Raw genomic sequence first — 72,089 nt, forward strand, 5'->3', positions numbered from 1 at the left:
TTGGTGGTTCTGGTGAATGCAATGGTGGAGTTGGTGGTTCTGGTGAATGTGCAGCAGGAGTTGGTGGTTCTGATAAATCCAATGGTGGAGTTGGTGATTTTGGTGAATGTGCATCAGGAGTCGATGCTTCTGGTGAATGTACAGCAGGAGTTGGTAGTTTTGGTGAATGTACAGCAGGAGTTGGTGGTTCTGGTGAATGTACAGCAGGAGTGGGTGATTCTGGTGAATGCCCAGCAGGAGTTGGTGGTTCTGGTGAATGCAATGGTGGAGTTGGTGGTTCTGGTGAATGTTCAGCAGGAGTTGGTGGTTCTGGTGAATGCAATGGTGGAGTTGGTGATTCTGGTGAATGCGCAGCAGGAGTTGGTGGTTCTGGTGAATGCAATGGTGGAGTTGGTGGTTCTGGTGAATGTGCATTAGGAGTTGGTGGTTCTGATGAATGCAATGGTGGAGTTGGTTGTTCTGGTGAATGTACAGCAGGAGTTGGTGGTTCTGGTGAATGTACAGCAGGAGTTGGTGATTCTGGTGAATGTACAGCAGGAGTTGGTGGTTTTGGTGAATGTACAGCAGGAGTTGGTGGTTCTGGTGAATGTACAGCAGGAGTTGGTGGTTCTGGTGAATGCAATGGTGGAGTTGGTGGTTCTGGTGAATGTGCATTAGGAGTTGGTGGTTCTGGTGAATGTGCAGCAGGAGTTGATGGTTCTGGTGAATGGGATGGTGGAATTGATGGTTCTGGTGAATGTGATGGTGGAGTTGATGGTTCTGGTGAATGTGATGGTGGAGTTCATATTCTGATAAATTGTTATTGAGATGTTATTCATGTAATGAAAATACATTTATGGTGAATCTGATATTTTTTGCTAGTTAATGAACGCTCAATTTGAAACTATCTAGATTAAATGAGCTCTAATTGAGATTACATAACGATTATAAGTACTGTTCAACGCTTTGCGTGAAGTTGCGTTTTTTAACATCATTCGACTTTATTTAAAACATTCTTTAAACCAACTACAGCGTTTTGATTAGATGTTTGAATACAATGACAAAAAATTTTAACACAAGTAAAATATCTTTCAGGTTTCTTTTTAAACAAAATATTCTTCATCGTTTGGAACAAAATATAAAAATATAGCATATCTTTGAGAGAATTACCGCAATATTCAATTTTGAAATGAAATTTTCTATCAATAAAAATCGAAATTTGCAAAGCTAGAATTCGAGGAAACTTTTATCTCCCAAAAATAACATAGTTAAGAAAACTTCAGAAGATCAACCATATTTTATCGTATAAAATACCTAACAAAATAAATATGTATAAAAAAAGGCCACAGCCTCGTGAACATTTTTTGAAGGGAAGGAACAACAATGACTTAACCATATCGTACTTGAATTTCGGAGAATTTCAATTATCAGTTAATCATATTTTTCATGTTTCCATGTAAACTAAATATAAAATTTTATTCAAAAGCCATCTTTCAGTAACTAGGAAAAGGGAATATGAAGAGTACGGTAGAGATGGAATAATTATTTCAAATAAACTGAATAAAAAGTTTATCCAAAAGAATATTGGGTCACTGCGATTTGAAATTCTCATATCCTCTAAAAGAACTCTTAATGAACACACCTAATGACTCAGAAGAAAAATGTTGAAACAAGAAGAAACATCAAAGTAAAAACAATACCAACGAAAGCTTTAAAAAAATCTAAAAAAGTTTAATGTTTCAAATGTCGATTCCTGACTGTTGCAACGAGGGCTTCCAAGTTTCCGGTATGTTATTGCGCGTACGCTCAGGAACAATAACCTTCTCAAATTCAAAGTTTGAGTCAAACTGTTTAAGACATTTTGTCAAGTAATGTAGATAGATGTTTCCCTCTGTGGAAACGGGTTCGCCATTGGAATTTCTGTATTGATCCCGCTCTCCGAAGGTTTTTATGACGAACACATCTTTGTCCGCAAATGAACCCTTACAATTTTGACATCTTGTGACTTGTTTCGGGCAAAGCTTGTGATCGCTTCTCAGCACCAAGGTGAATTGGGTTTGAAGGGTTCTTCCAGGATCAAGGAATGACATGTCTCTTGGCTCTTGATTTTCGGTGCACTAGGGAAAGAGATAATTTATTACATCTTATTACGATCGAGCTTCTAAATTTTGCCTGAGTGATTCTAAGGCTTAAACATGCATTTCTATCCAAAAAGATTAGTTAGAATAACTCAATTAAATCACTTAAGGCAACACGCTTGACGTCTTCGCCTTGAACCTAGAAATATAACTGTAAAGAATTACCTGCCATGCTGGTTCGTCATTATTTGCAGTCTTCTGGATTTTCAATCGCTTCAAAGGTGCTACATTTTGCGTGACAAAAACTTCAGGCTCTTTATCTGATCTGCGTTTCTTTTTTTTTGATTTTGGCTTTTTACCAGCATTTGTTGGCTTTTCAAACGCAAAGGGCTCCGCTGAACACCGCATGAACTTTTCAAAATAAGCATCTCGTTTTTCCTGATTCCAACTGACCCATCTTGCTGGAGGCACATACAAATGCTCGTACTCAAGTGCTAGTCGATAGGTTCCAATTCCCCTGATAGCTCGTCTTGCCTCTTGGAAGTAGCATTTGGTCCATTCATTGAGAGTTTCTGTCACTTTTATCATTTGCTTTGGTATTTGTTCTTCTTTCAACACCTGAATCAAAATACAATTTTTTCAAAGAAAATTTGATTATGCGGCTAGTGCCTAGCGACAAAAATTAAACTCGAGGGTAAAAGGTTTAGTGGATCAAAAATCGAAATACCGAAACCATATTTGACTCAATGTTTCTTTAAAAAATAATTGATTGAAGCCTCGAGTTTCCTAGAAGGGTTTAATAAGGAATGTCGTGTACACATTTTTTTTATATCATAAGCAACTCCAATTTTGCGCTCATGAATGGAGTTGCTAATTTTATCAAGATTGCAGCCTAAAAGTCGTTATGGATTTTGAACCAAAAATACTCAGCTCGTATAGCAACTATATAAACTTCCCTTGGCAGCTCATCGGTTGCTTAAAACTTATAAAAGAATGTGCGATATAATTTGGTAAATGAATGACATAGGAAAATCACCAAGCTTTGGAAAAATTATTTTTGATACCTTTTTTTCGATGCGATGTTGATTTTCCAAGGCGTTGGTCGTAAATCTTTTTTCAATACCATGCTTTCGTCTTGCGTCCATTACCAGACATTCGTTGAATTTTGGTACACGGTTTTTCTTGAACCAGTCAAAAAAACCAGGTGCGAGCCTTTCCCAGATCGGTTTCAAGCTTTCCAGTTTTGCAGAAAGATCGTCTTCGTCACTAGCATCAGCAAGGCCCTCTCGGAGAACAACATCTTGTTGACTCCCATATATGTCTGCCATTATCCTGTCTCGATCTTCCAACCTCTTGCATTTTAATCGAAGCTGTTCAGCATCATTGTCTTGGAAATGTTTTGTGCACCATAAGCTTTCAGATGCCCGAAAGATATCTTTGACACCTGAAGTAAGGGTAGCATTAACAAAAATTACTTTTCCTAGTAAAATATGTATCCTGTTGCCCCTGCCCGTCTGATGCAAATAGAAAGATACCGGGTGTGTCAAAAAAACGCCCCTATTTTACAATCTTCGAAATCCGCGAAAATTAATCCCATTTAAGTATTCTTCTATTTCGGAGAAGAAATTGCACATCAATCGAAACATTACGGGTACGATCCTTGAATGTACATCCATTTCTCCTCTCTCCCATACCTCTTTTTTCTTAATCCTACTTCTTCGTATTTTCATTCTTCTGTTTCTTCCCCCCTCTTTCTCGTGTACACTAAGTAAAACAGAACTAACCTTTTGCAATGGCTTTATCTAAATCATGTCCAATTTTATTGATTTCCAGAAGCTCAGGCTTAGCGAAGGCAAGCTCTGCTGCAAATCGTCGGTACGTTTCTTGGTCTTTTCGGAAGTGCCAAAACGATGGTCCAGGAAATTGTGGGTGTTTCTTGCTGTCTCTTGCATTGACCAAAGCCAGATTTGGGTAGCTTGTGTCAGTTAAAAAAAGGTTTTCACAAACATCGAATGTAGTATCGATCGACAAAATAGCTTGATTGTCAACACAAAAACGTTTCATGTCTGACAGTTGGTAGTCTAAATAGTTGATGACACCATACTCCTTTTTAGTTAAAAAGAATGATTTTGAAAAGCTGTCAGATTTTTTAATGTAGGTAACCATTGTTTCCGCTTCAGTCAAATTACCTCCTTCTGCTTCCTTGTTCTTGGCCACACCTACTGCCCGTCTATTGTCAATGACTTTAGGGTTCTTTATAGTCTCCGAAAGACTGTTGGGTTCTTCAGCGGCCATCTTACGATATATTTGGTTGGTTGAGCGACCTTCATCTATTTCAACATCGATCCTGTTACTAATAGATGGATCGTGCCGATAATAGAGTGGCGCCTCTGAATGTTTTGCATTACCGTGCCTCGGCATGAGAAATCTTTCTTCTTCGTCATCATGTATGTTCTCACACTCAGAATTTCTGTAAGTAACTAGATAGTAAGGATGGTAGATTGTTTTGAGGTTATGTTTCACCTGAGTTATGACGTGTGAGAGAGTTGGATTACTTTTATTTTTACGGTAACTCCTTTTAATTTCATACACGTCCATTCTAGCCACACGTTTTTCTTCAGTTGTACCTTCATCTGACTTTTCTTTCAGAAAAAAATAATTTTGAGTTTTGTTATGGTGCACTTGCTTTGCTTTGCTGGTTTTTGATGTGATTCCATTTTCCCAGAGATAAAACTTTTTCGGGTTTCCCTTGCTCACATAAGCTCCATTGTCATCTGCTTTAGCTGAGGCGATTGAAATTTTTTGGCTATCAAGTGTAAATACTGCATTGTCTCGAATCTTTACAGGTTTTTCTAATCTTTCCAATTTCTGGGGATTATTATATAATGTTTTTAATATCTTGGTAGCACTCCATTCTACTGTTGCCTCGTCATTTTCATCTTCAATGTCGCTCGTAACTTCAGTCTTCAACAAATAAGAATAGTCGGGGTTGGTGTTTATCATATCATTTACAGGTGGTGGGTTTGTATTTACAGGTGGCGGGTTTGTATTTACAGGTGGCGGGTTTGTATTTACAGGTGGCAGGTTTGTATTTACAGGTGGTGGATTTGTATTTACAGGTGTTGTGATTGTTTGGAGGTATTCAGTTTCATCATCACTGCTGTCCTGAAAAAGGAGAAAAATCCACGTTCTTATTTTTGTTTAACTCTTTGTCCAACAGCAGGAACGATTAAACATATGTTGTGCGTAGATGTAATTTTTGGGCAAATATGTACCTTATCGGCCCTTTTTACGCCGGCCCTAATTTAACACTGGCCTCTTTTACGCTGGCCCTTATTACGCCACAACCTGATTTTGGGCTTACGCCAATTAGGGCCGTAAATAAGGCGAAAATTTGCTAGAATGGCTATGTATGTTTCAATTTACATTTATCATTTTTCAGTAGTAAACTGTTGGAAATTCCATTGAAAATCACGGATTTTTGCGAAGTTTTAGATATGGAGTAAAACAATGGATAATTTTTTATCTTCGAATCATACCCAAAATCCTTTTATAAAGTTTTGAGTATTAGTTCTTGAGATATTTAACTTTTTAAAATTATGACGTCATTAAACTCAAATTCTGCTGAGAAAGAATTTAAGTTACACCGAATACGGTATTCTACATCCAAATACGCTTCCAAAAATGTATACTTTGTTATGGTTTAGGGATTGGAACTGGGGCGGAAAAATTAATGCATTTTTGGGACTTGCATTAAGTTACCCGAGCAATTTATCTTAACTGTTCGTTATAATTTCTTGAGTTAATGACTATTTTAAGTTTTGAACAAGCCAGTCATTCAATAACTTGAATAATAAGTTGTAAGTGATCATAGTGAAACTAAAAATTGTTTCACTGGACACGGCTAAAATTAGTACACTCTCAATTAGTACTCTTGCTTCCCCAAAATCCCCCCCCCCCCACTAATTAAATTCGAATGATTTGTTTATTTATTACAGTGTATATAGACCTTAAACTTTCTCATTTTACGTGTTCATTTGTTAAAGTTTCTTTTTTGTTGTTGAAATTGGTATCAGTTAAAAAGAATTCGGTCTTCAAATTACCCCCCGTCCTCTTATTCCATTTCCCCCCGCTTATTAGAATTTAGAAAATTTTCCTACCCCCTGCTTATTCAACACATATACATGTTTTTTCATAAGCATACAAAAATCTGAAAACAGGCTCAGAGATGCTTAGGTCGAAAGCTTAATAAGGCTGAGAAATGCTTAAGGGAATGCTTAAATCTAAAGCATAAATTTAGGGAAATACTGAAAATCCGTGAAATTCCAGCCAAAAAAAGCTAAAATCAGGAAAAAGATATTTTTTGTAGGTTCAAGCAATACTTGCCATATGCTTAATTTTTCCCCATATCAGAGCCTAGATATGCTTATAAGTGCAATGCTTATAAAAAAACATGTATTTTTCCAGTAAGAAAATTTTGGGAAACAAAAAACAGAACAAAATCACTTTTTTTCCAGGATCAATTTGTATAAAACACATGCATTTTTCCAGGAGCCTGAATTTCCTCATGGAATAGATATTTTTTCAAGGAGCTAAAATTTTCTCATCGAACAGATGTACTTTTCCAGGAAACAAAAGTCAAAATAACAGATGGTTCATTCCAGCCCTGGGAACGCTTCTGAACAGTTATTTTGTGTTTTCTAGCCGCTGGCTGCTCTTAGGAAACGTCAACTACCCTATAGTTGTTTCATCCCCTTTCATCGTGTAAACATAAAAATTCACGCATCTAGATCTAATTTGAAGAAACACAAGATTAATTCACTCTTTAATATTTGAAAATCAATTACCCACGATGGTTACTTCTTAAGAAACGGGACAAGCTGGAGTTTTTACAAGCTCTTATTTGATTTGGTTGGTCGTTAACATGTAATAAAAACAATTTTATTACTTTTACTAAAGAACGCGTCATTTCCATTATTTCATGTGACCAATTAGTGAAGTAACTTATAAAAACTCCAGCTCATCTCTAAGAAACAGCCTGCTGAGCAAAACGTAGGTTCTTAGAATGAAGAAAGACGTGTATTCTTCGGTTATTGAGTCAGTGTATACTATGATAGATAGTAATGTAAGACTCGAAAAATCATTTCCAAACATTCATAATAACGATAACGATACTTACAATCAAAATAGTTTCGACATCCATCTTTCTTCTTCAGTTGTTAAAAAGTGTATGAAGTGTGTCGTGTGTTTTTTGTTATACTTTCTTTTTCTTTGATTTACTCGAAAATTTTAGGCGCGCTCTCCTCCGTATTGTGTTTTCCTTCCTTCATTCATTCATTCATTTTATACATAAAATACGCCAATACGAAGAAAACAAATATAGTTATTCAAAGAAGTCGTTCTATTCTTTTAAATAATTAATGATTTTTTCTTCAAGTTAAAAAAAAAGGATGCTTCGATGATTTGCACATTACATTTACAATTATACACCTCAGAACACCCCTTAATTTATGCTCCAGTGGAAGAAATAAACACAGTGCATTCAAATTCAAAACTTTAGAAGCCACTGTGTTGGGTTAAATTGTTTTTTTTCTAGATAGGTCAGAAACTTTTTTTGCTTTTTCGTCATTATTTGAGAATTTATTTGCTTTACCACTGGGATTGGGATTGAAACAACATCCAATTTTTCAATGGTTTGACCATTTTGCCAAATGACGTCAATCAAATGGGACTTTGTTTTAGGAATATTTCCACTAGAGTGGGCGATGTGAAAGATTCTTGGTCAAATGGACAAAAGCGTATAAGATAACAAAGAGGTCATGCAGCGTCAGATAGTTTTCGGAAAATTAACAAGGGGGCGTTTATTTGGAACCTAAGAGTAAGCTCAAAGTCTTCAATTAATAATGTACATTTACCAGAACCATTAACTTCACCATCACATTCTCCAGAACCATTAACTCCACCATTGCATTCACCAGATTCATCAACTCCTAATGCACATTCACCAGAATAATCAACTCCACCATCACATTCACCGTCCCCACCATCCCCACCATTGCATTCACGAGAATGACCATCCCCGCCATTGCATTCACCAGATCCATCAACATCAGCATTATATTCACCAGAATCATCAACTCCACTATCCCATTCACCAGAACCACCAACTCCTGCTGTACATTCACCAGAACCACCAACTCCTGCTGTACATTCACCAGAACCACCAACTCCACCATTGCCTTCACCAAAACCACCAACTTCTGCTGCATTTTCACCAGAACCACCAACTCCACCATTGCCTTCGCCAGAACCACCAACTCCTGCTGTACATTCACCAGAACCACCAACTCCTGCTGTACATTCACCAGAACCACCAACTCCACCATTGCCTTCACCAGAACCACCAATTCCTGCTGCGCATTCACCAGAACCACCAACTCCTGCTGTACAATCACCAGAACCACCAACTCCTGCTGTACATTCACCAAAATCACCAACTCCACCATTGGATTCATCAGAACCACCAAATCCTGCTGCACATTCACCAGAACCACCAACTCCACCATTGCATTCACCAGAACCACCAACTCCTGCTGCACATTCACCAGAATCACCAACTCCTGCTTTACATTCACCAGAACCACCAACTCCTGCTGTACATTCACCAGAATCGCCAACTCCTGCTTTACATTCACCAGAACCACCAACTCCTGCTGTACATTCACCAGAACCACCAACTCCTGCTGTACATTCACCAGAACCACCAACTCCTGCTGTACATTCACCAGAACCACCAACTCCACCATTGCCTTCACCAGAACCACCAACTCCTGCTGCACATTCACCAGAACCACCAACTCTACCATTGCATTCACCAGAACCACCAACTCCTGCTGCACATTCACCAGAATCACCAACTCCTGATGCACAGTCCCCAGAATCGCCAACTCCTGATGCAGAACCTCCAGAACCATCAATCTTTGATTCACATTCACCAGAACCATCAATTCCACCATTTCATTCACCCAAACAACCAACTTTACCATCACATTCACCAGATCCATCAACTCCACTATAACATACGCCTAAATCTCCAATTCTTACTGCACATTCACCAGATCTGCCAGGTCCTGCTGCAGAACCTCAAGAGCCATCAGCATCTGTTGCAAAACCACCAGAATCGAGAAATTCAAATTTGGAGACTTAGGGCCACCGTTTTCAACTGGTTACCACTCGTTACCTCGTTACCACATCGTTACCACTCGTTACCACCTCGTTACCACCTCGTTACCACTCGTTACCACATCGTTACCACTCGTTACCACTCGTTACCACTCGTTACCTCTTTTAGTAACAACGATCTCTCAGGTCTGATTCAAATTTCACCTACATTCTCGGGGTCAGGTGCTGTACTTGTCCATGTAATTTTGCTAATTATGGTCTAATTATCATGAAATATGTCAACAAATTGGATTGGTTTGATTTTAGAATAATTATTCTTTCCATTTCTGCTCTTTGAACCTTGAACTTTGGCCAGAAGGAAGGAATTTCGCAAAAACAAGATGGCTGACTGGTTTCTGAGTATTTGCTATAATGACCCAAAGAATGGCTTTGAAATACTATGTTAGAGAATTTTTTGATGATTAAAAATAATTTTCTAGCATTGTAATATGACCAAACTTTAAGTCCATACCATTCTTTTTTGTGGCCTGGCTCTTTTCAGACTGGCCTGGCTCAATGTTTTTGTGCTATTTTTTGTGAACTGTCAGACTGTGTTTTGTTGGAAATTAAGGTTTTCAGTTAGTTTACCTGGCTTTATGTTTGTTCAGATGAAAAGTATTCGGTTTAATATCGCTCATTTGATTTCGATATAACTTTTTTCAATTTATTTAGGTGTAAAATATAATATAAAAAAACATCAAAATAATCAACCATAAATTCTCTGTATATATCCTGCTCCTTGAAAAGGCATTTCAAAAACAGATGGGCGACTTCAAATCAAGGATATCTTCAACAAACAAGATGTATTGTGATTAGAATTGAAATATATACATCTAACACCCAATGCTGAAAAATATTTTGTCGCAATGATGGTTTTTGAGTCATAACTTTAATTTTGGCTATTTTATTATAACACCGAATCAATTTGTCACTGGATGGATTCTTTGGATATCTTGATATATGTGGCTTGGCTGGTATAGTTTATGGCTGGTAGACTTGGTAGATTAGAATTATCAACAGCGATGATGAAAAGATTGCTCTACTAACACTAACAATATTTGGAATATCTTAAAATTTGGATAATGTATTGTTCACACTGTCACTAGAGACTAGCTCACAGCAGGCTACAAACTGAAATTGTGAGGGTTATTGCATCAGTATATATATGAAAATATTTGATACCCCAACGGTGAAATTGTGATGTATGTCATTTGTAGAAAGTGGACTAAAATATACAATTGATTATGCCTGGGTCATTGACTAAATAAGCGCCATCTGCCATCTCATGGACAGAATCTGAGATTTACAAAAATAACGTACATTCAATTGGCTAAAAATGGAAAGAGTATTGAAAGCTTGGATATTACTTTTAAAACAGTGTGCCAGATTTTTAATTTGGCAAGACTGGTTTCTGGCAAATGAAAAAAGTATTGCTTGTAGATAATCTTGAACAAATTTATATAGATGAATTCTTTGGCTAGGTAATTTTAACAAATTATAGAAAGGAAACAGAAGCAAACTATATAAATTAATCAGTCAGTCATCATAATGAAATTAATTTTGACACGTAATTTTGGAGGTAGTTCTTAATATTGTGAAATGCTCTGACTGTTAATACCAAAATTATTTGTTTGTGTAACTATTTTAATGTAGCGTTGAGCGTAAGGGACTTATTGTCTATACTTTGTCATCTAAGTATCATTTTCAATCGTCAATTAATCCTCAGAAAAAATTAAATCAGGTCATCTATTTTCAAAAGAATTGCCTATTTTTGTCTACTATTGTATTGTGTATTTGAAAATTGTTTTTTGTTTGTTTCTCAGTATTACCAAACAATAAATTAATGATTTTGTATTTTTTGATTAGATTGTGTTATGCCAGTTAACTAGGGTCCTGGTTAAAGATATGTTACATGCATGAGTTACTTTGTTCATTTGTGTCCAGACATTTTTTTTAAAAATCTCCAGACTGATAGTTGTTAACAAAAATTACAAGTATTTTTGTGATTTTGGTCATGATTGGAAATGGTTGACAAATTCTGAAAATTTTCAAATACCTTGAGGGAACCTTTTCTGGTGGGAACTAATTTTGGCAGGAACTAATTTTGGCAGGCAGCAAATATCCTAAATTTTTTTAATTTTGGTCGGAACTTATTTTGGCGAATAGTGAATTTTTTTAATTTTGGCAAATGACAGCGTAAATCTCTTCTATTTTGCCTTATTTTGAGCAATTTTGATGAATTTCAGGGTTATTTAGGCAAGGAAACAAAAAATTTAATTTTGGCGGGAACTTATTTTGGCGAGTGAGCAATATATTTAATTTTGGCAGGAACGAACTTTGGCGAATTTCGCCTAAATTCCCAAAATTAGTTCCCTTAAAGGTACTTATTTTCTAAATAGGAAGTGATGAGTCAAAACAATCCCATCATTTTTCATTAAATTTTTCACATTTTTATGGTATATACTGTGATTTTTATCAAAAGGTGTCATAAAAAAGTGAAATGATCAAACAGGCATTAAAAATAACAGGAGACTTGTTAAAATTTTATGCCAGAATCTCCTCAAAAGTTTGGATCAAAATATTGAAAATTGAGTGAAAAAAAATTCTTTAATTTTTCAATTCAATTATCAGTCTTTGACCCAAACATTGATTCTATCTTTTCAAAACAATATGATTAACAAAAATTTTTAGAATAAAAAAAACTTATACACTGGGCAGTATCTTTGTTTAAAAGAAATTTAAAACTTTTAATAAAATAAGGTCCATAAAAGGCTCTAACTACTCTTGGGTACCTAAATAAATGGGGGTTTGGAATAAGCCAGATAGGAGAATTTAATTATTAGCGGGGGAGGGGAAGCTTATTAGGTACCCAAAAGTACAGTTTTATATCGTAGATATAGTTTTAGTAAAATAGAGTTTAAAAAATGTTTGTATGTCATTCAAGTCCATCGTAAAATATCACGATTCCCTCTAGTTGAGTGTCTACTACCATGATTATTATTTCTTCATTCCAATATCGATATTAACACATATAGGTATATTAAAATAGTCAATCAACATCTTGTATATATGTACTATGTCATTCAAAATACCAAAAATATTCTCAAGTTTCCAATCAATTTAATTGAATGTCAAGAGTATGAATTCAATAAGATTGGGTTAATCATTCCACCATTTATGAAATCAGCCTTTTTAGAGTTTCATATATCTGCAAGTTTTGCAAACACCAAAGTTAAGTAGAAAAGTGATCAGCCATAATAAATGATAAACATTCACAACATATTAGTTCTTTAACTCGCTTTAACTCGTCTGTCTTTTGGTACTGTAGGCCAGGTCGTCCTCAAAAGTTTAAAAGTGTCCTAAAGTCTTTGAAGCACATCATTTGATCATCTTTGAGTACATCTTTCTGGCCCGGGGGGGGTACTACCCTTGTCGACCGACGGGGGTGCTCCGCCGAGGTTCGAAAAATGGACCCTACGTGGGACTCGAAATTTGCGAAAAAAGTGACCCTGAATGGGACTGAAATTCCAAAATTTTCTCAAATTTTCTACTTTTTCCCTAAATTTTCCAAAAATAGGCACCCTACGAGGGACTGATTTTTCTATTTTGGTGTTTTTGCGACCCTACCAGGGACTCGTAGAGGTTAAAAAAGGTACCCTGACCAGCGGAGCATCCCCGTAACCCATTTTGCCCTAGTACCCCCCCCGGGCTTTCTGGTTTCCAATAGTTGTTGACGATCAACTGTTAGATATGAATATAGAAGGCAGTTTTGATGTTGATATATCAGGCTGTCGGGTTTCCTTTAGCACTTGAGGAGAGGAGCCCATATCATAAAACTTCAATTTGTATCTTTCTGTTACGAAGATGATTTGATTGCCAGTAAAACATTTTCACATTCATTTAGATTAGAACGAAGTCAGAGTTTCTAATTTTCTAATCAAAGTTTTTCTGCTTCAGCCATTTTGAAAATTTCGACGAAAATTCTGAGAAATTAGTAATATTGATTATTTTTGCTGACTCGGCAAAACAATTGTTTTTATTGCTGACGCGGCAAAATTGATTGTTTTCGTTCACTAATTATGCGGAAACCCTGTAGATATAGTTTATTGTATTAGAAGAACAATAACACGCTATCTGATGAGATCTAACTAAGGTGAAACAATGGTTAGACGTCTTGTTTTGGTTATAAGTCTTTGAATCAATCGAGGATTTGTAAATATGAGTACAAGTACATTTAAAACATTGTATTGTGCGTTTGTTCGCCCGCATCTGGAGTACGCTCAGTCAGTATGGTCTCCGTTTCTACGTAAACACGTAAATCTGATTGAAGGAGTACAAAGACGGGCAACAAAACTGGTTCAAAAATGTCGTGATATGTCTTATGAAGAACGATTGCGTGAATTAGATCTTCCTACGCTCGAGTTTAGAAGACACTTTTGTGACATGGTCCAACTTTACAAGCACATCAACTATTACGAAAAAGATATCATCCCAAACAAGATAGCCCGTCGAACGCGACCAAACAGAAGGCACAACTTTGAGATGATTCCAAACTTTGGAAGCGATGGACTCCGTGGTGTACAAACGAATTCCTTCTTTTATCGAACTATACCAACCTGGAATAAATTGCCAAAAGATGTCGCTGAGGCAAAGACAGTCAAAGTCTTCAAAGAAAGACTCAACACTGCATGGAGTAAACACCCGAAAAGATTCAGCACAAAACAATTGTAAAATACGTATAATCACGATCAGTTCCAGAGGCCCTCGTGCGCCTAGAACTTTGTTACATTATAATAATAATAATAATAATAATAATAATAATAACACATTGATATAATATGTTCTAGCTATGATTCTTGCTTCTAGAGAAATTTTTCATCCTCTCAAACGAAATTGTACCCACGGTCTAATAAACATGTGTAGCAAGAGAGATATTCTAAATCGACTCATTCTTGTGCCAAAAATGCAAAGTTGCATGCATTTGAATACCTTTACTATCCCCCTCCCAACATTCTTTTCCTCTGTAGTTCATTCGGGAAAGATGTTTCAACCACGAGGGGAATATTTATCACGTGCTATTATAAGGGAATGCTGAATCATGACTTTTATCATTCATGAGACATGCTTGCTCATTCTCATCTAAATTCTTTCTACTTTTATTAGATGTTGGCAAACGCTTGACAAATTAAAAAGTTTCGAAGAAAAAACCAAAAAGAAGATTTTTAAAATAGCACCAAACACACAAAACGTAAGATGGCTGGAAATCACGGTAAGCGAAAACGCACATTTTCTGAATGCGACGAAAAAGCCTCTCAACATATCCTGAACTTTATCGTACAAGCGTTCAATGCTTTGAAGAATCGTAAACCGTTTTTAGAACGGGATTTCACCAAATCGACCATGGTACTTCCAGTGCAGTATAACAACCAAATTGTCAAGCGCATCTGTGAATTTTCCATACTGATACCAATGGAGAGGAAAGGAGCAATTAATTGGAATCAAAACATCAGAGCACTTCTGCCAATGCATGTAGAAGATGATGGCAACTCACTGGCTCACTCTGTATCAGTGTACATTTTCGGGATACAAGACAAAGCGCAACACTTGAGACAATTGATCTATCAAATGATGTTCATGGAAAAACAAGGTCAAGGTATTGTACTACTACAAACAAATTAAGAAACTGATTTATCTCTTCAGCCTAATTTCTTTGTATTTAAACTTCAGTTGACTCTCGCTAAATTGATCTCGAACGTGTGATCATAAGTTCGAACTACAGAGAGGTTCGAATTATAGAAAGTATTCCAGGGGGTTTCTCCTTGATGGAGAATCCACAACCAGTTCAAATTATAGAATTCAAGTTGTTTTTGACTCTTTTTATAAACTGTGATAACTTTGTATCTCGAGGAAAGTGAAGGATGGTTTCCATCAATATAAACTTGCTTTGCAATAATTTTTCGAAGATGTTGATATTTTCGCTCAATTCGTTCAAATTAAGGAAATTTCCGAGATATGGAGTAAGGTTTATAAGGCATCGTTAACTGGAGGTACTAGAAAACTTGTTCGAGTTAAGGAGATGTTCCAGTTATAAAAGGCTCGAATTATTTAGACTCCACTGTATCATTAAGAACTATTAGATAGGGAATCATTGAACATTGCACTCAAACAGGAACAAATTCTTATAGAGAGGTATAAGAGTTATCAGCAATGGTGTCCTTTTTTCTCGTTTCTAACACGGTCTTATAGCTCATCAATAAGAAGGTAAAATTTATCTCTTTGAATATCTTTTTAGGTGAAATCTACAATCGTTGGACGGCTGATCGGTACCAAACAATCACAGCTCTTCAGAGGTATCCTACCTCGGGTAAAGAGGAAAATGGACGTTCATGGGATTATTATCTTGGAAATGCACAACATCGCAATCGTGACCCTTTTACTGGCAAATATTTTCAACTGGAAGCTATCCACATTTTCATTTTATCCAACGTCATCGGTAGACCTATTATAGTGTACACAAGATGTGAATCGAGTAACGAAAAGGAATTGGCCAATGCGATACGATATGAAGGTGTATACCTACCCATATTGAGAATAAACAGTTCGTTCGAAAAATCTCCAGTTCTTGTCGGATACGAAGGAAATCGATTTATACCGCTATTCAGCACAGAGAATCAAGATTTGGACATTTACACTCACAAGTCTTATCCACATTCTCAATACTGTGCTCCATTAGTTCGAAAAGATTTTACAAACATTCCGGTACGATTCTTATTACCGAGAGAAAATGAGAACATTTTTCATATTTTTCAAACTTTCCTTGATATGGTGAAGATCCCTACTGAGATTCCTCAACAAGACATTTCAGCAGCCATATTGAAATTCAAAGCGCCTAATGCGCAATCAATCGAACTGATATGGTCTATGCTTGATGCGGCCAAGAATTACACAAACGAAGATGAACAACGACCACCCCTACAACACCAACAACAACCACCCCTACAACACCAACAACAACCACACCTACAACACCAACAACAACCACACCTACAACACCCACCTCTACAACACCAACAAAAACCATACATACAACAATGCGTTCGTCAAAAGCGGGCAAATGTAATAACCCAGCATCGGCAAATTCGAAAGGAATGTGCGAGCTTTGTTATGTACAATTTCAAGCAGCAATAGCAAACTTAAAGAAACATGTACAAAATCAACCAGGTATGGACGATTATTACCGTATTGGGCTATGCTTCCAATGTAACCAAAGGCCCTCCAATGCCTCGTATGATGTGTGTCGAAAATGTTTCGAAGATAAAATTCGTAATACGAAGGCAGGAGATGATGACGTGTTTGCCAATAAACCAAATGATAATGCTTATGAATCGTTGGAAGATTACCAGAAACAAAATATCCCACCGAACGTTTCACCTAATCTCACACCGAACGTCCCACCGAACGGTCCACACAAAGCAGGGAGCTGTAACCAGTGCGGAAAACAGTATTTTCGTGAAAATGCTTTCGGTTTATGTGAAAAATGTTTTGAGACCATCAAAAAGCAACAAGAAGAAGCCGAAGAGAAACATAAAATGTGTTGGTATTGTAATAAAAATTTCGCCGATGATAACGCTCTTGGCACGTGTACAGTATGCGTGACGACGCAAGGTAATCTCATCAAAGAAGCACAACAAGAAAAACAAGGAAACGGAAAGAATCTTAACGTTGGGCGTGGACCAGCTAACTTTAACGAACAAGCACTTCCCCACAGCAGCCACCAGCGGCCAATGTTGATCTTTTCAGTTTACCGGACGTTCCCCGTTTGAAAGAGATGTGCCGTTATTACGTTCTAGTCTGATGTTTTCCCGTAAAAGAACAACTATCCGTGAGGAGTCTGTTAAATGACGCGCCTTACGCGCCCACGCGTCTTCCATTTATTATCCTTGCTATTTTTAGCCTTGGGGATGTAATATGAAATTGTAAAATTTGAACAATCGAAATTCAGGCGCGTAAGGTGCGTGGGTGCGTAAGGCGCGTCATTTAACATACTCGTCATTGAGTATATTATCTCGGGTAATGCGTGTCCAAATTTTCGTCAATTTCTCGGAGGCAATTCCACCCCTCCTAGCATAATAAATTATACCTTTAAAGAAGCGCATTACGATGTAGAACATGAAAATCGGTGTTACTTAAATTTAAGTTTTTCCAATTTTGCGAAAAACCTCAAAAACCAAAAATGCTGATGTCAGCAAAATTTGTTTTTTAAATAACTTTAGTTTTGTGGTATAAAAATGAAATTTGGACCAAAGTTGCATATCATTAATAAAAACACTTTTGCATAATCCTTTTTTTCAAATTTTGCTGACGTCAGCAGAAATCAGCAAAATACGAAAATTTGCAATAAAGTGCTGACATCAGCAGTTTTTCTAAATGATCCTTTTAATGATGTGCAACTTTGGTCCAAATTTCATGTTCATACCATTAGCCCAACTGGAATTATTTAAAAAACAAGTTTTGCCGACGTCAGCATTTTTTTGTTTTTGCAATTTTTCGAAAAATTGGCAAAACCTAAATTTAAGTAACACCGATTTTCATGTTCTACATCGTAATGCGCTTCTGTAAAAGGTATAATTTATTATGCTAAGAGGGGTGGAATTGCCTCCGAAAAATTAACGAAAATTTGGACACGCATTAATTTACCCGAGATATTAATGAGGAAAGTTTGTAATCAATCAGACATGAAAAGCAACAGCTTTAGAACCCCCAAAATGTTTGACAGGTTTTCTCCAGGACGCAAAGAGGAATTAATTCTTTCTTGATTCAACTCAACTCAACAACTAAAGACATCTTTGTGACTTGATTCCGCTACGTATAAAAGAAAAACATACAGGATTACCAACTCATCGTACTATCTTGATTTTTTACCACCACCTTTTTAGTATACTGTACTAACTTTTTTCCACGACCAGAGCTTTGATACTACCCTTTTAGAATACCAGCTCAAATATTAAATTTAGCTTGAAACACGCACCACTCCACCAGCTATGGGTGTCACTGAGTCGGTACCCCCTGCAACAGAATCCAAAAAACATATATCTCGGCTTTTCTCGTTTAGGAGTTTTTGAGAAGACGACAAAGGTCATTAAAGAACGAGTTAATCTGGAAACCAACACAATCGATGTTAACGAAACGGTATATATCTTTGTTTTCTCAATAAACTAATGGGAAAAGTTGTAATATTCATTATTCTTCAAATTATATTAGTTGCCGATCTTCTCACTGTAATTTCCATATATATTACCAATATCATTCAACTGCCTCAACACAAGCTCTGAAATTATGTTTTTCTTAGCTCTAGTTTAGACGGCCGACTTTCTGCCCTGCCTATTCTAATTGTTAGAGTAGGCAGAAAGAGGGCGCAAAGTTGGCAGTTAAAATATTTGTTTAAAAGGTTAAAAGAAAACATTGCATTGACGTCAAAAGAGGACTATGCATTGACTTTAGACAGCCCACTCTATGCCAACTTTAATTCACAATTAGAATAGGCAGGGCAGAAAGTGGGCCGTCTAAACTAGAGCTTAGCTTCCAAAAGAGTTTTCCACTACAGTGGGTTCTAAATTACTCGAACCCGCACGGGGAACACAAATTTGTTCGAGTTAAGGAAATTTTGAGTTATGGAATAGGGTTTACAAAGCATTGTTAACTGAAGGGACGAGACAACTTGTTCGAGTTAAAGAGACATTCAAGTTATAGAGTGAGGTTTATAAAGCATTGTTAACTGAAGGGACGAGACAACTTGTTCGAGTTAATGAGACATTCGAGTTATAGAGTGAGGTTTACAAAGCATTGTTAACTGAAGGGACGAGACAACTTGTTCGAGTTAAAGAGACAGGCCAGGTCGTCCTCAAAAGTTTAAAAGTGTCCTAAAGTCTTTGAAGCACATCATTTGATCATCTTTGAGTACATCTTTCTGGCCCGGGGGGGGTACTACCCTTGTCGACCGACGGGGGTGCTCCGCCGAGGTTCGAAAAATGGACCCTACGTGGGACTCGAAATTTGCGAAAAAAGTGACCCTGAATGGGACTGAAATTCCAAAATTTTCTCAAATTTTCTACTTTTTCCCTAAATTTTCCAAAAATAGGCACCCTACGAGGGACTGATTTTTCTATTTTGGTGTTTTTGCGACCCTACCAGGGACTCGTAGAGGTTAAAAAAGGTACCCTGACCAGCGGAGCATCCCCGTAACCCATTTTGCCCTAGTACCCCCCCCGGGCTTTCTGGTTTCCAATAGTTGTTGACGATCAACTGTTAGATATGAATATAGAAGGCAGTTTTGATGTTGATATATCAGGCTGTCGGGTTTCCTTTAGCACTTGAGGAGAGGAGCCCATATCATAAAACTTCAATTTGTATCTTTCTGTTACGAAGATGATTTGATTGCCAGTAAAACATTTTCACATTCATTTAGATTAGAACGAAGTCAGAGTTTCTAATTTTCTAATCAAAGTTTTTCTGCTTCAGCCATTTTGAAAATTTCGACGAAAATTCTGAGAAATTAGTAATATTGATTATTTTTGCTGACTCGGCAAAACAATTGTTTTTATTGCTGACGCGGCAAAATTGATTGTTTTCGTTCACTAATTATGCGGAAACCCTGTAGATATAGTTTATTGTATTAGAAGAACAATAACACGCTATCTGATGAGATCTAACTAAGGTGAAACAATGGTTAGACGTCTTGTTTTGGTTATAAGTCTTTGAATCAATCGAGGATTTGTAAATATGAGTACAAGTACATTTAAAACATTGTATTGTGCGTTTGTTCGCCCGCATCTGGAGTACGCTCAGTCAGTATGGTCTCCGTTTCTACGTAAACACGTAAATCTGATTGAAGGAGTACAAAGACGGGCAACAAAACTGGTTCAAAAATGTCGTGATATGTCTTATGAAGAACGATTGCGTGAATTAGATCTTCCTACGCTCGAGTTTAGAAGACACTTTTGTGACATGGTCCAACTTTACAAGCACATCAACTATTACGAAAAAGATATCATCCCAAACAAGATAGCCCGTCGAACGCGACCAAACAGAAGGCACAACTTTGAGATGATTCCAAACTTTGGAAGCGATGGACTCCGTGGTGTACAAACGAATTCCTTCTTTTATCGAACTATACCAACCTGGAATAAATTGCCAAAAGATGTCGCTGAGGCAAAGACAGTCAAAGTCTTCAAAGAAAGACTCAACACTGCATGGAGTAAACACCCGAAAAGATTCAGCACAAAACAATTGTAAAATACGTATAATCACGATCAGTTCCAGAGGCCCTCGTGCGCCTAGAACTTTGTTACATTATAATAATAATAATAATAATAATAATAATAATAATAACACATTGATATAATATGTTCTAGCTATGATTCTTGCTTCTAGAGAAATTTTTCATCCTCTCAAACGAAATTGTACCCACGGTCTAATAAACATGTGTAGCAAGAGAGATATTCTAAATCGACTCATTCTTGTGCCAAAAATGCAAAGTTGCATGCATTTGAATACCTTTACTATCCCCCTCCCAACATTCTTTTCCTCTGTAGTTCATTCGGGAAAGATGTTTCAACCACGAGGGGAATATTTATCACGTGCTATTATAAGGGAATGCTGAATCATGACTTTTATCATTCATGAGACATGCTTGCTCATTCTCATCTAAATTCTTTCTACTTTTTATTAGATGTTGGCAAACGCTTGACAAATTAAAAAGTTTCGAAGAAAAAACCAAAAAGAAGATTTTTAAAATAGCACCAAACACACAAAACGTAAGATGGCTGGAAATCACGGTAAGCGAAAACGCACATTTTCTGAATGCGACGAAAAAGCCTCTCAACATATCCTGAACTTTATCGTACAAGCGTTCAATGCTTTGAAGAATCGTAAACCGTTTTTAGAACGGGATTTCACCAAATCGACCATGGTACTTCCAGTGCAGTATAACAACCAAATTGTCAAGCGCATCTGTGAATTTTCCATACTGATACCAATGGAGAGGAAAGGAGCAATTAATTGGAATCAAAACATCAGAGCACTTCTGCCAATGCATGTAGAAGATGATGGCAACTCACTGGCTCACTCTGTATCAGTGTACATTTTCGGGATACAAGACAAAGCGCAACACTTGAGACAATTGATCTATCAAATGATGTTCATGGAAAAACAAGGTCAAGGTATTGTACTACTACAAACAAATTAAGAAACTGATTTATCTCTTCAGCCTAATTTCTTTGTATTTAAACTTCAGTTGACTCTCGCTAAATTGATCTCGAACGTGTGATCATAAGTTCGAACTACAGAGAGGTTCGAATTATAGAAAGTATTCCAGGGGGTTTCTCCTTGATGGAGAATCCACAACCAGTTCAAATTATAGAATTCAAGTTGTTTTTGACTCTTGTTTTTATAACTGTGATAACTTTGTATCTCGAGGAAAGTGAAGGATGGTTTCCATCAATATAAACTTGCTTTGCAATAATTTTTCGAAGATGTTGATATTTTCGCTCAATTCGTTCAAATTAAGGAAATTTCCGAGATATGGAGTAAGGTTTATAAGGCATCGTTAACTGGAGGTACTAGAAAACTTGTTCGAGTTAAGGAGATGTTCCAGTTATAAAAGGCTCGAATTATTTAGACTCCACTGTATCATTAAGAACTATTAGATAGGGAATCATTGAACATTGCACTCAAACAGGAACAAATTCTTATAGAGAGGTATAAGAGTTATCAGCAATGGTGTCCTTTTTTCTCGTTTCTAACACGGTCTTATAGCTCATCAATAAGAAGGTAAAATTTATCTCTTTGAATATCTTTTTAGGTGAAATCTACAATCGTTGGACGGCTGATCGGTACCAAACAATCACAGCTCTTCAGAGGTATCCTACCTCGGGTAAAGAGGAAAATGGACGTTCATGGGATTATTATCTTGGAAATGCACAACATCGCAATCGTGACCCTTTTACTGGCAAATATTTTCAACTGGAAGCTATCCACATTTTCATTTTATCCAACGTCATCGGTAGACCTATTATAGTGTACACAAGATGTGAATCGAGTAACGAAAAGGAATTGGCCAATGCGATACGATATGAAGGTGTATACCTACCCATATTGAGAATAAACAGTTCGTTCGAAAAATCTCCAGTTCTTGTCGGATACGAAGGAAATCGATTTATACCGCTATTCAGCACAGAGAATCAAGATTTGGACATTTACACTCACAAGTCTTATCCACATTCTCAATACTGTGCTCCATTAGTTCGAAAAGATTTTACAAACATTCCGGTACGATTCTTATTACCGAGAGAAAATGAGAACATTTTTCATATTTTTCAAACTTTCCTTGATATGGTGAAGATCCCTACTGAGATTCCTCAACAAGACATTTCAGCAGCCATATTGAAATTCAAAGCGCCTAATGCGCAATCAATCGAACTGATATGGTCTATGCTTGATGCGGCCAAGAATTACACAAACGAAGATGAACAACGACCACCCCTACAACACCAACAACAACCACCCCTACAACACCAACAACAACCACACCTACAACACCAACAACAACCACACCTACAACACCCACCTCTACAACACCAACAAAAACCATACATACAACAATGCGTTCGTCAAAAAGCGGGCAAATGTAATAACCCAGCATCGGCAAATTCGAAAGGAATGTGCGAGCTTTGTTATGTACAATTTCAAGCAGCAATAGCAAACTTAAAGAAACATGTACAAAATCAACCAGGTATGGACGATTATTACCGTATTGGGCTATGCTTCCAATGTAACCAAAGGCCCTCCAATGCCTCGTATGATGTGTGTCGAAAATGTTTCGAAGATAAAATTCGTAATACGAAGGCAGGAGATGATGACGTGTTTGCCAATAAACCAAATGATAATGCTTATGAATCGTTGGAAGATTACCAGAAACAAAATATCCCACCGAACGTTTCACCTAATCTCACACCGAACGTCCCACCGAACGGTCCACACAAAGCAGGGAGCTGTAACCAGTGCGGAAAACAGTATTTTCGTGAAAATGCTTTCGGTTTATGTGAAAAATGTTTTGAGACCATCAAAAAGCAACAAGAAGAAGCCGAAGAGAAACATAAAATGTGTTGGTATTGTAATAAAAATTTCGCCGATGATAACGCTCTTGGCACGTGTACAGTATGCGTGACGACGCAAGGTAATCTCATCAAAGAAGCACAACAAGAAAAACAAGGAAACGGAAAGAATCTTAACGTTGGGCGTGGACCAGCTAACTTTAACGAACAAGCACTTCCCCACAGCAGCCACCAGCGGCCAATGTTGATCTTTTCAGTTTACCGGACGTTCCCCGTTTGAAAGAGATGTGCCGTTATTACGTTCTAGTCTGATGTTTTCCCGTAAAAGAACAACTATCCGTGAGGAGTCTGTTAAATGACGCGCCTTACGCGCCCACGCGTCTTCCATTTATTATCCTTGCTATTTTTAGCCTTGGGGATGTAATATGAAATTGTAAAATTTGAACAATCGAAATTCAGGCGCGTAAGGTGCGTGGGTGCGTAAGGCGCGTCATTTAACATACTCGTCATTGAGTATATTATCTCGGGTAATGCGTGTCCAAATTTTCGTCAATTTCTCGGAGGCAATTCCACCCCTCCTAGCATAATAAATTATACCTTTAAAGAAGCGCATTACGATGTAGAACATGAAAATCGGTGTTACTTAAATTTAAGTTTTTCCAATTTTGCGAAAAACCTCAAAAACCAAAAATGCTGATGTCAGCAAAATTTGTTTTTTAAATAACTTTAGTTTTGTGGTATAAAAATGAAATTTGGACCAAAGTTGCATATCATTAATAAAAACACTTTTGCATAATCCTTTTTTTCAAATTTTGCTGACGTCAGCAGAAATCAGCAAAATACGAAAATTTGCAATAAAGTGCTGACATCAGCAGTTTTTCTAAATGATCCTTTTAATGATGTGCAACTTTGGTCCAAATTTCATGTTCATACCATTAGCCCAACTGGAATTATTTAAAAAACAAGTTTTGCCGACGTCAGCATTTTTTTGTTTTTGCAATTTTTCGAAAAATTGGCAAAACCTAAATTTAAGTAACACCGATTTTCATGTTCTACATCGTAATGCGCTTCTGTAAAAGGTATAATTTATTATGCTAAGAGGGGTGGAATTGCCTCCGAAAAATTAACGAAAATTTGGACACGCATTAATTTACCCGAGATATTAATGAGGAAAGTTTGTAATCAATCAGACATGAAAAGCAACAGCTTTAGAACCCCCAAAATGTTTGACAGGTTTTCTCCAGGACGCAAAGAGGAATTAATTCTTTCTTGATTCAACTCAACTCAACAACTAAAGACATCTTTGTGACTTGATTCCGCTACGTATAAAAGAAAAACATACAGGATTACCAACTCATCGTACTATCTTGATTTTTTACCACCACCTTTTTAGTATACTGTACTAACTTTTTTCCACGACCAGAGCTTTGATACTACCCTTTTAGAATACCAGCTCAAATATTAAATTTAGCTTGAAACACGCACCACTCCACCAGCTATGGGTGTCACTGAGTCGGTACCCCCTGCAACAGAATCCAAAAAACATATATCTCGGCTTTTCTCGTTTAGGAGTTTTTGAGAAGACGACAAAGGTCATTAAAGAACGAGTTAATCTGGAAACCAACACAATCGATGTTAACGAAACGGTATATATCTTTGTTTTCTCAATAAACTAATGGGAAAAGTTGTAATATTCATTATTCTTCAAATTATATTAGTTGCCGATCTTCTCACTGTAATTTCCATATATATTACCAATATCATTCAACTGCCTCAACACAAGCTCTGAAATTATGTTTTTCTTAGCTCTAGTTTAGACGGCCGACTTTCTGCCCTGCCTATTCTAATTGTTAGAGTAGGCAGAAAGAGGGCGCAAAGTTGGCAGTTAAAATATTTGTTTAAAAGGTTAAAAGAAAACATTGCATTGACGTCAAAAGAGGACTATGCATTGACTTTAGACAGCCCACTCTATGCCAACTTTAATTCACAATTAGAATAGGCAGGGCAGAAAGTGGGCCGTCTAAACTAGAGCTTAGCTTCCAAAAGAGTTTTCCACTACAGTGGGTTCTAAATTACTCGAACCCGCACGGGGAACACAAATTTGTTCGAGTTAAGGAAATTTTGAGTTATGGAATAGGGTTTACAAAGCATTGTTAACTGAAGGGACGAGACAACTTGTTCGAGTTAAAGAGACATTCAAGTTATAGAGTGAGGTTTATAAAGCATTGTTAACTGAAGGGACGAGACAACTTGTTCGAGTTAATGAGACATTCGAGTTATAGAGTGAGGTTTACAAAGCATTGTTAACTGAAGGGACGAGACAACTTGTTCGAGTTAAAGAGACAGGCCAGGTCGTCCTCAAAAGTTTAAAAGTGTCCTAAAGTCTTTGAAGCACATCATTTGATCATCTTTGAGTACATCTTTCGGGCTTTCTGGTTTCCAATAGTTGTTGACGATCAACTGTTAGATATGAATATAGAAGGCAGTTTTGATGTTGATATATCAGGCTGTCGGGTTTCCTTTAGCACTTGAGGAGAGGAGCCCATATCATAAAACTTCAATTTGTATCTTTCTGTTACGAAGATGATTTGATTGCCAGTAAAACATTTTCACATTCATTTAGATTAGAACGAAGTCAGAGTTTCTAATTTTCTAATCAAAGTTTTTCTGCTTCAGCCATTTTGAAAATTTCGACGAAAATTCTGAGAAATTAGTAATATTGATTATTTTTGCTGACTCGGCAAAACAATTGTTTTTATTGCTGACGCGGCAAAATTGATTGTTTTCGTTCACTAATTATGCGGAAACCCTGTAGATATAGTTTATTGTATTAGAAGAACAATAACACGCTATCTGATGAGATCTAACTAAGGTGAAACAATGGTTAGACGTCTTGTTTTGGTTATAAGTCTTTGAATCAATCGAGGATTTGTAAATATGAGTACAAGTACATTTAAAACATTGTATTGTGCGTTTGTTCGCCCGCATCTGGAGTACGCTCAGTCAGTATGGTCTCCGTTTCTACGTAAACACGTAAATCTGATTGAAGGAGTACAAAGACGGGCAACAAAACTGGTTCAAAAATGTCGTGATATGTCTTATGAAGAACGATTGCGTGAATTAGATCTTCCTACGCTCGAGTTTAGAAGACACTTTTGTGACATGGTCCAACTTTACAAGCACATCAACTATTACGAAAAAGATATCATCCCAAACAAGATAGCCCGTCGAACGCGACCAAACAGAAGGCACAACTTTGAGATGATTCCAAACTTTGGAAGCGATGGACTCCGTGGTGTACAAACGAATTCCTTCTTTTATCGAACTATACCAACCTGGAATAAATTGCCAAAAGATGTCGCTGAGGCAAAGACAGTCAAAGTCTTCAAAGAAAGACTCAACACTGCATGGAGTAAACACCCGAAAAGATTCAGCACAAAACAATTGTAAAATACGTATAATCACGATCAGTTCCAGAGGCCCTCGTGCGCCTAGAACTTTGTTACATTATAATAATAATAATAATAATAATAATAATAATAATAACACATTGATATAATATGTTCTAGCTATGATTCTTGCTTCTAGAGAAATTTTTCATCCTCTCAAACGAAATTGTACCCACGGTCTAATAAACATGTGTAGCAAGAGAGATATTCTAAATCGACTCATTCTTGTGCCAAAAATGCAAAGTTGCATGCATTTGAATACCTTTACTATCCCCCTCCCAACATTCTTTTCCTCTGTAGTTCATTCGGGAAAGATGTTTCAACCACGAGGGGAATATTTATCACGTGCTATTATAAGGGAATGCTGAATCATGACTTTTATCATTCATGAGACATGCTTGCTCATTCTCATCTAAATTCTTTCTACTTTTTATTAGATGTTGGCAAACGCTTGACAAATTAAAAAGTTTCGAAGAAAAAACCAAAAAGAAGATTTTTAAAATAGCACCAAACACACAAAACGTAAGATGGCTGGAAATCACGGTAAGCGAAAACGCACATTTTCTGAATGCGACGAAAAAGCCTCTCAACATATCCTGAACTTTATCGTACAAGCGTTCAATGCTTTGAAGAATCGTAAACCGTTTTTAGAACGGGATTTCACCAAATCGACCATGGTACTTCCAGTGCAGTATAACAACCAAATTGTCAAGCGCATCTGTGAATTTTCCATACTGATACCAATGGAGAGGAAAGGAGCAATTAATTGGAATCAAAACATCAGAGCACTTCTGCCAATGCATGTAGAAGATGATGGCAACTCACTGGCTCACTCTGTATCAGTGTACATTTTCGGGATACAAGACAAAGCGCAACACTTGAGACAATTGATCTATCAAATGATGTTCATGGAAAAACAAGGTCAAGGTATTGTACTACTACAAACAAATTAAGAAACTGATTTATCTCTTCAGCCTAATTTCTTTGTATTTAAACTTCAGTTGACTCTCGCTAAATTGATCTCGAACGTGTGATCATAAGTTCGAACTACAGAGAGGTTCGAATTATAGAAAGTATTCCAGGGGGTTTCTCCTTGATGGAGAATCCACAACCAGTTCAAATTATAGAATTCAAGTTGTTTTTGACTCTTGTTTTTATAACTGTGATAACTTTGTATCTCGAGGAAAGTGAAGGATGGTTTCCATCAATATAAACTTGCTTTGCAATAATTTTTCGAAGATGTTGATATTTTCGCTCAATTCGTTCAAATTAAGGAAATTTCCGAGATATGGAGTAAGGTTTATAAGGCATCGTTAACTGGAGGTACTAGAAAACTTGTTCGAGTTAAGGAGATGTTCCAGTTATAAAAGGCTCGAATTATTTAGACTCCACTGTATCATTAAGAACTATTAGATAGGGAATCATTGAACATTGCACTCAAACAGGAACAAATTCTTATAGAGAGGTATAAGAGTTATCAGCAATGGTGTCCTTTTTTCTCGTTTCTAACACGGTCTTATAGCTCATCAATAAGAAGGTAAAATTTATCTCTTTGAATATCTTTTTAGGTGAAATCTACAATCGTTGGACGGCTGATCGGTACCAAACAATCACAGCTCTTCAGAGGTATCCTACCTCGGGTAAAGAGGAAAATGGACGTTCATGGGATTATTATCTTGGAAATGCACAACATCGCAATCGTGACCCTTTTACTGGCAAATATTTTCAACTGGAAGCTATCCACATTTTCATTTTATCCAACGTCATCGGTAGACCTATTATAGTGTACACAAGATGTGAATCGAGTAACGAAAAGGAATTGGCCAATGCGATACGATATGAAGGTGTATACCTACCCATATTGAGAATAAACAGTTCGTTCGAAAAATCTCCAGTTCTTGTCGGATACGAAGGAAATCGATTTATACCGCTATTCAGCACAGAGAATCAAGATTTGGACATTTACACTCACAAGTCTTATCCACATTCTCAATACTGTGCTCCATTAGTTCGAAAAGATTTTACAAACATTCCGGTACGATTCTTATTACCGAGAGAAAATGAGAACATTTTTCATATTTTTCAAACTTTCCTTGATATGGTGAAGATCCCTACTGAGATTCCTCAACAAGACATTTCATAAGCCATATTGAAATTCAAAGCGCCTAATGCGCAATCAATCGAACTGATATGGTCTATGCTTGATGCGGCCAAGAATTACACAAACGAAGATGAACAACGACCACCCCTACAACACCAACAACAACCACCCCTACAACACCAACAACAACCACACCTACAACACCAACAACAACCACACCTACAACACCCACCTCTACAACACCAACAAAAACCATACATACAACAATGCGTTCGTCAAAAAGCGGGCAAATGTAATAACCCAGCATCGGCAAATTCGAAAGGAATGTGCGAGCTTTGTTATGTACAATTTCAAGCAGCAATAGCAAACTTAAAGAAACATGTACAAAATCAACCAGGTATGGACGATTATTACCGTATTGGGCTATGCTTCCAATGTAACCAAAGGCCCTCCAATGCCTCGTATGATGTGTGTCGAAAATGTTTCGAAGATAAAATTCGTAATACGAAGGCAGGAGATGATGACGTGTTTGCCAATAAACCAAATGATAATGCTTATGAATCGTTGGAAGATTACCAGAAACAAAATATCCCACCGAACGTTTCACCTAATCTCACACCGAACGTCCCACCGAACGGTCCACACAAAGCAGGGAGCTGTAACCAGTGCGGAAAACAGTATTTTCGTGAAAATGCTTTCGGTTTATGTGAAAAATGTTTTGAGACCATCAAAAAGCAACAAGAAGAAGCCGAAGAGAAACATAAAATGTGTTGGTATTGTAATAAAAATTTCGCCGATGATAACGCTCTTGGCACGTGTACAGTATGCGTGACGACGCAAGGTAATCTCATCAAAGAAGCACAACAAGAAAAACAAGGAAACGGAAAGAATCTTAACGTTGGGCGTGGACCAGCTAACTTTAACGAACAAGCACTTCCCCACAGCAGCCACCAGCGGCCAATGTTGATCTTTTCAGTTTACCGGACGTTCCCCGTTTGAAAGAGATGTGCCGTTATTACGTTCTAGTCTGATGTTTTCCCGTAAAAGAACAACTATCCGTGAGGAGTCTGTTAAATGACGCGCCTTACGCGCCCACGCGTCTTCCATTTATTATCCTTGCTATTTTTAGCCTTGGGGATGTAATATGAAATTGTAAAATTTGAACAATCGAAATTCAGGTGCGTAAGGTGCGTGGGTGCGTAAGGCGCGTCATTTAACATACTCGTCATTGAGTATATTATCTCGGGTAATGCGTGTCCAAATTTTCGTCAATTTCTCGGAGGCAATTCCACCCCTCCTAGCATAATAAATTATACCTTTAAAGAAGCGCATTACGATGTAGAACATGAAAATCGGTGTTACTTAAATTTAAGTTTTTCCAATTTTGCGAAAAACCTCAAAAACCAAAAATGCTGATGTCAGCAAAATTTGTTTTTTAAATAACTTTAGTTTTGTGGTATAAAAATGAAATTTGGACCAAAGTTGCATATCATTAATAAAAACACTTTTGCATAATCCTTTTTTTCAAATTTTGCTGACGTCAGCAGAAATCAGCAAAATACGAAAATTTGCAATAAAGTGCTGACATCAGCAGTTTTTCTAAATGATCCTTTTAATGATGTGCAACTTTGGTCCAAATTTCATGTTCATACCATTAGCCCAACTGGAATTATTTAAAAAACAAGTTTTGCCGACGTCAGCATTTTTTTGTTTTTGCAATTTTTCGAAAAATTGGCAAAACCTAAATTTAAGTAACACCGATTTTCATGTTCTACATCGTAATGCGCTTCTGTAAAAGGTATAATTTATTATGCTAAGAGGGGTGGAATTGCCTCCGAAAAATTAACGAAAATTTGGACACGCATTAATTTACCCGAGATATTAATGAGGAAAGTTTGTAATCAATCAGACATGAAAAGCAACAGCTTTAGAACCCCCAAAATGTTTGACAGGTTTTCTCCAGGACGCAAAGAGGAATTAATTCTTTCTTGATTCAACTCAACTCAACAACTAAAGACATCTTTGTGACTTGATTCCGCTACGTATAAAAGAAAAACATACAGGATTACCAACTCATCGTACTATCTTGATTTTTTACCACCACCTTTTTAGTATACTGTACTAACTTTTTTCCACGACCAGAGCTTTGATACTACCCTTTTAGAATACCAGCTCAAATATTAAATTTAGCTTGAAACACGCACCACTCCACCAGCTATGGGTGTCACTGAGTCGGTACCCCCTGCAACAGAATCCAAAAAACATATATCTCGGCTTTTCTCGTTTAGGAGTTTTTGAGAAGACGACAAAGGTCATTAAAGAACGAGTTAATCTGGAAACCAACACAATCGATGTTAACGAAACGGTATATATCTTTGTTTTCTCAATAAACTAATGGGAAAAGTTGTAATATTCATTATTCTTCAAATTATATTAGTTGCCGATCTTCTCACTGTAATTTCCATATATATTACCAATATCATTCAACTGCCTCAACACAAGCTCTGAAATTATGTTTTTCTTAGCTCTAGTTTAGACGGCCGACTTTCTGCCCTGCCTATTCTAATTGTTAGAGTAGGCAGAAAGAGGGCGCAAAGTTGGCAGTTAAAATATTTGTTTAAAAGGTTAAAAGAAAACATTGCATTGACGTCAAAAGAGGACTATGCATTGACTTTAGACAGCCCACTCTATGCCAACTTTAATTCACAATTAGAATAGGCAGGGCAGAAAGTGGGCCGTCTAAACTAGAGCTTAGCTTCCAAAAGAGTTTTCCACTACAGTGGGTTCTAAATTACTCGAACCCGCACGGGGAACACAAATTTGTTCGAGTTAAGGAAATTTTGAGTTATGGAATAGGGTTTACAAAGCATTGTTAACTGAAGGGACGAGACAACTTGTTCGAGTTAAAGAGACATTCAAGTTATAGAGTGAGGTTTATAAAGCATTGTTAACTGAAGGGACGAGACAACTTGTTCGAGTTAATGAGACATTCGAGTTATAGAGTGAGGTTTACAAAGCATTGTTAACTGAAGGGACGAGACAACTTGTTCGAGTTAAAGAGACATTTAATTTATAGAGTGAGGTTTATAAAGCATTGTTAACTGAAGGGACGAGACAACTTGTTCGAGTTAATGAGACATTCGAGTTATAGAGTGAGGTTTATAAAGCATTGTTAACTGAAGGGACGGGAAAACTTGTTCGAGTTAAAGAGACATTCAAGTTATAGAGTGAGGTTTATAAAGCATTGTTAACTGAAGGGACGAGACAACTTGTTCGAGTTAATGAGACATTCGAGTTATAGAGTGAGGTTTACAAAGCATTGTTAACTGAAGGGACGAGAAAACTTGTTCGAGTTAAAGAGACATTCAAGTTATAGAGTGAGGTTTACAAAGCATTGTTAACTGAAGGGACGAGACAACTTGTTCGAGTTAATGAGACATTCGAGTTATAGAGTGAGGTTTATAAGGCATTGTTAACTGAAGGGACGAGACAACTTGTTCGAGTTAATGAGACATTCGAGTTATAGAGTGAGGTTTACAAAGCATTGTTAACTGAAGGGACGAGACAACTTGTTCGAGTTAAAGAGACATTCAAGTTATAGAGTGAGGTTTACAAAGCATTGTTAACTGAAGGGACGGGAAAACTTGTTCGAGTTAAGGATCATTCGGGTTAAAGACGTTCGAGTTAAAGAGATTGAACTCTATTTTAAATATGTTTTTCCAAACTAATTTATCTACAGAAGGATTGTTCAATAACAGCTTTACCGCCATCAACTCAACCACTTCCTGGTGCATTTTCACCGACAAATCAAGCATTCGGCACATCTCTTTCCAACATAAATCCCATACTGCCTATGGCTCCAACGTCTCCTGGTCCTTTTGGACCAACGCCCTTCGGCGTTTGTATACCTGCTAATGGAATACCCATCCCACCACCTTCCTCTGGAGAATCTGGTCTCCTGGGCCCTGGTTATATTTTGCCACCGTTTTCAATGAAACCGATGCCACCACAGCAATCATTACTCAATCCATTGCCAGCAACTTCATTTGTTATTAATCAGAACAAATTTGACTTATTCGATAACAAGGATACATCGATTATGGAATGGGAAACAACAGAGAAACCTGTAAAACGTCAAGCTCCCAAACCTCCAACTGTGCAACCCTTTGCGCAAGAGATATCTGCAACCAAACCTCTCCCAGTACTCCCTTTGGAGACTTCTGAAGCAGTTGGTATAGAAAGTCTAGCACAAAGTCGATCAAACATCAAGCCATCCACAGTTATAGAAAAGGATCTTAAGCAGCCACAGTCGATCCCGACCCATGAAGGCCGTAAACTATCATCGACGACAGGTTTCACTGGATTTGTTGACACAGCCACAAAATTGACACAAGAATGGGAACCACCATCAGAACTAGACGTCTTCAAATATATCATACAATATCGTAACGCGCATGTCAAAATAAAGAAGAATACAATCTGTGCTCATTTCTTCCAATCAAAGATGTTGCTTTGTTTAAATTGGTTGAAAAACCATCCTGATACTTTCCGGCTGACTCGTACCAAGAAAGAAGTCTTCCTCTGCGTCAAGGACATCAAACTTTGCGTAAATTACTGGTCAAATGCTGGCTGTCTTGGTGATTGCGGCTTGTTCCATATCTGTAAAGAATCGCTTTTTGATATCAGTCACTCAGCAATATCCTGTGGAAAACATCATGATTTTTCATCAGCTCACAACAAAGGAATCATTGGGAAATTTTCCTTGGAACCTTTAAATACTCGTCAGTTGAAATGTTTATTGAAGAATACTTTACCGTCTGTTTGTGAAGAGTACTTAAAGAACCGATGCACTGATCTACAACAATGTGAAAATATTCATATCTGTGGCGACTTTGTGAATGGAGAATGTCGTAAACATTCGGCACTCTGTTCATTTCGTCACGAAGAAGCTTTGTCCGATAATCACGCTGACGAAATCATGAAATTGTTTCATATTTCGGACACTTCGTTGTTGAAGAAAAGTTTGGTGTATTTCAAACCTAAATCTGAAGAAAAGAAAAAACAAGAATTTCTACAACGACGTAAGTTTTAGTTTTGTATTATCTCCAAATCATTCAAATATTCAAAAAAAGATGACACTTTATAGCTCCCTTTGTAGGGGCCTGTGCTTTATCATCAAGGATTTCTTATCGTTCGGACTCTCCAAAGAGAAAGAAAGTTAAGAAAGTACACCAACTTAAAAACTAAAAATCTTTCTTTTTCAGCCACATTCAACTTCTTGAAAGACGAAGCGATCTGTGTGAAATATGTAGATGACGTTTGCGACAAAGACGAAACTTGCTCTTTACTTCATCCTAAAAATCGCACTCCATACTTATGGCAATACAAAAAACCGGATGAAACTTCTTGGAAGTTGTTCCCGAACAATTTGAATGTCGAAATTGAGAAAGCTTTTTGTGATCCAATGCAGTCCAGATATGAGTAAGTACGGAATTTGCTTGCCAAATGAATGGTCTTTCATTTAGTGTTTCAAAGTTTAGTAGTTGTCTACTTTTTATGATCTTTTGAGTAAAGCAGTATGGCGAGGCCAATTTAATTTGTTGTTTTACGGCTACCCAAAAAAGGGGGTCGGTCGGTCGGCGAAAAAATAAAAGTAGAATTTCACCTATAAAATCTGACAGTCTGTAAAGCAATGAAAATGAAAATGTACTACCAAAATCAATTTTATTTTTATATCAATTTTTGGAATTTTCAGGGTCGGACGGGCCCGTAAAACAACAAATCAAATTGGTATCGTCTTATAAAGAAAGTTTGTAGGTTTGAACATCATCATAAATGCCCCTAAATGGGTCCAAAACGTTTTCAGATCGACTGGTTCGAATAATCGGTGGTTCTTTGACCCATAAGGAAATTTTAGCTACACAATGCTCTTAAGTGTATTAATTTTAGCGTGTACTTAAATTGGCGCTTGACAAAAATACAATTTTTGGCAGGTGGGGATATTTTAGTAAATCAAAAGTTACTTGGTATTTTAATAGTTTTTACTTAAAAATGCGGATTTTGGATAGATTTTCAATCCCAAAAAGATTTTGTTGAATTTGGCGTAAATTTTGGCGGGTATTTAATTCGACAGATTTGATCCAAACAGCCGAATCCGCAAAATGTAATCCCTGCCAAAATTGGTACACTTAAGGTATCTTTTCAAAGTAAAAACTTAATTTGCTGGTCTAAAACTTAACTTCGATCCGTTTTTCAGTTTTGCTGACAAAGCATCTTACATCACATTTGACGAGAGCAGTAAAATCACTGCAATCTACATAAACCAAAACGTTGAAGTTCGCCGTTTATCCACCAGAACTTCATTGTGTATGCCGAAAGGAAGCTCTTACACTACTTGAAAGTGGTATTGGAAAGAAAATTCTGGAAAGTGGACCGAATATACTGGAAAGGTAGGGCTTTTTTGATTTACTTTTTGATAAATATCGAGTACCACTAGTGTCGTATGAGAAACAAAATGGTAGTTTTGCGCTTGTTGAAAAGATAATAAGGAGTGAAATATATGATAAATGAAGATCGTCCGATTCATTCACGGGTTAGGCCAAAACTTGGAGTTATCTGATATTCTGATAGGATAGAAGGAGGAGCTATGACTAGGTTTCCAGAACTCCGCTATAAACCCTGAAATACTTATAAAAATTTGAAATTTAAACTCAAGATGTTAAGATTTTTCGTACGTCAAGAGCCTCATGTGTCTGGAAGAAATTTATGTGTCGGTTAAAGCAAAAGCGAGAGGGGGCTCCATGCATTTGATGATCTGAAACGAGAAAAAAAGGAACTAGGCATTGCAGTGGCTGACTGCGAGCTGCAGTGGGAGGGAAGGTTATTGTTTGTTCCCGAGCTAAGTTTTTACAGCTTTAAATAACTTTTTTGAATTTAGAAAAATATTATATGATGTTCATGAACTTATTGTTTCCTCTCTTCTTCAAAAGTTATAGCTCCTTATCCCTTTAGAAGCTCTTCTTTTCAGAGCAAGAGGGGGTAGAAAGAATTAACTGAAGAAAAGCGGTCACTCTTTGTAAAACTGTATATTTTTGTTTTAAAGGCATTTGTAAGCTTTGGCAGGGATCAGTGGCAGACAACGAAAAAAATATTCAATCTGTAATTTTCTTACAGTCCGTTAACCTGACTATATCTGTTACAAAACTTTCAGGTTTCTTCTGGCGATCTGGAATACGACTTTGTTTACCAGAATCAATCAACCCACAAAACTTTTACGATTGGAGAATACAACTACAAATTAGACTTTACCACAATGCAACAGCATAATTTGGGTCCTGTTTATTTCACCAAAAGAAATGTGATAAGGAGACCTGTGTTCGTTTCAACGTATGTATATTTAATTCAACAGGCCACTACTATATTAGGAGTATTAAATTATTTACAGTCCACTTTACTGATGCCACCCTGATGAGAAGGGTTTGTAAGATCCTAGAAATGCAAAGTAAGTTATACTATAAGGGTGTACTAGGGTTGGAGAATGTCGCCTACGTGTGGACCAAACCTCCGAGCTCTTACCCTAAAAGAGATAAGATTAGATAACACTTTTAAAGGAAGAGTCCCCCTCAGAGAAGTTGGTTAAAAAGTGACCCTTACAGGGACGATTTTCTAGAAATTGTCCTACCCTTAGTGAGATTTTATTTGACTTTATTGTCGAAGATTCTAATTCTGATAGATACCTACTATTTTCAATTCTTGTTGTTTTGTAACACTTAGAGAGGCCTTAGAAGGTTGAACTACTCAGAGGCTTATCTCATAAGATCAGTAAGATAATTAGTTTTTAGGATTTTACTTCATATAAAAAAGTAGTAAGTTATTATTTTCGAACTCAGGAGATAGAACGGGATCTGCTCTGGTGAGACTTATGTTCTCTGCTACCCTGATGAAAAGGTTTTTCGAGATCTTTGGACATAAAATAAAGCAATTTCTTAGGTTTACAAAATAATATTCATTCGTATGATATTTTCATATGATTTCAACAGGTCATCAACGCCACAAGAGGAAGACATCACACCTTGGCATTGGCCGAAAGAAGTTTCCTTAGAAGGAGGTCGTCTTGATGTCGAACCAACCAAAAAACAACAAATTTCACAACAATTCAAAACTTCACTAGCAAGAAATGTGACTGTTTTGGATGTGGAAGAAATCTGTAATGCTGAGTTTTATCAAAAGTACCAAAGGTATATACTTTTTGTGTGTACAGCTGAAGTTCAGGAGAATTAGTCAAAATTTCACAGAAATTTGGACAAAATTCCCAACACCTGAAAATTTTTTGAAAAAAAGAAGCTTTCTGGGGTCGGAAGAGGGAGCATATTCAATGCTTCACAAATCACCAGAATTAATCGGTTAGCCGATCTCGTATTAGGATTAAGTAGTCTCTTAGACCTCACTTTGAGTCTTTTCCGATCCTCGCATCGATGGGCTTCTTTCTGGGGCTCAGCATGGTATCCTTATAGGATCTTCTTTACGAAGTTTCAGCCTGTTGAGAAATTTGTCCATACAAACGACTATCTTTTTTATATATTGTTTTTCTCAGCAAAAAGAAAATACTAGCAAAGAAGCTGGGTGAAAACAATGTCAATGAACTCGAGCTGTATCATGGGACTGATGCCACAGTGGTTGATGGGATATGTAAACAGAATTTCGATTGGAGATTGAACGGTAAAAACGCAACAATGTTCGGCCAAGGAAGTTATTTCGCCACACAAGCTTCTTACAGTCTCAACTTCACGCGACCGGATTCCAATAAAATCAGATATATGTTCGTTGCAAAGGTTCTGGCAGGAAGATATACTAAGGTACAGAAAAATATATTTTTTTTTCTTTACTGACTGTTTGTTTCAATGATATTTATTTCGTGTCCAGCTCCAGTCAGGTATCGAGCACAGATATTTGTCGTAACGTTTCTTGAATGCATCTTATGAGCAGCCAGTGCTGTTTCGTATGTCACATGGTAGGCTACGTCATATCTTCTTTCGTTTCGAGCGTAAATCTCCTACTCTTCGGGCTATGAGGACTGCTCTTGCTTTGAATATTGAAATTCTCCGGATAAATCGCACGCGGACTGAGGTTTTAATAAAACGATAGAGTTTCGGAACCTAAACCAATCAGCTGTGTTTTAAACATTCTTTTATTTGAAATCTCTATTGATAAACATCTTTTGTGAAAGTTTTTAAGCCTATTAATAAGCAATTCCTGGTGGGGCTACTAGTGGCTACATATAGCAGTGCCTATAGACCAAGAGTAAGGCCTAAAAGCCTGGAGCTGTCTATTATGTAGACTAGTCAGATGGTGGTAGACTGTTGAAGAGTTTTGAGCCCTGTACGGCTAGACTTTCACAAATAAACTTGCCAAATCTACTTCTGTAAATTCTTCGGAGCTAGCATTTTCGGCCATGATCTTAAAAACGATTACATTACCGGTATTATTTCCCAGAACCATGTACTTGAGAAAAAAATTAAAATTAAAATAGAAAATAAAATTTGGCTTATGACGTGGAAAAAGGAACACCCATAGATTTTAAAGCCCGAAGGGCTAGATGTCGTGCTTCGGCTGAAAACTGTGCCGAGGTTAGGAAGGGAATCCTACCTAAGTCACGTGACATTACAATAGAATTTCAGCGCTTGACCAATAAAAAACTTCGTGTTTTCGAAAACTATAGCAGCAAACTTCTTTGCGATATTCACTTTTTTTTGCTTGAAAGAGCTCAAAGCACGACATCTAGCGGTTAATGATGGTATTCCATTCGTAGGATCAGAGGAATGTAAAGAGATGGAAAAACAGCTTTTCTGATTACTCAAAGTTCTACGATCACTTCTATTGAAAATTCTATTGTAAAAACGTTGATTAGGTCATTAAACGAAAGTCCAGAAAAGACGGCCCGCCATACAAATCGGACGGTTTCTACATGATTTGACGATAAAAATGAAAATTTGTTTTTCCTTTTTTGCCGATTACTAGTTCAATTTTTAAGAATAAGGAACAATATTTTTACCAATGTATAACAAAAGAAATTCTTAACGCAATGATATTAAATTGGTTCTTATAAAACTGTCAGAAGTCGAGTAAAATCAAGATGAAGTTATAATTTTCTCGAGCTCTAGCTTTCCATATTATGGTGCGGTCATGATGCGGTTATATCAGTAGAATCGCTAGGAAATTCTGAGCAAGAAGATATAGGTACCTTTTCGTATAGGAGAGGTGTACTCAAAATATAAGCCCTAAAAGTTTGCGCATAATCAGGCTTGAAACAAAAGAATTTTGTCACAACACGCTAATTATGCAGATTTTTTATAGCGACAACAAAAGAAACCTATTTACTCGACATAAACTCCCTTAAGGGCAAGAGACCTGGTATATGACGAGCCGTTTTTCCATTGTTTTCAAGAAGCTGTTTTTCCATCTCTTTACATTCCTCTGGTAGGATGTTCCCAGCTCAAGTTTAAAGTTTTGAAGTCATTTTTTATTACACTTAGCCATGTTGTTGTTGGTTTCCCTCTGGGCCACTAGCGACTTTAAGCATCTAGGACGGCGACTTGAACGAGGACGTGAAGTAAATCATAAAAGCAAATGGCAAATTATATGCGAGTTCATCTAGATTTAATATCACATGGACAAATTTTAAATGTAGGAAAGTCTTTAAAAAATAAAGTTATAATTCTCGAGGGATTCATATCATTTAAGACTATTGTACTCTTCCTTTACCGTCTTCGTCCTGAAGACGACGTCAAAACAGAAATTTCAAGTTGTCTTGAGATTTGAAAACGTCCATTAATTACCCTATTAAAATTAACTATTCTCATGAAACAATTGATATGAAAAGCTTCGATCCAGATATCAATCCCAAAGGGTTTTCTTTTTGTTCAATCCCGCCGTACTCTTTCAAAGTTGCCGTTCTAAATGCTTAAGGTCCCTACTGATACTCTGAGGTGGCGTAAACTTTCATTCATTTTAAGCTTTCTTCATTGGTATCATTTTTCGCAGTTGTAACCATTGACCTCAAATCCCGAATGGCTAGACTCGAGACTCCTGGATGGGAAATGAAGCCACTTATTTCCAATGTTTTTCATTTGTAGGGAAGTTCTGATATCAAACGACCACCACCAATATCACCTTTAGATCCTCACACACTTCACGATAGCTGTGTCGATAACATCTCATCACCTTCAATGTATATTGTTTTTGAGCGCGATCAATGCTATCCTCAATATCTGATCACGTTCTTAGAAGATAACGAAAACCTGGCGTTGCGTGGTAACCGTTATTCTGTAGATTTTGATCAAAGTGCTCTCCGAAGACAGAAACAAGCAATCAATTCTCTCAGTTACAAACACAAATTGAAACCTCTAAATGAAAGACCCAGAAGAAGTTATGCTGCTGCTTCAAACGCTTCAACTCTTACTGAAGATTCAAGTTATTCGACGTCGACAAACAGGCCGAGTTACACGACGTCATCACATCAACCGACCTACGGGATATCCTCAACAACACCGATCGACTTGAATGCATCAAATACGCCGAGTTGGCAACATTTACCAAATCGGAATCATTCATCTAGTGGACCAACTCGACAAACACCGATAACTACAGCGACTCAGCGTGCTTCTACTCTGATTCATGCTTCATCAAATAATTTCAATCGCCAGACATCACCAACTTACTCGAATGCGCAAACTCAACCTAAAGCCAATAAGAAAGACGGCTGTATTATTTCTTAACCTATATGATTTTTCTTCAGCTGCTCCTGTTGAATTTCAATATTTGTCACAGTCGGAAAAGACCTGAACGCTGAGGTTGAGGCATAAAAAATGGATGCACATCCTAACCAACATCTCCTTCTCACAGACCCGGCAGAATTTTTTCAGCCAGTGGGGGTAAAAATAACGGACTAAAACTCGATGGGGATCGATATTCCCTTATTTTTTATGACCGGGGATTTGAATTCGTTTGTTTTCAAGTCATAAAATTCAGTGGGGATGGTAAACATAATAATTTGCAGTGAGGACTGGTTTATTTGATTATTTTCAGTGGGGACAAAAATTGGGGTATAATTTTCCACCGGGGAAGATATTTTGGCCAATTTTTCCAGTGGGTCTGTGAGAAGGGGGTGTTAACCAAATAAACCAGATCGATTGATAAAATATACTACATCAAAGTAGTAGTTTGATTGTGTTATACTATATATTTTTGTAAGATATCTTTAATTTTTTTAGAAACAGTAGTAATGAGTCAGGGGACATATTTACTAGATTTATTAGCTGAGTAAGGCTGAAGAAGTTCTTGAAATCATGCAGATATCCCGTGGAAAAAATGGTAAAATAGGAAAAAAAACCTTAGAAATAAGATTGATTTTGCCTTTGGAAAAATCATACTTTATGCCGTAAAGTGTGGACTAACTGAAATCAATCTTTTAGATCTGAAAATTTCGAGATAACTTTTAACCCCCTGAAGTTTTTCGAACCACTAAAATATAAACAAGCATAACTCTCAGGTGCATAAAAAACGCCCCTCCCTTTTTTAATTTTTTTTCAACCTCCCTGACCTTATGTTTATTTGCTGAATAGCCAGTTTTTAGTCTATGGTTACATTATTTCGGAGGGGCATTTAGAGATACAATTCATAACCCCAGGCCATTAGCCCCCTCCCTCACAGTTTCTTCCCTTCCAACCCCCCCGTTTATTAGGCACCTGACTGAGGCTGAGAGTACCATTTCCATTACCATTACCTTTTTTACTTGGAAAGAGGAAATCAGGTGGTAGAGACAATTCTTTGTCCTTCAAGCCCTTGGAAATTAAAAGAATTCTCGAGATCCCCTGGAAGTTCTTCTTTGAGGGCCCCTCGAAATGTTCGTCCGCCCCCATTTTTGCTTTCGTAAGAATTGCTTCCATGATTTTACTTACATACCTTAAAGGAAGAAATTTTGGCGGGAATTTAATTTGGCGGATGGCCGAAAAAGTTTTTTGGATGGAATTTAATTTGGCGGATGGACGAAAAAACTAAATTTGGCGGGAATTTAATTTGGCGTTTGCTGAAAAATTTATCGTCAAAATGGCGTAAAAACAGCAAAAAAAATGCAAAAACACCTTAAAAGAGATCATATTTGCAAAAAGTTTAATTTGGCGGGAATTTAATTTAGCGGATGGCGGAAAAAAGAAATTTTGGTGGGAACTTAATTTGGCGGATTCTGGCCAAATCCATCAAATTTTCTTTCCGCCAAAATTTCTTTCTTAAGCTAGTGTATTTTGGATAGTTTTAGATTTTTGCTTCGAATTTTTGAAACACTTTTATACTTAAAAAATAAAAAATATTGCTTTAGGTTTTATTTCAAAATGTTTCCTTTTTGACTAATATCTTGCTGACAGGGAGAATGCCCGGGGTCCACTTAAAACTTTTTAATAGACAAGATGGTGCGATTAAGTTGTCCGGTAGTAAATGGTAGTTCTCCAATCTTGAGTTTTCGCTTAGGTGGACTGTAAAAAGGTTTTGGCTTTGGGCCATAGAAGGATTTACAGACCAGAAACCTAAAATAGACCATAAATTACACATTTTGACAATAGCTTTTTGTTTACTGGATTGAATTTCTAGCTGTTGTGTTGTTGATAAACATTTCCTTTGTTCAGTTAAATTTTGGGTAGAAAAGATAAGTTTTCGAGGGCATACCGGATAAGTGGGATGGGGGAACCTGGGAACCTAAAGTGGGAACCTAAATGAACACCTGAAAAGTGGGATGGGGGAACCTAAGTGGGAACCAAATGAACACCGGAAAGTGGGATGGGGACCTAAGTGGGACCTAAATGAACACCGGAAAAGTGGGATGGGGGAACCTAAGTGGGAACCTAAATGAACACCGGAAAAGTGGGATGGGGGAACCTAAGTGGGAACCTAAATGAACACCGGAAAAGTGGGATGGGGGAACCTAAGTGGGAACCTAAGTTGTTTAATTATTAATAGAATTGAAATATTTTTCTTTAAAAACAAATAAATAAGCGAAAAATAAGACTTAATCGATAGCAAGTCTTATCGTAGTTTAAGAAGAATTCCTTTATGTTTAAATAAATAGGTCTATTGAAAATGGCGATTTGTGTTTACTTTTCAAATTTTGAAAATTTTGAAAAGATGTGCCCATATTTTTTACCTGAAAAGTGGGATGGGGGAACCCGGGAACCTAAAGTGGAAACCTAATTTGTTATTATTATTATTTTTCTTTAAAAACAAATACATAAAGATCAGAAAGATATTATATGCAAGGAAAGAAAAAACCTTTTATCATAATAAGAACACCAGTTACTTACTTTTTACATTACGGTTCGCAAACAATAATGTTGAAAATAAAACAAAGGGAATTTATTTATTCAATTAGCTCAAAAAAGCATGTTTATTTATCAGCAGTTTTATAGGGCATACCGGATAAGTGGGATGGGGGAACCTGGGAACCTAAAGTGGGAACCTAAATGAACACCTGAAAAGTGGGATGGGGGAACCTAAGTGGGAACCTAAATGAACACCGGAAAAGTGGGATGGGGGAACCTAAGTGGGAACCTAAATGAACACCTGAAAAGTGGGATGGGGGAACCTAAGTGGGAACCTAAATGAACACCTGAAAAGTGGGATGGGGGAACCTAAGTGGGAACCTAAATGAACACCGGAAAAGTGGGATGGGGGAACCTAAGTGGGAACCTAATTTTTTATTTTTGTTATTTATTTTTTTTTATTTTTATTTTTTTATAGCAATATATTTCGCACGTCTATTGACCTCCTATGAAACAGAACTTTTGATTTTTATTTTATAAAGTTTTTTCGAGGGGTAAATCACTTGAAAAAAGGTGTACGATACTTTTTGAATTTTCATTTGACTTTTCGACTTTTTTTGACTTTTTTTTTACTTTTTGACTTTTGTTTGACTTTTTTCAAACTTCCATTTTGACTTTTTCCCGACAAAAACGCCCACCGCCTTCGGGCGCCTAAGATTTTCCACCCAAATCTGTCCAAAACACCAACCGCCCATAAATTTAGCTCCGCCCATCCGCCCATTCAAGAAACTTTTTGACTTTTTCAAGACTTTTTGACTTTTTTCTAAGAATTTTTGACTTTTTTTTTTGACTTTTTGACTTTTTTTTGACTTTTTTGACTATTTTTTGACTTGTAAGGATGGTGCTTCAACAATATCTTCAATTCTAGATCATTCCAAGGTTTCACAGTTCTGTAAAAAAGAGAGTTTGGTAGCCTCTCATACCGTCATTAGCAAAGTTCCTTTGAAGCTCGTAATCATGCTGACGTCGTGGTCGTGTTCGAGGAGTAAATTTCTCTGATCTTATAGACTCGTCATAAATGTGGAGGTTCTTGAAAACTTCCACCATATCACCAACTTGCCGCCTGGTCTTTAGGCTAGGTAGATTGATGAGTCGTAGCCAATCTTCGTATGAGTAGTTTCTATAGCAACTAACTAGCCTTGTAGCTCTTCGTTGGACGCCCTCGATTGCATTGATATGTTTGATTAGCCTTGGAGACCATACTACATGTGCATATTCCAAATGGGGTCTGACAAATGCAATGAAAAGCGTTCGAAACATATCTGGTGAGAGAAATTCGAAGCTCCTGCTAATCAAGCCAACGATAGAGTTAGCTTTCTTGATTTTACTGAATATATGGGCTTCAAAGGTCAGGTCACTATCGATTATCACTCCTAGATCTTTTTCTTGGTCAACATGTTCTAGAACAGATCCTGATAGGGATGGACATATTTGATGTTCCAAAATTTACCCAGTGTTAAAACATGACACTTGTTCGGATGAAATTCTAAAAGCCGGACTGGCTTTGACCAAATTTTAAACCCTTAGAGTGCACTTATTCTCATTTTTGCTAATTTCCACCCTTACAGTGTACTTTGGGAAGCTTGGAAAAAAGGGCCGCACGTACGGTAGGTCGTTTACCTTGAGTGCCCCCTCCCCCCCGTGGATCTATGCTTATGTGTATTGAAACGTGGCAAGCCGTGCAATATGTTCTATTTTACTGTCAAACATTTTTAATTAATGAAGTGTATTCACACGCTGTACTGTTTGGTTGGTACAGAAAGAAAAACGAGCTAGAATCCGTTAAATGCTAAGCGACCCCAGCCCTGACCCGAAAATTGGAGCTGCTAATAAAAAACAATGTGTATTGCATCAAGAGTGAACAAAAAACTAGATCGTAAATAATGTTTTACTAGATTCTGTATTCAAGCAAATTAGATCCGTGCAAAAGAAAGAAGAGGCTCTAAGTTATCCATCGAGCTATGAACGAACTTCTAATTCCTTCTAGATTTGAAGATATGACGGTTTAAAGTTTAAAGTTTAAAGTCAATTAAGTCAATTTACTAAAAAGAACTTTTCAAAAAGATTTGCACTATAAAACTGCTGATAAATAAACATGCTTTTTTGAGCTAATTGAATAAATAATTTCCCTTTGTTTTATTTTCAAACATTATTGTTTTGCGAACCGTAATGTAAAAAGTAAATAACTGGTGTTCTATTATGATAAAAGGTTTTTTTTTCCTTGCATATAATATCTTTCTTATCTTTATGTATTTGTTTTAAAAGAAAAAAATAATAATAATAACAAATTAGGTTCCCACTTTAGGTTCCCGGGTTCCCCCATCCCACTTTTCAGGTAAAAAATATGGGCACATCTTTTCAAAATTTTCAAAAAATTTGAAAAGTAAACACAAATCGCCATTTTCAATAGACCCTATTTATTTAAACATAAAGGAATTCTTCTTAAACTACAATAAGACTTGCTATCGAGCAAGTCTTATTTTTCGCTTATGTATTTGTTTTTAAAGAAAAATATTTCAATTCTATTAATAATTAAACAACTTAGGTTCCCACTTAGGTTCCCCCATCCCACTTTTCCGGTGTTCATTTAGGTTCCCACTTAGGTTCCCCCATCCCACTTTTCCGGTGTTCATTTAGGTTCCCACTTAGGTTCCCCCATCCCACTTTTCCGGTGTTCATTTAGGTTCCTACTTAGGTTCCCCCATCCCACTTTTCCGGTGTTCATTTAGGTTCCCACTTAGGTTCCCCCATCCCACTTTTCCGGTGTTCATTTAGGTTCCCACTTTAGGTTCCCAGGTTCCCCCATCCCACTTATCCGGTATGCCGTTTTATAGTGCATCTTTTTGAAAGGTTCTTTTTAGTAAATTGACTTAATTGACTTTAAACTTTAAACTTTAAACCGTCATATCTTCAAATCTAGAAGGAATTAGAAGTTCGTTCATAGCTCGATGGATAACTTAGAGCCTCTTCTTTCTTTTGCACGGATCTAATTTGCTTGAATACAGAATCTAGTAAAACATTATTTACGATCTAGTTTTTGTTCACTCTTGATGCAATACACATTATTAGCAGCTCCAATTTTCGGGTCAGGGCTGGGGTCGCTTAGCATTTAACGGATTCTAGCTCGTTTTTCTTTCTGTGCCAACCAAACAGTACAGGGTGTCCCTAATAAAAGTATCGAGTTTGAACATGCGATTGAGTAGAAAGTTTTAAGTGTGTATTCACAAAATTGTATTTTAAGCTCTCCCTCTTTTTTCTTTGTCATTACGTAACAATAAAAACATACTCTGCCTGTTTACAAATGCAACGAAATTACGATCATGAGAAAAACGCAACAATTAAAACATGTTTGTAAAGAATCGTATGTAAAACTATGAAAATAATAAAAATGGCCTGTAAAAGATAGACACTCTCATGGATAGTGAAATATCGGTCTCCTGGGTCGCGCAAGGTAACACAAGTCTCCAAACAAAGTCACTTAATAAGTTAAGGCCTGTAAAAGATAGACACTCTCATGGATAGTGAAATATCGGTCTCCTGGGTCGCGCAAGGTAACACAAGTCTCCAAGCAAAGTCACTTAATAAGTTAAGGCCTGTATAGATAGACAATCTCAGAGATAGTGAAATATCGGTCTCCTGGGTCGCGCAAGGTAACACAAGTCTCCAAGCAAAGTCACTTAATAAGTTAAGGCCTGTATAGATAGACAATCTCAGAGATAGTGAAATATCGGTCTCCTGGGTCGCGCAAGGTAACACAAGTCTCCAAGCAAAGTCACTTAATAAGTTAAGGCCTGTATAGATAGACAATCTCAGAGATAGTGAAATATCGGTCTCCTGGGTCGCGCAAGGTAAGGTAACACAAGTCTCCAAGCAAAGTCACTTAATAAGTTAAGACCTTTATAGATAGACAATCTCAGAGATAGTGAAATATCGGTCTCCTGGGTCGCGCAAGGTAACACAAGTCTCCAAGCAAAGTCACTTAATATGTTAAGGCCTATAAAAATAGACACTCTAATGGATAGTGAAATATCGGTCTCCTGGGTCGCGCAAGGTAACACAAGTCTCCAAGCAAAGTCACTTAATAAGTTAAGGCCTGTATAGATAGACAATCTCAGAAATAGTGAAATATCAGTCTCCTGGGTCGCGCAAGGTAACACAAGTCTCCAAGCAAAGTCACTTAATATGTTAAGGCCTATAAAAATAGACACTCTCATGGATAGTGAAATATCGGTCTCCTGGGTCGCGCAAGGTAACACAAGTCTCCAAGCAAAGTCACTTAATAAGTTAAGGCCTGTATAGATAGACCACAGATATCTGTAAAGCCCGAAGGGCTAGATTTGCAGCCTTGTTCAAAAAGTGAAGCTCATCTTTGGAAGGATTTCCTACCAGAGTCACGTGACTAAAATATGCAATTTCACCGGTTTGAGAGATGTGAAATAGCGTTTGTCGCCTACGTTTTTTGATCTCGCGCTCCGAAAACAATTAAAATGCTAGATCCTATCCATCGGCACGAAATTTAAAAAGTCAAATTTTTGCTTCACTTTTTTTTGCTGGAGAAAGCTTAAAGCTGCAAATCTAAATCTAGCCCTTCGGGCTTAGATATCTGTGAGATAGACACTCTCAGAGATAGTGGAATATCAGTCTCCTGGGTCGCGCAAGGTAACACAAGTCTCCAAGCAAAGTCACTTAATAAGTTAAGGCCTGTATAGATAGACACTCTCATGGATAGTGAAATATCGGTCTCCTGGGTCGCACAAGGTAACACAAGTCTCCAAGCAACGTCAATTAATATATTAAGGCCTATTTATAAAGACACCCAGCAATAGTGAAAGAAATATTGGTCTCCTTGGTCGCGAAAACCTAATTTCAAAGTCAGTATTTTAATGGCTGACAGACACAAAAGACACTTCCATTCTTTTAAGTTTTTTTAATTTTTCAAATAGAAAAACTACCTACTTCAAAATAAGAATAAAAAAAACACTATTGAAAGCTAAACTTCCACGATAAAATATACATAAAGCGTTGCATCTCGTATACGTAAAACTTACAGGTTTAGACTAAAGGAAGAATATACATAAAGACTTGTATCTCGTATACGGGGCCATACATATAGTACGTAACGCAAAGATTTTCCAAAAATTTTATACCCCCTACCCTTGTACGCAGAGAACAATAGAAATGATGTCATTTAAACAATAGATGTACGCTTTTGCTAATCCCCCTTCCCCCCTTCACTGCGTACGTATACTCCCTACGTAAAATATTTACAGGTTTTCTCATTTTTAAATCAGGTGAAAATGCCCTACTTCAAAAGAAAATAAATAGACTGAAAGAAGATTTTAAGCTAAACTTCCACGATAAAATATATATCCTTGCATCTCGTATACGTAAAATATTTACAGGTTTTCTCATTTTTAAATCATGTGAAAATGCCCTACTTCAAAAGAAAATAAATAGACTAAAAGAAGATTTTAAGCTAAACTTCCACGATAAAATATATATCCTTGCATCTCGTATACGTAAAATATTTACAGGTTTTCTCATTTTTAAATCAGGTGAAAATGCCCTACTTCAAAAGAAAATAAATAGACTGAAAGAAGATTTTAAGCTAAACTTCCACGATAAAATATATATCCTTGCATCTCGTATACGTAAAATATTTACAGGTTTTCTCATTTTTAAATCATGTGAAAATGCCCTACTTCAAAAGAAAATAAATAGACTAAAGGAAGATTTTAAGCTAAACTTCCACGATAAAATATATATCCTTGCATCTCGTATACGTAAAATATTTACAGGTTTTCTCATTTTTAAATCATGTGAAAATGCCCTACTTCAAAAGAAAATAAATAGACTAAAGGAAGATTTTAAGCTAAACTTCCACGATAAAATATATATCCTTACATCTCGTAAAATACGTAAAATATTTACAGGTTTTCTCATTTTTAAATCATGAGAAAATGCCCTACTATGAAAATAAATAAACTAAAGGAAGATTCTAGGCTAGACTTTCATTAGATATGTATCTTTCATCTCGTATTCACGTTATTTTCTTCTCATAAACATTGGGTTAGCATTGAATATGTTAAGTTATAATGTGTTTCGCAAGGAAAGATTCAAGCATGTTTTATGCAAAAATACTTTAAGGGCAGAAACTTTCGCGAAGTCAAAGACTCGCAAAAACTTGCGAATTGTTTTTAGCAGAAATTTCACGGATAAACTTTCGCGAATTCACAAAAAATTACATTCTTTCGTAACTAAAACCGGCAAAACACGCAAAAATTTAATAAACAGGGCAAAAAAGTTTACGTTTTTCAGGTTTAATTTCGCGAAAAAGGGTGAAAAACGCGAAAGTTTTATGCCGTTAAAGTAATCATTTCGTTTGCTCGATCCAAGACTTAAAGGCAGGTTTTCTCTTACAATGCACTTATAAATACTCTAATATTTACAAATAAAAATGAGAACCACGATTAGCTCAATGAAAGACCGATTATTGTTGATTTTCGTTCTCGTTTTCGTCTTCGTCTTCGTATTCTTCTTCCTGCGAGTCAGTGTCTTCTTCCGAACTTTCTTCATAGAGACGCTTCTTCGCAGTCTTGATGCCCTGTCAAAATGACAATTTGTGATTATCTTGAAATACATTTATATGTGCTAAAATCATAAAACTAATAAATGAATCCCAAGAAATCTTGTAACAGACGAGAGTACTTACAGATCAAGGTTCAAAATTATCTGATGTTCCGATGGCATATCGGCGGCCGCCCACCCTAAAGCTCTAAAGTAGCGGGCGAATTGACCATTGGAAACTGATATCAGGAAGAAATGTTAAAACCCAGGCCTGGGTTCTGGGTTCAGGATGGGAAAATGGAACAACCACAGGTCAATTCCCAGGTCTGTTTTTTTTCGGGGCCGAAAATGGCCAGTCCTGAACAGACCTGGGTTTTATTTTTTCCTAATACAATAATAACTGGTTTGGAGGTCAATACGGTAAAATATTGACCGCAGCCAGAGTACAGACCCAGCTTAGGAGGTCTGTGCGCGGGATAAGGTCAATATTTTACGTATTGACCTACATAACAGTTATATAATTTTATTTATTAACTGGTTAACATTGTTTGTGTGTTTCAGACAAAAGATAGGCATTGGTTCTATTCTGACGTCACTCTTCAAAAGAAGTCATTGCAACGCCAATTCTTGAAATCACCCTCAGTGTGACTAAAACCGGATTTTACCGTATTATATTAAGCAAGAAGCTCTCTACGATGTACGGGATCTATGACGTGAGTTTTTTGCGGGCTAGCGCCCAAATCTCAAGGCTAGCTCTGTCCCGTGGAATTTGAACTGTACGTCATAAATAGTGGGGTGGAAGCTGCCGAGAAGCTTTCGGAATAAGGCTAAAATACCTCGGACTTAGCCTAAAAACTCACGTCAAAGATTCCGTACGTCGTAGATAGCTTCTTGCTTAACCGCTATTGACCGCTCGAAAACCAATCAAAATCGTACATTTTCTTGTATTGACCGGCTTTTACTTCAACCAATTAATAATGTGCGATATGAGTCGCCCTTTGACGCACGGCTATAATCAGTCGGGTTCAACTTTTCAGTAAAGCTTTAAAAATGTGTCCGACGAAAAAGATAAGGTCCAAAATGGAAATACTTACCAAACGGTAAATGGTTCTTTCACGCATGCTTAAATCTTTGTATTGTGCAGTACTTATCGGGGTTAGTTCCTGAAAGTAAAAACAATTATATCTATAAAAACATGAAGGTAATAGTGCTCTATACCAAAAAAAAAAACAAATAGAACTGATTCAGAATTATGCATTTTAGATTTGATAATCCTTCGAGTGAAAATGACAGTAACGTATTTTTTTGCTTGTTGACAATTTCCAATCATGTACCTAGAAAATATTTTGGCTTAGAAATGGTATAAAAAGACATAAATTATATCATATGGAAAGAATCCCCGCTCCCCTTTGAGACTTTTTTTGCTCATTTTTCTGAAATTTTCTCAAAAACGCGAATATTCTTCAGAAAGCGACTTTACCACGGTGCACGACTATCCTTATATTCAATGAAAAATTATGATTTTATATCGTATCGGATAGAAAAAGAACGGTACAATACTTACAACACCCTCTACGATCACCTTTTGAGCCATGCTGCTGTTCAAGACTAAGTAAAATAGAGAAAAACTACTATTAACGATTTTTGTAAAGCGATAAACGGTAGGTGGCATCTTCAATTTAATTCTAAACCTGTCGAACGTACTAACTGCTCTGACTCAATATGAAAAATATGAAGGAGAGCCCTAGGGATTCACCCAGTGTTCAAAGTTTCTGTCCTATCAGACCATTTATGAAGTCTTCAGCCCACCCTTTAGTTTCTACCCTCGTGTGCAACTCCCCTAAGATAAAAACTTTTGAGAAAAAAAAACCCGTGGATTCCCAAGGAAAACAAGTGCAAAATTTCCATCAAATTGGACAATTTTTGAAGTCACCAGTGTTTCTCAAAAACATTTAGGGTGAGGGAACTGACTTACCAGACAGACAAAAATTCTCAGATGCTTGTTCATCTTACCTAAAAGTGTCTGGTTGACATAATTCTTTACTTTTGTGAATATTCCAACTACGCCGCTGAGCACTTCGTCTTCATCTCCATCACTTTCTCCAGGAAACGAGTTCATAGCGCATGCTGTGAACAAAATAATAATAGTATTAATGAAAATAATTGGCTTTGATAATTACTCTCGGTTACCTAACAAAATCTGGGGGCTAAGGCTTAGCTATTAGTACTGAACAATGTTTTTGGGGAAATCTGTTTGACAATGATTATTTTTAAGATTTTGTCAATAGTTTTACAAGAAAGTTTCATGTTGTCAGCATGACAATAACATAGTAGAAGTACTAATTACTTTGTCCTTTCTAGCCAATTTGATGCTTTTATAGCAAAATTTGGAAACCATCGAAAATATTGACATTAAAGGAGAGAAAAATAATTACCAGACCTTCAAAATATTAAAAAAATATTGAATTATTGAAATTATTGCCCTGTACAGCCCTGTATGCCTTTTTACGGACGCACTGTAACTCTTGCAGACTCTTGAAAAATAATGCTGTATTTAAAATAACCTTTCTTGACAAGTCATCACCCGGTGCATGATTTGAAGAATTAATTAATTACTCCGCTATTTGACTACCGCATAAGCCTTATTACAAAATAAATAGTGTTTACCTTGTGAAATTTGGTGCGCAAATTCATGAGGTATTATCTTCCATGGAAATAGAAAGCCTATAAAATTTGAAACAAATACTGAGATTAATTAAACTAAATAACAAAAATATGTCATACAGTAGAGTAGAATCTTTCGATCTCAATTAGGCAAACAGAAAGCTAGGGTAGTTGTAATTACTTAAAACAGTCTATTACATTCAAAAAGGACAATTTTGAAAAGTAAAAAAAATCATAATTGACATATTATTTTTGAAAGTTCGAGACGGATACGGTATTTTTCAAAACGATTTTAAAACTCTTGGTATGATATACACACTTTTTTGTATAAAAAGAATACTGTACTTTGGTCATAGTCTATTCTTATAAAAAAGTGTGTACTCTCAAATTCAATTTCAGGAAGTTTTTATAACTTTGCCAGTGTCAATAATACTGTTTAAGTGCGGTATCTATACAGTTACCTGGTACCGTAGTCCCGTAATAATATCCCGGAATATAGCTAGTTGTTGCACAGATTTATTCAAACGGGGACTGCAAAAAGATAAGTGAAATTAATGTGTAGTTTCCGAAAGAAATAACTTACTTTTTTTAGTCGATGTCTTTGACGGAACTTTCAAATCTTTTATTGTACAGCCCTTGTCCTCACAAAATCGTCTATTTACACCGGCAGACGGGTTACCAAACGACGCGGCGTAACTCTTTATGCTCTAAGGAAGGTATGAAAAATTTCAGTTGAGATGCAAAACCATTACATTGAATCGCGATGCAAAAAAATTCAAGAGATCAGTTTTCGAAATGTATTGACAGGTGGGGGGAGGAACCTGGTTTCTTCTAAAAAACATTTTGGAAACCCCATCTTATAAGCACAATACGTGTTTTAACTATAATTGTTTTAGACTTAGCAAATAACTCATTTAATATCCTAAGTGAAGCACTGTTTACAGTGGTTCCCCAGATGCTGGTGACCCCAAAATGCAGGTCTAACGTAAATCGCTGATTAAAAGCCACTATTACCTTTTCAGAAAATGAAAAAATCTTTTCTCTTTCGCTTTCAATTGATATTTCTCTGAGTTACAGTTTTTCACAGGTCAGCTAACAGGTGTCATTTTCATAATCACGTCATCACGTTTTAGATGATCATACCAAAATCAAAAAGCCTGATTAATAGGGCTAAGGTCCCTTTAAATATAGATTTTAACTCTGTTTTGAAGTTACAACAGTTTTGAATTAGCATCATGCATAGAGGGGTCAAAGCTTGTTAAAACTTACATCGTAATCCAGTTCATGTATTTCTTTGAGTTTGAGTGTACGAATGGCTACACACTGTACAACCTGGTTAAGTCGCTTGTCCGTGTATGACGTTGAGTTATTGAACCATGACGACACCTGAAAAATATTATGTCAATCAAAATCAATTGTACTTCCACTGTCAAACTAGTACTTTGAGAATCTCGAGATATTGATCCTTAAAAACAGTGTTTTTCAGCCAGAAACAGCTGTTTTGTCCAGTTTTTGCGCTTTCGGAAGCTCAATATCTCGAGTTAGGTACTGAAATCACCAATACTCACAATATATCACTAATCTCAATTTTTTGAGAGCTTTCCAAAAATATACAATAGGTCTCCGTTTTCTCAAGCTAAAATTTTCATTAATTTTTCACCACATGATTTTTGCCTGAGACCGTCGTATTTGTCCGAAAATCACACCAAAGTGTACGAAAAAAAATTGGCACCCAAGTTATTTTGATTCCCCTACCCCTTAGCTTTCCAAAAATGTATAACAAGTGCTTTGACTAAAAAAATCGAGCGATTTTACAAATTTCCCCCTACTATACTGACAGCTAATTTGAAAAATACGAAAGCTCATACATACATCACTTTCAGTTTCCAGCTTTGTAGCTATGCATGACCAAAAGTTGTCCATATATCGTTCCTTTGTGAACGTCCCAACCACTTGATTGAAGATATTCATAGCATTTAAATTAGTTTCTGACACCATCTGAAATTTAAATTTGAAAAAAGTATGGTCAGACCATTATGGGCAGTTAAAATTCTAATGCCATAGCTATAAAAACCAAGATTTAGTTTCTAATCATGATAACTATTGTCTACCTCAGCCCAAAAATGTGCGAAAGTTAGTACCAAATTTATGCGCAAACCTCAGATGTGCGAAAGTACAATATTTTAGAAAACTCTTAGCAAAAAGTATTTTAACAGTCCTAAATTAAGCTAAATTGAGAATTAGAAAAGAAAAAAAGAAATATCAGGTGATAACAGTTTGATGGCTAACTGTGTTCGAGATTATGTGAAATTTTACTAATTTTCTTTTTAATTGTAAAGAGGAATGGCAATAGCTTTAGGAATCAAATTTACTTTTGAAAAAGTTCAAAAACACATCAAAAAAGGGGTATCAAATCAATGCAATGCTATACAGAATTTAATGACTTTTACGACTCAATTAACGATTGCAGCTGATTTAAATCACTTATCCTCACAAAAGTTATGGTGAAAAAATGGAAAACAGTGAATATGAGCGATTTTTCAAATTTTTTGAATGAAAAATGTTTAATATGCTCAATTTGATACCCCAATTTTAAAAAGTTTTGAGTTTGCCTTTTCTCTTTACAATAAAAAAATAATTTAGTACAATTTCACACTATTCCGGACACAGTTAGCCATCAAACCCTTTTTTCTTGCCCACCCGGTAAATGTCCCTTGCATGAAAGTAAGTATTAAAAAAATTAAATGTTGCCTCACCACGAATATAGTCAACACAGTAGCTGCCAGAGTACTGAGTTCTCTGCTTTGCTGCCCTGACGCAGCTGCATTACGCCGTTGGACAACCTCCTTTGTCATTTTCTCCATATGCTCAGAGAGTATGTGTCCTATAATTTCACGATAGTGAAAGTTCCATGCCAAGAGAAATCCCTGAAATTTAGAGAAATGTATAGATTGTTACTAAAAGTTTATGGAAAGTGTTCAAGGTGTCTATATATTTTGTTCTGCTTTTTTGAATAAAATAAATTAGTCAATTACCTTTTTATTCGTGTTTAAATAGCTTAATGTTATAATAAAATTTGATACCCTGTTTTTTGATGATTTTTGACATTTTTAAAAGTGAATTTTGACTTCAAAAGCTTATAACTTGAGAACTAGTTAACCAAACTTAAAAAGCACCAAATTTAAAGTGTGCCTTTCCTCTTTACAATGGAAATAGAATTAAGTAAAAATTCAAATTGTTTCGGACACAGTTACCCCTAAACCCTTATACTTTTTTCTGGGTCACTTGGTAGCACACATGAAAAAGTCCTGTGTAAACCCCCTTCCCATTTTTCAGGGATCCAATTTTTGAACAAAGTATTCATAGATGATTTAGAGATTTTCCGGAAAACATTGGGGTTTGAGTTCGAGGGGTAAAAGAAAAATTTCCTCTTAGAATGATCAAATTAGGTTTAAAACCAATCAAATAATTTACCGAAGATTCTTTAGTGAAGCTCTTAAAAGTCTTGTCCACAAATTCTTTTTCTTGTTGAGTGTAAGGCTTGATGGGTGGATGGCATGGAATGAAAATCATCCTTCCTTCTAATCTAAAATTGAAAATGTTAAAAAAGGTAAAATTTTGACAGGGGCATAGCGTCTTGGTACTCTTTGATGCTTTTGTGCATAATCAAGGAAGGTCACTTTACATAAAAAACTCACTCCAATATCAAGATCAAGTTAATCAATGACCCATACTATGGGTTTTTCCCCATGAGTACCCTTGCTTATTCTACCCAGTCTTACAAAAAAGTAAGGCATATTAAGTTTCTGAATATTTTAGAAAGCAAGTGTCTGCATATTGTATTAAATTAAAATTTAAGAGTTTTAAAAGGAAGATACTTTTGAGACAATACTTTTGAGACAATGTGAGGGCTTACCCATCATCCATCATTGATTTGTTGGTTGATGCGAGGATGGATGCTTCAGGTACATATAGGCCTCTGCCAACAGATCCGACAGAAAAACTATCATGGGCCTGGTTGAGATTTTGCCCCACTGATTTTGAACTAATATTCAGTTCATTAATAAAGACAAACAAGTTAGTGAAGGACATGACTTCTGTTTGTTTGTTCCTATAATAAAAAATGATTGAGATTCCGAAGCAAGTGTGTCAAAAAAGGAATTTAAAGAATCTTAAATGCCCTATTACTGCCTATTATGGGATTCATATGAAAAAAATGTTTTTAATTTTTTCTGCTGTATGAGGGTTTTCCATGTTTTCAGAATGTTTTACCTTTTTTTCCCTCATATATAGTGTCCATTTTACAACTTAATCTTACAGTGACTGTACCCGGATATGTTAATATAAGCCAAAAACAAAAAATCTGAAACCTTAAATATGAAAGGGTAAGTAGCTCGAGGTAGCCTATTTAGTCCATTCTATTTAGAAGTTTTTCAGATCTTGTCTACTAGTTTGTCAAATGGAATGCAGCACTGTAAAGATAAAAAACTCACACTGATGTCCCTGAACTTTGGCCATCGCCACCTGCCATCGACATAGGATGGGCCTTGGATATAACACCAATGCCATGACCAATCAGCTCCTGAATAGTGGTCTTCCCAATCGATTTCCCAAAACTCTGGAGCACAGCAAATTTTGAATCAGCTAAAAGGAAAGTTTGACATCTACAAAATCTAAGCTCTTAACATTTCCGGTTCCGAAAAGTCACTATTCAGCCTTTAAGAACACATTTTCCAAAATTAATTTTACTTTGAAGATATTGGAGGGGTAAATTAACTTTAGAGGGTGCTTGAAAATTATATTGCTTTTATTATCGGAACAAAATTATCAACAAACCTGCAGAAGTGTCTGGTTGAAATTCAAGACGGGCCAAACGATTTAGAACAAATCCAGCCGCATGAAGGAATGGTAATTGGTTAATGCCAAGTTTATCTGAATATGCGAGAATCCTGAAATGAAAAATAATACTTTAAACGAAACTACTCTTTTGTTACCCCAGAAAAAAAAGTGTTTTTAGTGAGAGAAGCATGTAACATCCCTTTTAAAGCAGATCTGAGTTCTTTGCAATTTCCATCCTTATTTCTCACTTTTTATTGATTTTTTGACGTTTTTGAATCTTAACATGACTACAGCCATAGACCAGCGTCCGAGGCAGTGGATTGTGTCACTTCGTAGGGCACCCCTTAGATCAGGGCAAATTTTTGATATTATTCTCCTAATAGGGTGTCGAATTGACAAAAAAAATTTGCCCTTCGAATCTCCTGCAGTTTTCGAGTGAATCGATTTTTAGTTAATCGATAGAACTTATCAAGGGTCCCCCCTTTACTAACGGTTTTTTCGAAGTCTGAAAATCAAATATCTGAGACTACCAACGGATTCAGCGTGAAAAGTAGATAAAGAAAATGGGTTTATTTGTTAAGTTTCGACCACCTGGTGCCGAGAAATGGCATTTTTAAGGCGAAAAATCGAAGTTTTTGGCGTTTTCCGATAACGTCAGCATTTTCCTAGGAGCATTTTCAGAAAAAATCATTCCCACAACTGGATAGCCCTGAATTAGTAGTATCCAAAAATGGTACGGTTTGTTAACTTTTGATGTCTAAATCTCGAGATATTTTGCTTTAAATATTGAAAATTATCGATATTTTTTGCTGAGTCAGCAGTTTTTCAGCATATTTATCCACCTTAAAAAGGAATTATCTCGAGATCTATACATTGAAAGTTGACAAACTATACCATTTTTGGATACTACTAATTCAGGGCTTTCCAGCTGTGGGAATGATTTTTTCTGAAAATGCTCCTAGGAAAATGCTGACGTCATCGGAAAACGCCAAAAACGTCGATTTTTTGCCTTAAAAATGCCATTTCTCGGCACCAGGTGGTCGAAACTTAACAAATAACCCCATTTTCTTTATCTACTTTTCACGCTGAATCCGTTGGTAGTCTCAGATATTTGATTTTCAGACTTCGAAAAAACCGTTAGTAAAGGGGGGACCCTTGATAAGTTCTATCGATTAACTAAAAATCGATTCACTCGAAAACTGCAGGAGATTCGAAGGGCAAATTTTTTTTGACAATTCTACACCCTATTAGGAGCATAATATCAAAAATTTGCCCTGATCTAAGGGGTGCCCTACGAAAACCATTTTTAAGGCCTTTTTTGAATCTTGGACGCTGGTCTACCAAGCCTAAGTATTATTTTATATAATCTTACTGTTTAAAAGTAGTTTTAAAAAATTCCACATTCGTGAAGAGTTCCCTCTTGATACTCTCCAACATGAAGGGTCTGAGTGGCTCATCCATGATATATTCGATATCAATATCAGGAATAAGGTGGCCATCTTTGATATGTAACTAAAGAAAAATAAAAGGAAACCGAATAAATGAACTGTTTGAATTTTTTTCTAGGGATCTTTAAAAAAGTGGATATTTACAAATTTACTATTTCAGGAGGTCAATCCTCAGGGGGTAATAAAGCATACCCAAAAAATGGTATTTAAATTCTTTTGAGGCATCCATCCAAGAACTACCGGGTACTTAGAGAAAAACTGTAGGGATCAAAATGCTATTCTGCTTTGCCACCAGTGGCGTTGTGGGAAAATTTTTCTGGAGGGGCCAAATTCAATTTTTTTTAAATGGCGCCCCCTCCCCACAATTTTTCAAAGTGGTGCCCCCACCCACCAGTTTCTAGGCTTTTACTAATTCTTTTGCCTAGGCAAAAAGAGGAAGGAAATATTTAGTTTAGATATCTTTGATGAATGTTAAAGGGAAAAACAGGCCCCACCATGGTTGGGGCCGACTAGAAAATCGACTGCCAAGATACCCTTAACCACTAAATAAAAATAGACAAATTTGACAAATTAAAGAAACAATGTGTAATGCGAGCAAAGTGAGCGAAAAATTTAGATTTATGATTTCAATATTGTTGGCAGCAAATTGGTCTTGGGGCCCAGTTAGATTTTCATTTAATAATGGTATGTTGTACACAAGAAAACTTGTAAAATTTAGCTAGACTGCAAAGAAATTACCAAATGAACTGTATTGCAAGCGAAGTGAGCAAATAACAAGTAATACTTTAATGGACCTACCTATTTATAAAACGAATAATCAATTGTAAAAGGGGTTACGCACGATACGAAAATCTCGTGTTCGCAAGCGAAAGGTTTTTTACACTACATACCGTAGGATTGCTAAACTTCCTTATTTCCAGCGAAAATTTCCGATTGCTAGTGTACAACGGAAAAGGACCAAAACGCCACAAAAGTAGATTTAACACCGATTATAGCCGGAGACGCCTAGAAGCAAAAAGATCCCGGAGACGGGGCAGGTATGTTTTCCCGGGAATGAGAAAGTTAGCCATTTTATGATACCATAAAAAATTGTACCCAGCCGTTTGCGTGATGCGTGATCGGGAAATAATTCGAGGCATGATTTGGGCTATTTTCGCGATATTTGCATGGTGAACAAACCTTTTTCGGTAATTTTCACGATCGTCACGAGAGCAAGGGAAATTTCTATCAATGCATTTTAAACATGTACAAACTCTGGTGAACCAAAAGAAAGTTGATACTTTAATCGGATTAATTTTCGCGAGATTAAATTTCGCGATTTCGCGAATTTTCGCCATTTTCGCGAAATTAAAACTCGCGAACACGCGTGAGATTCCTGATTCGCGAAATTAAATCCACCACAAAACTTTTAAAATTGTATTTTTGGCGGAGAAACTAGTTCCAAGTCTCTATTTATGGCGAAAAATGGCTATTTTTAGCTGTTTTCTGGCTTATTCGCGAAATTAAATCCACGCGAAATATTTCAAAACTCTGACTCGCGAAATTAAATCCAGAAAATTTCGCGATTTTTTTTAGCTCGCGAAATTCAATCTCGCGAAAATTAATCCGATTAAAGTATTCTATTTTCAAAACAAACTGCTTTTTTGAAGTTTTTTAACTCAAATATCTTAAAATTTCAACCTAAAATACTTTTTCTCTTTTCTCGTTTTCTTAAATCAGGGGGTAATGTATATCTACAAAAATTGATCTTGTTCATCAAAAATTGAGAATATTTTACAATAAGAAACCAAAGGAAAATGCATATTTTCAAAATATATGAAATATTTTGCATATACTTTCATATATAAAATATTGGAAAAAAGGTCTAATATATAAAATATTGGAGAAAAGGTAAAATATATAAATATTGAAAAAAAGGTAAAAAATTATAGCATCCAAAAGTTATATTTTTTGAGATGCATGCAAAAATTAAAAAACTTTCAAAACAGGGAAACGATTTCATAATTTCAAACATACTACTTTTTTTAATATAAGAACAATTTTATAAGAACAACGAGGCTCAAAATCGCCAAAAAATAAGAACAATTTAAGAACAATGCTGAGCCTGAAACTACTCAATTTCAATCAATTTAGGGGTCAAATTAATAAAAATTGTGTATAATTCCTAAAATACCTGACAAATCCTATTAATAAGAACACGATAGAAGCTCAAAGTGCAAAAAAAAAAAATTTTTACTGGTTCTTATATAAAAAAAAGTGTAATGCAAAAGAAAAAAAAAATCTCAAAAAGACTGGGAAACGTAGTGTTTCTGGAAACCAACCGGGTAAAAATAATATTTTTCTGATCTGGCCGCAGACTATGAAAAAAATCAAGTAGGAGCATTTAAGCTATAAAAGTAGTTTGGTTAGATATTCCCACTTGTAGATCAAGAAATGTTTGTTAGTTAGTGACTGCGTTTAGACCAACTGGCATTTGTAATTTGGCATTTGCTCATGAGGGATTCGATTTTAATAGCTTTTCCATTGTATTTTCTGTCATGGCATTTAAGGAATCGTCTTTTTAGAGTCATTACTGAAAAGGTGATTCCCTCAAGTTCAACTTTGACAGATCAAACAATGAAAAGCATGGAATTTCTCAAAAACTGCAGTCATTAAGACTGAAACTTTTTGCCGTAGGGCTAGGCTATGGCAAATCTTGCAAATTTTACAATCTATAGAAAGAACTGAATAAAAAACGTGCAAATACTTTAAAAAATCAAAAATGGAACGGAACAATAGAATTCAAAAGAATACTGCAAGCAATTACAAATGCCAGGCTGGTCTAAACGCAGCCAGTAGTTGGATACATTAGTATTTTCAGGGCTTACTTCATACTGTTTGTACATAAAAGTTATTGTTAAAGTTCTATTTCAATGATCTTTTATATTACTTAAGTCATCAAAAAAATCAAATAAAAATTTTTTTTCTGGCCGGCCGCATCAAAGCTTTTTTCCTTCACCTGCATTCCGGAAACACTACATTTTTTTAATTTTTGCCTGACAGCAAAACTTTTCTACATTTTTTAAATGCATGCGGAAGAAAATGTCAAGTTAACGACAAACATTTTCCACATTTTAAACGCACGGGGAAGAAAATGTCCAAGTTCACAGACAAAAATTTCCACGTTTTAAAAGCACGTGAAAGAAAATGTCCAAATATTCACAGCAAAAATTTCCACGTTTTAAACGCACGTGGAAGAAAATGTCCGAGTTCACAGCAAAAATTTCCACATTTTAAAAGCACGTGAAAGAAAATGTCCAAATATTCACAGCAAAAATTTCCACGTTTTAAACGCACGTGGAAGAAAATATCCCAACTCACAACCAAAAGTTTTCCACGTTTTAAGCGCACATGGAGGAAAATGTCCAAATTCACAACCAAAGGTTTTCCACGTTTAAAATGCACGTGGAAGAAAATGTCCAAATTCACAGCAAAAGTTTCCACGTTTTAAAAACGCACATGCATGCAAGAAAATGTCCAAACTCGCAACCAAAAGTTTTCCACGTTTTAAACGCATGTGGAAGAAAATGTTCAAATTCATAACCAAAAGTTTTCCACGTTTAAAACACACGTAGAAGAAAATGTCCAAATTCACAGCAAAAATTTCCACGTTTTAAACGCACGTGCAAGAAAATGTCAAAATTCACAACCAAAAGTTTTCCACGTTGCATTTTTAAAACATCAATCATCAATCAGTAAATTTTGCTCTGGGTTTAAATTTTTACATTAAAGCTAACCAGTTCATATCCAACCACAACCATTTCCTTGGGTGCCACGCACATCTACCATCTGACCATCATAAAAAAGTGAGTTCAAACTTTTTTGATGTTGCAAGTATTTAATTTTTCAAATATAGCATGGTCAGATTTATCCACCAATATTCAGTCAACCTTGTTAGAATTTGTATAAATATACGGGCAAAATTGAAGTTAGTTTGTTGTGTGAAAGTTGATAAAATATCGACCGGATAAAATATCCTGTCACCTGTTTTTTGTGCATCAATCTCTCATGCCAAACCAAACGAAACATCAAATTCAGGAAGGAATAATATGAAAACTTCATCATCAACCATTTCTTGTAACAATCACACAAAAATCATGATCCAATTCAACTCATTAAAGCATAAAAAGCAAAGAAAAATAGCGAAAGAGCAGTTAGTAACCAGTTGTTTATTTTTGCCGCCATCTTTGTTCTGACTGTTAGAAAGCAGTATGGTCCGATCAACAATAAGCTTCCGAACCAGGCGACGTTCCCCGATCGAGAAGGATACTTATATTTTCCTGCGACGTTTCTCGAAGAAATGACGTCTTCGTCCTCGTAAAAAAAGACCCTACTGTTTATCGCGCCGGAGCTCGATTTACAAAGAGATTTGGAAAAAATCCATTACGTAATGCTTCCAACAGACAGTCGGGTGCAGGCGACAATTCTCTATATTGGGACTTAAGACAGTTGCACACGACGACGAAAGTCTGAATGGAAACGAGGCTAAAAAAGGGTAAAAATTGATTTTATCACCCCGCATATCAGCTTTTTTTCCCGCGCTTTTTGCCAAAGAGTCGCACTCCGCTCGCTAACGCTCGCTCCGTGCGTAATTAGAATTTAATGGAAGTAATGTATAATTTTAAATTTCGATTTATATATCTATTGGAACGGAGAAAGCAATTAAGAAACGCATCGATGTTTAACGGTGAAAGAAAAATAATATCGACACTTTAATCAATCATTCAGAGAAAATTAAAACTGAAGTAAAAAAAACATTTAGTTTTCAGTTTTCATTATTTCATCACAGATTGAGGAGTGTCACATTTTGGGCATTGCCATTTTACATCATTGTGCAAAAAATCATGAAAATCTGTCGAGTATAAGTTGAAAAAATGAAGGAAAACCGTTTTAACCCGCCGGTTTTCGGTCTGTTCCGGCGTTCCGGCGATTTTTAAGGAGTTCCGGATTCAAAGGGTGATTTTTTTTGGAAATCAAACGATGCTAAGTTTTTGGGCATCATCATAAAGACATTTTTCTGTAAAGAAACAATTAAATAAGTTGAAAAAATGTGACGGAAATGTGAAAAAACGACGATTTCCGGCACATTTCCGGTTTTACAGACCGGAAAAAATTTTTTTTCGGCAAACGGTTTTCGACACACCTTTCGGCAGTACTAATGTGCATCTATGTGCAAAAAATCGCAAAAAACTAATGATAAAATCTCGAGAAAATCTCAAAAAAACCGCTTTTTCGGGACATTTCCGGTTCTAGCGGCCGGAAAAATTTCTTTTTCGAAAATTGGGCTCTGTCACATTTTTGGGCATTGCCATTTTACATCATTGTGCAAAAATCATGAAAATCTGTCGAGTATAAGTTGAAAAAATGAAGGAAAAACCGTTTTTACGCCGGTTTTCGGCTGTTTCCGGCGATTTTTAAGGAGTTCCGGATTCAAGGATGATTTTTTGGAAATCAAACGATGCTAAGTTTTGGGCATCATCATAAAGAACAGTTTTTCTGTAAAGAAACAATAAATAAGTGAAAAAATGTGACGGAAATGAAAAAACGACGATTTCCGGCACAGTTCCGGTTCTCAGACCGGAAAAATTTTTTTTCGGCAAACGGTTTTCGACACCTTTCGGCAGTACTAATGCATCTATGTGCAAAAAATCGCAAAAACTAATGATAAAATCTCGAGAAATCTCAAAAAACCGCTTTTTTCGGGACATTTCCGGTTCTAGCGGCCGAAAATTTCTTTTTCGAAAATTGGGCTCTGTCACATTTTGGGCATTGCCATTTTACATCAGGTGCAAAAAATCATGAAAATCTGTCGAGTATAAGTTGAAAAAATGAAGGAAAACAAAACCGTTTACGCCGGTTTTCGGCTGTTCGGCGATTCAAAGGAGATTTTTTTGGAAATCAAACGATGCTAAGTTTTGGCATCATCATAAAGAACTTTTTCTGAAAGAAACAATTAAATAAGTTGAAAAAAGTGCGGAAATGTGAAAAAACGCGATTTCCGGCACATTTCCGGTTCTACAGACCGGAAAAAATTTTTTTTGGCAACGGTTTTCGACACCTTTTCGGCAGTACTAATGTGCATCTATGTGCAAAAATCGCAAAAAACTAATTGTAAAATCTCGAGAAAATCTCAAAAAACCGCTTTTTTCCGGGACATTTCCGGTTCTACCGGCCGGAAAATTTTTTTCGAAAATCGGGGCTCCGTCACATTCGATTATAGTAATGCACCTTTGTGCAAAAAATCAGAAAATGAATGAGCCAATCTCGAGAAAAGTTGGTAACTAACGAACGAACTAACGAACATGGGTTAATTTATAGGACCTCCACCCCACCGGGGTAGGTCCAAAAAATTGCAAGTTTTTTAAAACTATCTCAGTAAAATTGGTCCTAGGGCGCAATTTAAGGTGCATGAAGTATGATTTTTAAGATTGGGGCGTTTAAAAAAATCTCTTTTGGCGCCCCTTGCTCTTCGGCGCCCCTTGCTCTTCGGCGCCCCTTCAAAATAGCTCCGCTGGGGGGGGCATACCCCCCGGCCCCCTGCCACAACGCCACTGTTATAATTTTGGAGCCTTTTTCTAATCTAGTTCACTCTAATATAACAGAAAAGCGGTGTCCTTAAAAATTAGACCCCATTAAATTGCTGATCTTTTAGAGCATACGCTGTCAGTTCACAATTATGGACCAATCAGAGTCAACTTTTCGATAAAATTTAGGCATGTCAGAAGTCAAATTTAGGAAGTCAAAAAATTTAAATGGGTGATGGAGGCCACTGTGCGAGAAATGGAAAACCCAGGTAATCCTTGACCTCTGATATTGTGAATTGAAATTCAAAGGTTAAAAGCTGTCCATATTCTGCAATACCATAACAAAATAGTAAAAGTAAACTGCATTTAAAAAAATTAACAACTGTTGAATTTTTTTTGATTTTTTGAGTGATTTAAAATTTTTGAAATAAAAGTGTAAAATTTGCCAAGGAAAATGTCACACTTCACAAGCTGGTGCTTATGAACAACCCATTTGATGATACCCAGGTGTACTTCCTAAAATCTTTTTTACCACCCCCCACCCAAACTTTCCCTGGTAGTTATTGGGATTTATTTTATCCAGTCAGCTATGCTTTACACACAAAATAATCAAACACATAATATACCTCATCCGACAAAATCCAGGTATCGCCATTTTTCCCAATGAATTTAGCTTCTTAAATAATTTAACAACCGTCATGGCGAGTTTCTCTAAAAACTCCTTATAATTCGCCATGACTTGGAGTGGAAGCGATTTCCATCAGGCACCAAGCCATTGCAAAATGGTGTCAAGCCTTTCCTCAGCTGGACCAAGTCGCCAACAATTCGGCTAATGCTGCTTTCCGAAATGATTTTAAAACAATTTCAACTCCATGATAAATGTCGAACATGTGCGCCACACTGGGATCATTATCAGGAGAGAAAGATGTCTGAAAAATCAATGAAGCTACAAAAACCAATCCAAAAATTGAAGGACAAAACAACACTTTTAAGGCCAGTCGAATGTATTCTTCAGACTGGGTTGCCTTTGTTGGGGTAATAGCAGATGTAGTTACAGTAAGTTATAGAGATTGATTCTATTAATATTTAAAGTAAATACAAAAGAAAGCATTTCAAATCGATAAGAGCAAAAATTCCTTACACAACTTCTCTTGTCACTTCATCTTTCCAAGCAACTTCGTATACACGTTTCCTTATCTTTGACTTGGTGTCCACAACACCAATTTTCTTCATCGTAAAGTTTAGTAACTTCTTTGGCGAATTCTTTATATTTAAATAAGTAACACCATCATGATGAACAAATTCTGAGTTGAGCTGGAAAAAGAAAATAAAAGTTTAGAAATAAAGTTTCATTGTGTGTAATGAATCAACGGATCCTGCACTAATGTACTTCCCAGTTTTCTCAAAGGTCACGAATCGTTAATAAAAGTTTCATCGATTTTTAACCTCAGTGTGTATGAACTGAAACAAGATAGGTCAAATTCAAAGCATACAGAGCGCAAGCGGCTGAATTTACTTGCGAGTATCCATGTTTCACTTTATTTTATGTTATGTATTACGGTATTTGCACCTAAAAAGAAATAAGGCTAAAAATTTATTAAAGATTTTCCAATCCTTTCTAAAAACAAAACCACAACTCATGCATGAATGCGAGGGTAAAGTGTCCTGGGGTCCTAAAACAAAATCAAGTGCTTTGGAATGACAAAATACACAACAGCCAGAAATATTGGTTTATATTTAAGATCAAAATCTATCCAAAATTAGACTAGCAATACAAGTAAGATAAAAATTAAAAAAGATATAAGACATATTCCTTTTGACCAATGATAAACTTTTAACGCTTCCAATAACTATAAGCGCACAACAAAATATAAATTAACATTACAGACTTTTTATTTTATAAGAATAGTGTACTTTGGCTGAGGGTGAAATATTCTTAATGTATTGTCATATTTCAGAGAAAAAATTTCTTTCCAGATAGCTTATTTGAGTAATTTTAAAACAGATATCAGTTATGCGTATAACAGAATCCTCACATGCAGCATTTTGTGTCAATTTAATCTTTCCATTTTACTGAAGAAAATTACAGTCTTATTCTTATTACCTGACCAAAACCCTGGAGGTATTCTTATGAGTCAGGCAGTTTCCACCCTGATATTCTTATAGAAGCTATTCTTATAAAAGAAAAAGCGTGTACTTCAGGGAGGGGGAGTCAAGCAGTTAGAACTTTACAGTATGCCGGTTGGTACCGTGGTGATGTGCTATTTTAATTTGAAGAAATCCCTTAGTACTTTGGTGTACTAACTGCAAAAAAGGGTGGTCCCTTGCTAAAAAAATTGCCAAATTTTGGTACTAACTGCGTAAAAGATATAATTTTGTGAAGAAATTTTCGAGAAAACATGGTATTTTACAAAAAAAAATTGGAGAAAATTAAGATTTTTTTTCAAATTTTCGAGAAAAAAATGAAAGTCTTGATTTGTCAGTTGTCATAGAAATATGATATCCAAAATATTTCTAAAAATGTTGTTATCTCCTTGAAAGATCAAAAATTGAAACATTGAGTATTGGATATTGTTTTACCTGATTTTATTGTTGTAGTGTTGATCGAAAAGGCATTTTCAACGGGGGTGTATGTAAATTTGACCCCAAACTGCCCCAAAGTCAGTTAGTACTAACTGTACAAGGGTAGTGTGGTGTTACTGACTTTCTGTAAAAAGGCGGTTAGTAGGCATACTGTCTTCTACTAACTGCTTGACCCCCCTGTGTACTTCTTATTATCAAGTGAACATAAACAAGCAGATTACTGATTGGAGCTACACCTGACAAAGAAAGTCAAAAATGGATGAAAACACATGAAAATAGAGAAAAACAAGCTATACTTTTATGGACATACCTGGTTATCAGAAGAGCACCAAGTATCAATTTAAAAAACAGTTATGAATTGAAAAGTAACGAAAAAAGTCCACAAATTCCCAAAAACAAAAAAAGATTTAAGTTGATTTAAAGGTAACTATTTATACCACTAGATTTTAAACTTTTACAAACAAGAAAATTCAAAAAAATTCATGTTGTCAGCTAATAAAAGAAAAGAAGTTAAAAATCAATCTGTCAGAGCGAAACCCAACCAGTTCTTAGCACTAGAGGAATGTTCAACTTTTCCATTGATTTCAGATTTGCTTTTTTCTCGAACAAGCACAAAGCTATCATTTAGTTTTTGAGCATGAATATTAAAAGCTTCCAATAACGAATCATTTGTATAGTTGTTGCTTATCAAAGTGTACAACAGCAAGCTCTCTCCATCAGACCACTTTCCTTTTTTGGGAGCTTCTTTCTTCTCTAACATATAGTTTTCACCAGTTGTTCGTTTGGTTGTAATTTGGTTGGGTTTTCGATTTCTTGATTTTGGAGTAGAAGAGTCATCTTCTTTTCTTACTCCACATGGGTTGGCACAACCAACACAGGAACATTCAGAAGTGCAGCCTTGTTTGTTTATGAGACAGCGACATCTACTTTTGTACGAGAAACTATCAATGCATGCTTGTTTTTTCTCACCTTTAGGTCGGGATTTTCCACAAGTGCATTTATTTTCACCACTTGAAGTAGAATTTCCTTGCTTGTTTGCAGTCTTGTAGTTCAATAAAAAATAGCTACCAGACTTAAAGCTCAAGAAGACAAACACATTCTTTAAAGCTAAAGTAGATGCCTGTGGGAAATAAGCTAAAAAAGGAATTTCTTTGTTGGTTGTAAATACAACGAAAACCATTGACAATTTGTCAGCTAGCTCCTGTAGACTGGAGGCTGTTGCAATAACTTTTTGATTATCTGATACGTTTTCACTAAGACCAATCGATTTTAAAAATTTGGATGATGGTTTTTCTCCAGCACAAAGCCTTGCAATTTCAATACTAGCACAGTCGTGTAATGATTTTCCATCACTATCAATATGAAATCCAAACTGTAAACATTGGTCAGAGTCTCCACTGAAAATGTTCTTCTGACAGAGAGAATCAAATTTGCTTGAAATCAAGGATGAGTAACCGATGAGCACAGGTAAATGTGGTACACAGGAAATATTAGTGAGATAGCGCAGAAGTTGATACTTGTTAACTAAGAAATGGTTGATATGTTCCATCCTACGAGATACACGAGCAGTCGTAAGGGCATCTAAGCCTAATGACTGAGCAGCTGATCCTCCGAGACCAAATAATTCACCAGATTCTTCCGATTCTTTGTCTTGGACTTCACAACTTTTCTTCTGATTCCAATGAAAAAATAAGGCGCTAAACATCGCATGGGCTAGCTCTGGACCAATCAACCGCCCTTTGAAGTGTTTGTTTAAAGATCTAAGATAAATTAAAAAGTAAATGAGGTTAGAATGAGTAACCAGTGAGCTTTGACTCCAAACTACAAAATTTAGTTTCCGCAAAAATTTTCAAATAAAAAAAAAGGTAAAATAATAAATATACAGAACAGCTGTAATTTTTTTTTTTAAATCCACAAAATTAAATCCCACAAAAAATAGTTCCCAAAGGTATATAACCATATCCCCTCTCCACTTATCAACCTTCTTTGGCCTTAATTCTCTGCACAGCACATGTTTATTCCGTCTTAGACAATTTCAACCTTAACTTTAATTTTTGCTATGCTGAGAACTATGGTCAGTGATTTAAATGTATGAAATTTTTTTCTAAATCGAGCAAATAATTGTATACCGGTGAATATTTTCATTGGTACTTGTAGCACATCCAGGTGGTATGAAGGAGCAGCATCCTTTAACAATATGTTTTCTGAGATATTATCAAGGGCTTTGCGTGTGTCACGGGTGATCAAGGATTGACCGGGAACCAAATGCTCATAGCTCATCCATTTTTCAACAATATGATCAAGACGTTCCAAGATGACTTCAGGTGAAGTTGTTTCTTTTTCTCGGATCTTTCCATTGTCACCATCCACACGGAACAGGTTTCTCAAATCAGCACACATTTCATAAAAAAAAGGATGGCTCTTGCGTAAGGTTGACGTTATCCTCTGAATTGCATGAAAAGGATCCAATTTTACAAGAATTAAATCTCCAAAAACACTTCGAATCTGAGCCTCCCAAATACAACAATTATCGATTATGAAGATTTTTACTTGGTCACCTAACCTTTCCTTTAATTTCTGAAGAATATCTTTCACATTCTTGAATTTTTCCTTTACAGTGAGGTGCCAAGTAACGATTTGTTTGTTTTCGTTCATAACTAAGAAAACGGAGTTGAAAGATTGGATCCATGTTTTTTTACCTCCTCCATCATCTCTGTAGTAGCCAATATTTGAGGAGGACTGAAAATAGGAATTGAAATTCACATGAGATATGATTAATAGCTTTTTACAACAACTTGTGCTGTAAATTTCCAAACAACAAAAATAATCACTACCTTAAACTTCAACCCCCACTAGTGGGAGTTTGTTGGTTGCAAAAGAGTGATTGCTAATGATGCGAAACTTAGAACAGATAACAAATTTCCAGCTGGGAAATTTTTAGAACGGATTAAATCGATGACCAAAGCAAGCGCCAGGGAAAGGTTTAGGATCAGATAGTATTTTCCTAGCTGGACCAAACTTGAAAAGCATATTTAGGGAAAAGGTCAGCAATAATTTTTGCTTAAAATAGATCAAAAATTTTCAGTTGGTAGATTTTTATGTAAGAACAGATCAATAATTTCCAGGTAGACAAATTTTCTGTTTTCTTACAGGGTTTGTTGAACAGGTTTGTTGAGATCAAAATTTAGGCGACTTCAAAATTTAGAAGAGTTTAGGAGGCGTGGCAACTCTGTCTTAGAACAGATCGCCATTGGGACATGCCTCTAGAACAGTTTATTTTGAAGAAACCCTGCTTTCGAACAACTATTGATGTCAGTTTAATGAAAAGAGAACTCCCAAACCTTCAACAGAAAATCTAAAAAAGGAACAAAAACCCATTGGAAAATCAAGGCTCAGACCCCCCCTGGAAAAGTCCGTTGATATCCCTGTATGGTTTAAGAATGGAATAGCCTGCCTGAAAAAAACCTTCTCACTGAAGCCTTTAGCTTTAATATGATGTTTTTATTGTTAATTGGTCGGTACTTATAATACTTATAACAAAAGGCTGAAAATAATAAAATATTTAATTTATTGTCATTCAACGATTTATGAAATTGTGACTAGTAATAAATTGTTTAACATCTCACGAACAAATCATGATTGAAGCTATCTACTCTGGAGTCTGAGCCTGACTAGGGGGCATATACTTGCTCATAAAAACCAGGGATTTTTCTAACTACTTTTCTAAGTCTGTATACCGAACAAAATACTCCATACTCAATCCAAGATAGTAGACTGTCGAAAGTGCTAACCGCACTGGCTCAACTTCAGTATCTTTGAAGTACCCTTTGAAGTACCCAACTTCAGTATCTTTGAAGGCCCAATTGTAAACTTTATGCTTAAGGAAAATTTTAGCATTTCTTAAATACTCGTCCCCAGACCCCAAAAATGATAATTTCAAAAAAATAGAAAAATTATCACAAAATATTTTCCTAAGGAACAAGTGTGCAAAATTTCCACAAAATTGGACAATCTTTAAAGTCTCCGGCCTGCCCAAATTTTAGCCTTGTCTTGGGACTAAAACTCATGACCATGCCCTTAAAAATGAAGACTTTGAAAAAATAACAATAACACCCAAAGG

The 72,089-nt window shown here is 36.3% G+C and overlaps 5 protein-coding genes and 1 long non-coding RNA gene across 6 annotated transcripts; 5 read left to right on the forward strand and 1 right to left on the reverse strand.

The window, feature by feature from the left end:
* Positions 1-16,369: 16,369 nt before the first annotated feature.
* Positions 16,370-18,466, forward strand: LOC136798984 (uncharacterized). Its single transcript, XM_067055669.1, has 2 exons — positions 16,370-17,160; positions 18,391-18,466. Exon 1 carries the CDS (start codon positions 16,370-16,372, stop codon positions 17,099-17,101), a length of 732 nt encoding a protein of 243 aa, XP_066911770.1. The 3' UTR covers positions 17,102-17,160; positions 18,391-18,466.
* A 2,630-nt stretch (positions 18,467-21,096) lies between these two features.
* On the forward strand, positions 21,097-25,030 carry LOC136798985 (tumor necrosis factor alpha-induced protein 3-like). Its single transcript, XM_067055671.1, has 3 exons — positions 21,097-21,496; positions 22,138-23,728; positions 24,959-25,030. Exons 1-2 carry the CDS (start codon positions 21,097-21,099, stop codon positions 23,667-23,669), a joined length of 1,932 nt encoding a protein of 643 aa, XP_066911772.1. The 3' UTR covers positions 23,670-23,728; positions 24,959-25,030.
* Positions 25,031-28,987: 3,957 nt separating this feature from the next.
* LOC136798927 (transcription factor mef2A-like) lies at positions 28,988-33,270 on the forward strand. The gene is made up of 3 exons (XM_067055606.1): positions 28,988-29,997; positions 31,228-31,304; positions 32,679-33,270. Exon 1 carries the CDS (start codon positions 29,036-29,038, stop codon positions 29,936-29,938), a length of 903 nt encoding a protein of 300 aa, XP_066911707.1. The 5' UTR covers positions 28,988-29,035; the 3' UTR covers positions 29,939-29,997; positions 31,228-31,304; positions 32,679-33,270.
* A 152-nt stretch (positions 33,271-33,422) lies between these two features.
* On the forward strand, positions 33,423-35,415 carry LOC136798926 (protein mono-ADP-ribosyltransferase PARP12-like). Its single transcript, XM_067055605.1, has 3 exons — positions 33,423-34,020; positions 34,204-34,420; positions 35,196-35,415. The coding sequence occupies exons 1-3, from the start codon at positions 33,444-33,446 to the stop codon at positions 35,335-35,337; spliced, it is 936 nt and encodes a 311-aa protein (XP_066911706.1). The 5' UTR covers positions 33,423-33,443; the 3' UTR covers positions 35,338-35,415.
* Positions 35,416-36,185: 770 nt separating this feature from the next.
* On the forward strand, positions 36,186-40,923 carry LOC136798925 (protein mono-ADP-ribosyltransferase PARP11-like). Its single transcript, XM_067055604.1, has 4 exons — positions 36,186-36,325; positions 36,979-37,176; positions 37,533-37,794; positions 40,072-40,923. Exons 1-4 carry the CDS (start codon positions 36,252-36,254, stop codon positions 40,711-40,713), a joined length of 1,176 nt encoding a protein of 391 aa, XP_066911705.1. The 5' UTR covers positions 36,186-36,251; the 3' UTR covers positions 40,714-40,923.
* A 10,049-nt stretch (positions 40,924-50,972) lies between these two features.
* On the reverse strand, positions 50,973-53,203 carry LOC136798863 (uncharacterized). Its single transcript, XR_010845445.1, has 5 exons — positions 53,120-53,203; positions 52,540-52,596; positions 51,886-51,999; positions 51,437-51,480; positions 50,973-51,035 (listed from the first exon to the last, which is right to left on the reverse strand). It is a non-coding gene; the product is annotated as an uncharacterized lncRNA (long non-coding RNA).
* Positions 53,204-72,089: the final 18,886 nt, after the last annotated feature.

This window comes from Clytia hemisphaerica, unplaced genomic scaffold, assembly GCF_902728285.1.
Source record: "Clytia hemisphaerica strain Z4C2 unplaced genomic scaffold, Clytia hemisphaerica genome assembly, whole genome shotgun sequence".
NCBI classification, from domain to species: domain Eukaryota; kingdom Metazoa; phylum Cnidaria; class Hydrozoa; order Leptothecata; family Clytiidae; genus Clytia; species Clytia hemisphaerica.

Bases quoted from the DNA above. Each gene is read 5' to 3' on its own strand.
- LOC136798926 (XM_067055605.1), top strand. From the start codon at position 33,444: ATGTTGCTTTGTTTAAATTGGTTGAAAAACCATCCTGATACTTTCCGG. The intron at 34,021-34,203 runs GTAAGTTTTAGT...TTTCTTTTTCAG, and splicing joins ACAAGAATTTCTACAACGAC to CCACATTCAACTTCTTGAAA. The intron at 34,421-35,195 runs GTAAGTACGGAA...TCCGTTTTTCAG, and splicing joins CCAATGCAGTCCAGATATGA to TTTTGCTGACAAAGCATCTT.
- LOC136798984 (XM_067055669.1), top strand. From the start codon at position 16,370: ATGCGTTCGTCAAAAGCGGGCAAATGTAATAACCCAGCATCGGCAAAT.
- LOC136798927 (XM_067055606.1), top strand. From the start codon at position 29,036: ATGCTTGATGCGGCCAAGAATTACACAAACGAAGATGAACAACGACCA.
- LOC136798985 (XM_067055671.1), top strand. From the start codon at position 21,097: ATGGCTGGAAATCACGGTAAGCGAAAACGCACATTTTCTGAATGCGAC. The intron at 21,497-22,137 runs GTATTGTACTAC...ATATCTTTTTAG, and splicing joins CATGGAAAAACAAGGTCAAG to GTGAAATCTACAATCGTTGG.
- LOC136798925 (XM_067055604.1), top strand. From the start codon at position 36,252: ATGCAACAGCATAATTTGGGTCCTGTTTATTTCACCAAAAGAAATGTG. The intron at 36,326-36,978 runs GTATGTATATTT...TGATTTCAACAG, and splicing joins AGACCTGTGTTCGTTTCAAC to GTCATCAACGCCACAAGAGG. The intron at 37,795-40,071 runs GTACAGAAAAAT...TTTCATTTGTAG, and splicing joins TGGCAGGAAGATATACTAAG to GGAAGTTCTGATATCAAACG.